The sequence below is a fragment of the Armigeres subalbatus genome, chromosome 2 (genome assembly GCF_024139115.2).
Source record: "Armigeres subalbatus isolate Guangzhou_Male chromosome 2, GZ_Asu_2, whole genome shotgun sequence".
NCBI classification, from domain to species: Eukaryota; Metazoa; Arthropoda; class Insecta; order Diptera; family Culicidae; genus Armigeres; species Armigeres subalbatus.
Window position 1 is genome coordinate 49,814,858 of NC_085140.1, and position 60,948 is coordinate 49,875,805.

General features: G+C 41.6%; 4 protein-coding genes across 5 annotated transcripts; 1 reads left to right on the forward strand and 3 right to left on the reverse strand.

Annotated features, from left to right (window-relative positions):
- Positions 1–934: 934 nt before the first annotated feature.
- On the reverse strand, positions 935–7,478 carry LOC134214372 (uncharacterized). Of its 2 annotated transcripts, XM_062693761.1 has the most exons (7): positions 7,345–7,478; positions 5,665–6,820; positions 5,534–5,602; positions 5,165–5,461; positions 4,914–5,096; positions 3,091–3,938; positions 935–2,522 (listed from the first exon to the last, which is right to left on the reverse strand). In XM_062693761.1, exons 2-7 carry the CDS (start codon positions 6,797–6,799, stop codon positions 984–986), a joined length of 4,071 nt encoding a protein of 1,356 aa, XP_062549745.1. In that variant the 5' UTR covers positions 6,800–6,820; positions 7,345–7,478; the 3' UTR covers positions 935–983. The 2 variants fall into 2 exon arrangements, with proteins under 2 accessions (XP_062549745.1, XP_062549744.1); XM_062693760.1 differs by having other exon boundaries at positions 5,165–5,602.
- Positions 7,479–10,895: 3,417 nt separating this feature from the next.
- LOC134208962 (uncharacterized) lies at positions 10,896–11,696 on the reverse strand. The gene has a single exon (XM_062684936.1). The coding sequence runs from the start codon at positions 11,694–11,696 to the stop codon at positions 10,896–10,898; it is 801 nt and encodes a 266-aa protein (XP_062540920.1).
- Positions 11,697–11,742: 46 nt separating this feature from the next.
- Positions 11,743–17,297, reverse strand: LOC134208963 (uncharacterized). The gene is made up of 2 exons (XM_062684937.1): positions 17,037–17,297; positions 11,743–16,413 (listed from the first exon to the last, which is right to left on the reverse strand). Exons 1-2 carry the CDS (start codon positions 17,295–17,297, stop codon positions 11,743–11,745), a joined length of 4,932 nt encoding a protein of 1,643 aa, XP_062540921.1.
- Positions 17,298–18,720: 1,423 nt separating this feature from the next.
- Positions 18,721–57,308, forward strand: LOC134218562 (tonsoku-like protein). The gene is made up of 5 exons (XM_062697708.1): positions 18,721–18,888; positions 20,304–21,698; positions 31,003–32,638; positions 32,704–32,885; positions 55,994–57,308. The coding sequence occupies exons 1-5, from the start codon at positions 18,858–18,860 to the stop codon at positions 57,055–57,057; spliced, it is 4,308 nt and encodes a 1,435-aa protein (XP_062553692.1). The 5' UTR covers positions 18,721–18,857; the 3' UTR covers positions 57,058–57,308.
- The last annotated feature ends 3,640 nt before the right edge of the window (positions 57,309–60,948 follow it).

Here is a 60,948-nt window from a genome sequence, read left to right on the forward strand (position 1 = left end):
TCCTATGCATTTGAACGCAAGGTTAACTGAAGGCCCGCGACCAGATCAAAAGTTGAATCACTTGATATATAGTAACTTATGCGTCGTTCAGACTACGACCTATTGTTCTTTTTCTTCATTGGCATAACATCCCCCACTGGGACATTGCCGCCTCGCAGCTTAGTGTTCATTAAGCACTTCCACAGTTATTAAATGCGAGGTTTCTAAAGCAAGTTACCATTTCTGCATTCGAATATCATGAGGCTCACACGATTATACTTTTTATGCTTAGGGAAGTCGAGGCAATTTCCAATTCTAAAATTGTGTAGACCAGCACCGGGAATCGAACCCAGCAACCCAGCATGGTCTTGCTTTGTAGCCGCACGTCTTACCTCACGGCTAAGGAGGGCCCCTACGACCTATCATATGATATGACGAATCTTGACATAAGGTGTCGTATGTATTTTTTCCAAAGAAAACTAAATGGGCAAATATTGAGCTCATGATACTCTATAATGTGCTCTCCAGACTACAAGCTTTATCACTACTTGATATAGAGTAGCTTGACATCAAAGTGAACATAATATATTGTCTTGTTTTCACTGCAAATAACTCATATGACATCTCATGTCAAGATTCTCTATATCAAGTAGCTATATCAACAGTCTAATGTGCCGTCCATAAAACGAACGATGTAGTAAACGAACATGTAGTATTCATGTTTAGTTTTCAACTTGGCAAAATTATTATCACAGACAAACAGACGTAGCTCTTCATATATATTGTTCGAAAAATTATCGTCATTCGTTTTACAGAAAACATTACCACAATCTATTATCAGAATTGCGAGAGACACAGTCGACCATTATTGATTCTCATTTGACGTTTGCTAAAACTATTTCTGAGTTCATAAAATAAAAAAAAACTTCAAAAAACATGTTTGATTAATCCATATTTATTTGAATACGACTGTATATTCATTTCCGGTTTTTTGTTTTCAATATTTAGTCATCATCGACATCAACATCCAAATCATCATCAAAGCCTTGATTGTCAACAATTTTCAATTTTCTTCCTCGTCCAGGAGGAGCCAGGGTTTTGAGGAACGCTTCATAATACCACTTTTGAGCCACGAATGGTAACAGCCGGCGCAGGTCTTCCAATTTGGCCGTCGGCAGTTGAATGGGACTTGTAAATATAGGATCGATTTGTAGCTTCAGCAACGGTGTGGACTTTGATGTCAAGAGATTGATTTGCTTGGGATTAGTATCATCTAAACCATTCTGGTAAGTTGCAATGCCTGGTGTTTCCGTAGAGCAAAGAAAGATTCTGGCTGATTTGAACTTGAAGGGTTCATTATCAGTCGAGAATTTTGGCAACGTGTACCTTTTATCTAAAACAATCCAATTCAGAATATCTGTTTGGTTCATGTCCTTTACGACAATCGGAGTGCTACGTTTAATTGAAGAAATAAACAAACTCCAGTCACGAGGCGTTTCAATGTTGACTTGCGTTCTTTTCTTTGCCCTCTCAATAGCAGAGTGAATTGTATCGCATTCCATATGGCTGTGGCCGCTGGTCATGAACTTGTGACAAAGAGAAAACTTTCTTCCTTCGAACGCCATCATTTCAATTACATAAGCCATGAGAAATAAGATTGTACGATTATTATTTTGGCCAGCACAGCGATCACTATACATAACAATCTCTTCTACATTTGCAGGTAAACTTTTGAAATAGGCCCATAGACATGATGCTACTTCTCTAGAACCCCGTTTAGCTCGTGTTTCGTCCCACATATAACAGATTGGTACATTAGTACCCACCTGCGTCTCAAAAATCGTCAGGTTATATGTGTAAAGTTGACGGCTGTAGAATGCACGACCACAGGTCAAGTGGGGAGTAGCCAGCTGCTTCTGCAAATCAAAAGATATTGTCCTCACAGAAGTATTAGTATTTGCTCTCAGCCTATCTTGTTTTTTCTCGTTGTACATTCCTTCTGCTTCCGCAAGATGCGCTTGTTTTCGTGCTAATATCTCCTCTCGTTTATTTGTTTCTTTCTCCACCTGCAACTCCACTTTCAACATATCACACGTGTTGCAGGTGTCAATCTTCGGCTTGCGGAACTTGATATTCAACGATTTAAATGCAAGACGATACGTATTATAGTGAACAGGAATAATGTTATCTGCACCACATTGATTCTGGTAGAGCTCATACATACGACTGATTGTTAGATCTGCAGATAAGAATAGGCAGGTTGATTTTTCTCGGCCATAATGGCTTTCCTCTGCCGGGAACGACTTGATATGCTTGATAATGTAATCCACATGGGCAGGATCAATTTGCTTTCTAGAAATGTTATCTTTTCGCTTGTCATCTCCAGCAATACCGACACCAAGAACCAGCTTATCGGCAAGAACACGAACTTTCCTGTCCTTAAGGTCAAACGTGGACATAAACATTAGTTTGCATACCTTTACCGCTCCACCAACACCTGGTAGTCTGTAGATTCGAGATCTGGTGCGTCGCGAAATGAGTACCTATGCAAATATAAATAATAAAACCAGATTAATCAGCATAATGATTATAGTGCGTACAGACAAACAGGCATAATTCTCGTGAAATTTCGATCGTTTATTAATTTATTGGTTAATTTAAATAATCATTAGTTGGTCAGTTTGACGTTTGCTCACTACGGCCATCTGGTTCGTGATTTGCCCAACTTAGAGAAAACAACGGATGTCATTAGTGTTTAATAATTAACGAATAATTTGATAAGAGAATGTTCAATGTTATCTCTGTTTGTCTGTAATGCGTTGTTGTATGGAATATTTTCAAATGCGCGCAACTGATCGCATTTTTTCTCTAAAGTAAAGTGTAAGGCAGGGGGAATGACGGCTTTGGCAGGTTTTGTTCTATTATTGGCAGGGGGGTTTTTTATGACTGATTTTGCTCAAATTTGGCCTAAACATTCTTTGCATATCAAAGAATATTGTGGCCAAATTTCATAAAATTCGGTCGACAAAAACCCCCCTGCCAATAATAGAACAAAACCTGCCAAAGCCGTCTGTTCCCCTAGTTGAATGAAAAAAAAAATGGATCTCTTACCTTGGGACGAATCGTGTTGATGATTGAAATATGACTTGATAAAAATTGATTCTGTCCAGATTGGGTTAAAGCAAGGAGTCCATGTAGTAATTTATTTCGGATCGGTTCTGAAAATTTTTCGAAACACCGCATCCTGCAACAACACGGTGGTTTAACAAATCTTGCCGGAATGGTAGTTCCATCATTTCTTTTGTATGGCAACCCCTTTTCTTTGAGTTTTTTATTTTTTTTCTGCAAATGAAGTTTACTGCGTTTTGGCTGAGGTTCTGCAATATCAGCTGCATCGTTTTCTGCCTCAGATGAAGAATACGCGTCGTGATCAGAAAGGTCATGGTTCTTGAATTTTTCAAAATATTCGTAGATGGAAAGGTCGTTAAGAAGTGTGGCATCACCATCAGGTAGCCAATCTGGATCTGCGTCATCTGTGAAATCGTTGTCATATTCATCATCGTTCAAATAGGAAGCTTGGATTGAAGATCTGACTAAGGGAGCTATTTCAACTTGTGCTTCGATATGCGACATTCCAATTAAATTATCCTTATAGATTTCATTTGGTGATACTTTCTTGGGTTCATCGTAAAATTCTTTTACTGCCTGCTGATGTGTAATCTTTACTGGATCAAATAATATTACATCACTTTTCCGTCTCAAGTCAAGCGCCCCTGACGCTGGTTCCCGATGAACTGAATCGTTTTCTTGTGACTTGGACATCGCCAGATTCAATGGAACTTCATCATTTGAAATGTCGTTGATAGATAGATTCATAGCAGCAGGAATATGAGTTTTAGGAGTGGATGCTTCAATATGCTGAAAGGATGGATACTCATTCCACGTATTATTGGTAGAATCTGCAGAAATAAAAATACAAAAAATAAATACTTCAATTTATTTTTTTTTATTCCAAGTCCAAAGAAAAAAAAAAGACTGAGAAGAGCATAGACACTTCCTAGAAACTACGTACGAAGGAGGAAAAGCGGAAGTGAGTACAGTCAGAGTGTATGTAATGAAGAGTGGCGACATGTGCCGCATTTGACAGGTCTCCTGCTCGTCTGGAACACGATTTTGTGTGGGAACGACAGATGAAGTTACAATTCTGACAGTGTCACCACTCTGAATTACATACACTCTGAATACAGACTTGACAATGCTAGGTTTTCTCGTAATTGGGCAACAGATACCAATCTACTTGGCCTCGATAAGCCTTTCTAGATTTTAAACTCGATTGCAATGCCGATCGTAATCAAATTAAAGCGTGACCAAGCAAAACTTCAGAGGCGGTTAGTACTGTTCTATTTAAATTCCTTTACAGTAGACGTCTGATAGCTGCAAGTTATTTAACTACAAATCAAGCCCAACTTTTCTTTCCCACGTGTTTAACAAAAGTGAACAAAACGAGGTTTTGAATACAATTGATTTTACCGACTTTAGATCTTAAATTTCTTTATTTTTTTTTACAAATCGACCTATCTAGAAATTTTATTTTCTGATGTCTCACTGTTACATACGTCGCTTTAAAATATAAGAACTCAGAGCAACCTATGGACCAAAAAAGCAAATCAAGACAAAACTACAGTTTCGTCAAACATGCACTGTGAAAAATCGAACAATGGAATAAAAAGGAACACATGCCTTAAATATTTACACAAACGAATAAGCGCCCGCTTGCTCAATTTGTAGAGCGGGCTACCTTTCATAAAACAAAATAATAGCTCCGTTGTATGAGAAAGACGAAGAAGAACACACAAACGGGTTGAGGGATAAGAATCTAACAAAAAAGAAACAAATGGTTTCAAAATGATTGCTTATTATTTTTAAATTCTTACCGTAACTAGCTCTGACTGAGCTCATTCGTCTTCGTTCATTAAAATTTGAGATAGTTGAAACGTCCTTCAGTACGCCACGTTTATTTCCAGGTTGAGCCAAATTTGCCCAAGGTCCTCGGGATTGGTTGATCATGTTATGTAGTTTGCTTGGCTGCCATCTATTGACATTTCCCTCCTGATCAGCTATAAATATATAAAAATGTATTATTATTATTATTATTAACTCTATCATTATTTTTCATTCAACATACCACCAAGCATGTCAATAGGGTTGTTATTGTTAACACCGTGGACTGACATATCATCATTCAACCGATCTACAACACCACTAACATCTGGCTCTACTACAAAGAGACTACGTGCAAATGGAACAGCGGCGCGCTTGTACTGCGGCATTTTCGTCACTCCATTTGGGATACTCGTATGGCTTTCTCGGGATGGTTTGATATCCACTATGTTGACACAACCAACATCTGGTGTCACTAACAAGCGGCTCTGAGAAAATGGAAGGACGGTGTGCTTGTACTGCGACGTTCTTTTTGTTCTATCTGCGATTATTGAAAGACTTTCTTGATACGCTTCTAGATTCTCATTCAAAACTATCGACGTTTTCTCCTTACTTGTCTGAATTCTTGAATGACATGGATTCGACAAACGCAAATTGATGTTTGAAACCTCTGCATCCATTACTAGAACAGTATAAAAATATATTATTTCATTCTTAAATCTGTAAATATTTCATTTAACTCACCACCCAGCATATCAAACGGGTTGCTATCGTTAGCACCAGGGATAGAGTGATCATTATTCAACCAAGCTACGCCACTAACATCCGGCTCCACCAAAGGACTATGAGGAAATGGAACAACGACGCGCTTGTACTGATACGTTTTCGTTGTTTCACCTGGGATTTCCGAATGACTTTCTCGTGGTGCCTTGATATTCACTTTATCAACACAACCAACATCTGGTTCCACTGCAAAGAGGCTGCGAGGGAATGAAACAGCGGCGCGTTTGTACTGTGATTTTTTCTTCGATCCACCGGCGATTCTCGAATGATTTTCTCTAGATGCTTCTATATCCAGATTCGAAACTACCGACGCCTTCTTCTCTCCGCTCTGAATTTTAGAACGACTTAAGTCCGATACTCGAAAATTAAACTTTGCACTCGCATTCGTTTCTACAATACGTGTTTCAGTGCCGAGTGGGTCAAAAACTTTTGAGATACAGGAATTCTCATCCACGACACCACTAACGATTGGCTCCACCACGAAGCAACTACGAGGAAATGGAACAGTGGCTCGTTCGTACCGCAGCGTATTCTTCACTCTTCCGGATATACTCGATTGGTTTTCTAGAGAATCCTCCATATCGATGTTCGGAACTATCGAAATTTTCTTCTCTCTTTTTAGAATTTTTGGATGACTTGGTTCTGCTAGTCGAGCATCAAAGTTTGAAATCATAGACGATGTATATGCACTGGCATCCGTATCTTCAATACGTGCTTCAGTGTTGAGTGGATCTAACACTTCGGAGATCGAGGAAGTTGTATTCACCACACCACATACAACTGTTTCCACTGGGAAACAACTACGAGGGACTGGAACAGTGCCGCGCTTGTGCTGCGTCGTTTTTCTCGCTTCGACAGCGTTTTTCGGTATTGATATAATATCAATATTTGAGGCTATTGACGTTTCTTCCTCTCCATTCCGAATTTTTGAATAAACTGGTACTTGAACATCAAAATTCAAAATTGTTGATGGTGCATTTGCACTCTCATTCGCATCTTCAATTCGTTCTTCACTATCGAGTGGATCCAGCACTTCGTAGATCCAGGAATCTTCATCCAAACTTTCCACATATACTTGCTCAAATATGTCTGACATGTTGCGTGTTCATAGTAGGTACTGTAAAAGAGAAATAATGATACTAATAATTAAGCGTGTCTAAAAATAATATATTTTCTAATGCATACATGTTACGTGGTTTAACACTGCATACAGTATGGCTTGATATCAAAGTTCACACATCCAGTTTTAGATAGAGGAATATTGCACACGGCGAGGTAAACTGCCCACAAATTCAAAACAGTCCCATGTAGATAGGAAATCAAGCAAATATGGGACTGTTATGAATTTATGAGCAGTAAAGAAGGCTCTAAACGAGCTGAAAAATAAAAAAGCTGCTGGGAAAAACGATATCCCGGTTGAGCTTCTCAAGCTTCTCAAGTGAGCAGTATAATATAATTATAAACAAAGTAGTATTTTATCACCATTATGACTAGTATCCATTTTAGGAAGTAACAATACTATGCTATACTCTTGCTAACAAGTACTGCACAATTTTTTTTAGACCAGACTTATATGAGTACTGGAAATGTGAACTACTATTGTCAGAGCATGTTTTACACAAAAATACAAGTTCTAATTACCTTAAGTATACCGGAACTTTAAACTACTTAATCGAAGGCCGCAAACCATCCGAATTGGATGATCGTCCTGTATCGTCTAACCGGTGTGATTGAGATCATGCACCGATACACCCTACGCTTTCTAGCTGGCCCTGTAATATTTTGAAAATTCGTTTTGTTTCGAGCGAATCAAATTTTATTTTATACTTGCCTGAACGCTGAGGATTATAGTTGATTTCAGGAACGAAGGCAATCACATTTTTTTTGTATTTTATTGATCGAATACTCAAATTAATATAAAATACTGAATCGTAAAGCCCGGAATTAATGAAAAAACAAAGTACAAATGCACATGTTTATGGAATGCTCTGACACATCAGACGTTTCATACTTTGGACACATGCAAACGTCTGAAGTAACAGTCGGACAATCCAAAAGTGAAAATGTACTTTGGTCATTTTGTATTTGAGAATTTATTACGAAATTAAACTGTAAAATAAAAACAAAATATTTGAAAACTTCATAAACAATTAAAAACAGAGACTAATCTCCCTATCAGTGATGGTGCGCTTTTCCTGAAAAAGGGAATTATCAATAGCAAGACATGGAACCGGATCGTTGTAAGAAATTAATTGGGAACAAAGTTTCATGAATGTGTAGATCACACGGCAACTGTTGAAAACTGAACAAAAGTTTATTAATAATTAATTGCATAACCGCAGTAACAACTGGTGTAAAGTACGGTGTAAAGTTTACACACATTACTAGCAGTTCATTAAATAGACCGTTTATACTTTAGTCATCGCAAAAAGGCATATGTACGATCTTGAAGAATACCGATGGCTCTGTTACATATGACATTTTGCATGCTCGAGAACCAAAAGTCCTATGTAACAGGCAAACTAGAGTACATCGAAATTACACATTGGTCATTTTGAAAAACATAATTTATTTTGCTTATTTCAACAGTATTCGCGTGAGTGTTCATGTGACATGTAGATTAATAAAAGAGCAATCATCTACAATGGTTAGCACGATTTTTCCAAAATTGTTACTTAGGACCTTTTGAAAAGTTAAGCGAGATTTTCTGGAAATATTCTTGAATGAATTCCTGTATGGAACTTCTCCCAAAATAATTCCTTAAGGAACTCTCAAAACAATCAATGGAAGAATTTTCGAACGAATTCCAGAAGAACTTTGAAACCATTCCAGAAAGAATTCCTTTTGAAATTTCTGAAATTTGCCAAACAAATTTCTTAAGTATTTTGTAGGGTAAAGTGACCAATAGTGGACCCCCAACTAATAGTGGACCCTCCAGCCATTTTTGCATTATTACTGCACAATGTCAACATTTCGCTATGAAATTCTATCGGGAGAACCTACCTTACAGTCCTATGATTTGATTACATGCGCTGGAAATGCTATGGAAAGTCAAATTAGATGATTTTTTACAATTCTATAAAAAATAAACACGAAAGTGGCCTTTATAGGAAAATTTTGGGGGGTCCATAATAGGGAAGAAGAACGTCCCGAAACTGGACATGTAAATCAAATGAAGTATCGACTATAGGGAAGCAATTTCCTATTATGGACCCCCAGGGGGTCTACTGTAGGGCAAATTCAGTTAGACTTTAAAATTGTAATTTCAACGAATAACGTCGTGTATTTGGGTGCTTTATGTATGTATCGTGAAGAGGGAATGCAGAGCTTGTTGTTAGACATCAAGCAGAGTTAATATTTTGAAAATTTCTAAGCCGTTTGACAGGAAGAGCAAAATTCCGCTACTAGGGGGTCCACTATTGGGCATTTTACTATATATTTGATTTTTTCAGAAAACCATTATTTGGTCACATCCGCCGGAATTGATTGGTTTTCAAATTGCAGCTGCAAATTCATTGTTTGTTCTTCCCGAGAATGCAGTGAGTAAAACAGTATTAATAATTTGTTCGCCACATTTTTTACCGTTTTATAGCTCAAACTCTTTTTTTCAGAAAAATAAAATTATTCCGGAGAATTAATCCGCATATTCTGGAATTGCTTATTGTCTTTCGACACTGCACTCAGCTCTTTTGTGCCGGAAATCAAATATGCGAGAGCATTGTGAAAATGAAAGTAAAGTTTACATCATTAATTGAAAACCATCTATCAAGATTTTGTTTACGTGTTCTTGATTACTTATGAAAATACCTAAAGCTAAATTACATTTTATTCAGTATTTTTTACTACAGGGGTCCGTATTATTTTACAGATTAAACAGTATTTTTTTTACCGATTGCTCAGTAGGTGTTACCGATCACCTCGGCACAGAGAAACAGACGTCTCACTTAGAACAAAATGCAATCAAAATCATCGTCACGGAAGCATTATCGCCCAGTGCTAAATGCAGTGTGTGTGGTCAAACGGCAACCAGATGGCGGTAGTGTGCAAACGTCAAACACAAGCAAATCCGATGGAAGCGCCATCGGTGGCCGATTGACCACCTACAAAAATTTGAATCCACCGTTAAAAAGGTGAACGATGGAACATGTGTTGAGTGAGACGTCTGTTTCTCTGTGACCTCGGTATTTTTTGACATTTCGTCATCGCTAATGTAGAGCCGAGTAATCTGTAAATCAATACTAAATTTTCAAAACGACTTATCTGCTTTTGTAAACAAAGATTCAAACGTCGATGTTGGCGAGCGATAGACGAATCCTTGATTCAGTAAATTTTATTCCGGGGGAATGGACGTAAAATTACAAAATTCCTATGAATATGTGAAATCGAATTAGGCACATATATATATAGTCAACTTAATACCGCGACCTACTTTTGGTGATTCGTTATCGCCTCAAAGCGTTGAGCTTCGGCTCTGATTAACCCCTTCTTGGTGGAGTTTTGTACCTGAATTTAATTAGGCAATACACTAATGAAGGCTCTAGTTTTAAGATAGATTTCTTTGCATGATCTCACCTTAGGTATTAAATTAGTAATAATAATATTTTTATGCGATACCCAAGTAACCATGAAGCTATATATGCTTGTAAGAAACACAGCCCTAAAAGTTGACTTAAAGTGGAAAAGGGCAATTATAAGATCGAATTAATGGCTCATTACTTTGACATGTTGAAATAAAGCATCAGTAATGCATCACTGCATTTGTAATGCTAATTTAGAGTATCGTTGTCTGACAGTTGATGATTAAATGCAACTTCGCATCGTTAAAACTGATCTAATGCAATTAGCATTTAGCATGCCGATTTGTGATTGATATATGTGCAATATTGTAATGCTTGGTGTTACTTGGGTAGTTCACAAATTCTAGGATAATAAACTTTAGCTGTAAGCAATAAAAAATTGAGCACAATGTAGGGCAAAAAAATCATGTTAAACTACGTTAGATGTTTGAGTTTCTCAATAATACCTATTTGCCTTATTCACACAGTATTTTACGGATTAGATTATACGGATTCTACGCACAATTGTGTATAACTTATAGGATTTAGAAATACGTTTTAGATATGCCACTTGTTGTGTTCAGCTCAAGCATCTACTCTTTTGTCTGTTCTCAACATCTATTTGGTGATTGACATTCACTCAATCGAAGATCCTTCTGTAGGTGCAAGGGTGCGGTCGCACTCATTTATCAGCGTTGGCAGTAACGCAGAAGTTGGAGCTAAGTGGACATCTTGACGTGGCGGGATTAACACTCCCCTCCGAATACACCAATGGTCCTCCTGAGGCGTATCCGTTTTAACGCCGACGTCAAGCACTGCAATTTTAACAGCTGGGCGTTCATAGATTCCATTGATAGTCTGCACTGTGGCCCACCTCACTTGGCCGTCTGCTCCTTGTTTCGTAGCTATTATACGTCCCTTCGGCCAACAGCTGCTTGGGAAGTTCGGGTCTACGATGATTACGATGTCTCCAACTTGGATAGGTTTTGCTGGGCTGAACCATTTTGTTCGGCGAGTAATCGACGGCAGGTAATCACGAGCCCATTGGATCCAGAATTGATTGGCCAAACTCTGGGAAAGCTTCCAGCAATTTCTCAGAGCTGCCGGACTATCGTCGAGGGATACCCATGACTTTAAACCGTTGGACGACCCGAGTAAAAAGTGATTTGGGGTGAGCACCGGGGATTCGTCGTCTTCTATGGGGATACTAGTTAGTGGTCTGGAGTTGACCACGTTCTCCACCTCAATCAGCAAATTTTCCAGGACTTCGTATGATAGCGTACGGTTCGGCAACAGCTTGTTTAGATTCTGCTTGACTGTGCGGATGAGGCGCTCCCACGCTCCGCCCATGTGCGGGGATGCTGGTGGGTTAAAACTCCATGTGGTATGCGATGTAGTGAACTCGATCATCATCCGATCCTTATCAATATTTCGCATGGCGGCTTTCAGTTCCTTGCTAGCACCCCGGAAGTTGGTACCTTGGTCACTGTAGATAACCGCCGGTGTGCCTCTTCTTGCAATGACGTTTCGAAGGGCCATGATGCAGGAATCGGTACTGAGTGTGTGCAATTTGCAAGTGGATGGCGCGGATGGTCAGACAGGTTGCTATTAGGACCCAGCGTTTCTCGGTTTTTCGATTAGCAGTTACCAAAATCGGACCGAAGTAATCCACCCCCATATGCGTGAACGGGCGAGAATAGGCAGCAAGCCGAGATGGCGGCAGATCGCTCATAGCTGGTGGTTGTGGAGCTGCCCTCGCGTTCATACATTTTTGACACTGCCTGCGGACTGTATTGTATACTGATTTGAGACGTGGAATCCTGTAACGTTGGCGAATTTCGTTGAGAACGGTGTTGTGGTTTTGGTGATGATATTTATCATGGTAGTGCAGCACTATTAGTCGTGTGACATGATGGTTACGAGGAAGAATTACTGGATTTACTGCGTCGTAATTAATCAACCAGCATTCACCGGTTCGGCCACGGACTCTCAGCACGTCAGATTCACCAAGAAATGGACAGTAATAGGCAATAGAGCTGTTTTTGGGAATAGGCTTCTTATCTTCTCTACACAGACGATTACCGAAAAGGATAGCTATCTCCTCGGCGTATTCGTTACTTTGAGCGTGTCGATACAGGAAATTTTCAGCCCTTGTCAATTCCAGCTGCGTCAGCGATCCACCGGTTCGTTGCTTCGTTGTTATCATTTGCTTTGAATTACAGATAAACCGGAATATGTACGCCGTTGAACGCAGTATCGTAATCCACCTCGAGAAGTTCTGTGGATTAATGATGGATTCATTTGCGGGGGCATGAACTAACAGATGCGCTCTTAACTCGGTGTCTGTCGCTCCGTACCGGTGGATAACAGGCCACTCTGCTTTAGATTTGCGAAGGAATTCTGGCCCTTGAAACCAGCGGCTGGAGGCACTGAGATCAGGTTGACGCGTCCATTTGGTTCCTTCGTCGGCCACGTTCAGTTTTGTTGGAACCCATCGCCACTCCTTTATATCGGTGGTCTCCAAAATCTCGCTTACCCGGAATGCCACAAATTGACTGTACCGTCGATGGTCAGAGTTCAACCAGCAGAGGACGTCTCTTGAGTCAGTCCAGAAGTAGCGCTCCCGAACTCTATTAGATAGTGATTGAGCGACGCTGTTTGCTAGTCTAACACCCAGAACGCTCGCTTGGAGTTCTGAGCGAGGGATGGAAAGGAATTTTAGCGGAGCGACTCTGGTTTTTGCAGTAATAAATGCAATCTCTATAAGGTCTCCCTCCTCGAAGCGAAGATACACAACGGCTGCGAATCCGTTTTCACTCGCGTCTACGAATGTGTGCATGTTGCAACTACTTTGCAATGTGGCGAATACTCTATAGCACCGTGGAATCTGCACGTCGGTAACCTTCGGTAGAACCTTTAACCAAACTAGCCACTTTTGGAACTGTGGTTCCTCGATGGGAGTATCCCAGTCAATTGATGACCTCCAGATCTCCTGCATTAATACTTTCAGGTACATCAGAAAGTGCGAGATAAAGCCTAGCGGATCGAACATCATCATAAGCGTACGCAGTACCTCGCGTTTGGTAGGTTTACAACGACCAGATAGCAGGTTCTGATCATACCGTGGAGACACTTTGAACGTGAAGCAGTCGGTAGTCGTGTTCCACCAAAGCCCTAACACCTTTTCGGTAGTATTCTCTTCTCCAGCTCCTAGGCATTTCTCTGTAGCCGCTTCTTCCTGCAGGGATTTCAAGACTATTGGCGAATTGGACAGCCAGTTGCGCATTTCAAATCCCCCTGCAGCGTGGATGCGTTTAACATCTTGTGCAAGCTTAAGGGCTTCTTCGTCTGTTTCGACGCTAGCAAGCATGTCGTCTACGTAATGCTTTTTCACAATGGCATCAAAGGCTTGTGGGCACTCGTTTTCAAATCGTTTTGCGTTTATGTTCTTCACATATTGGGCTGTTGTAGGTGAACAACAGGCTCCGAATGCCATCACTACCATAACATACACGCTCGGAGAGCTATCCTGAGCATCTGCCTTCCAATAGAATCGCAGGGAATGTTGATCCTCCGCTCTCATCAGCACTTGGTGAAACATGTCCCGAATGTCTCCGCATACCGCAACTCTAAACTCCCGAAATTGAATCAAGACAGTCAACAGGGACGTGAGCTGGTCGGGTCCTTTCAATAAGACCGAGTTCAAAGAGATTCCTTGTGTTGTAGCTGCTGCGTCCCAAACCAGCCGTAGTTTTCCTGGCTTATTGGGATTATATCCTGGAACCACCGGTAAATTCCAAACACGTGGTTGCTGGATCTTCAGCTCCTCGTTGGTCAATTTACGGTCGTATCCTTTCTGAATATAGTCGTCCATCTGTGTTTGTAGTGCTTTTGCCAGTACTTCGTCTTTCTTCATCCGGCGCTCCAGACATTCCCATCTCCTGAGCGCCATCGCCTTACTGTCGGGAAGACGTACAGCATCATACTTCCAGAGAAGGCCAGATTCATAGCGACCATTCGTACGTTTCGTTACTGCTTCTAGGATATTAACTGCACGCTGGTCATCCGCGGAGAGTAGTACCTTTTCAGGCTTGGTGATACCCATGCTGTCAAGATTGAAATAGTTTTTCATCGCCACATGAAGGCTTTCATTGGAAATATTGCAATCACACACTTGCACAGCATGGTAGTTAACGTGGGTCGCTACGTGGTGAATGGATGAGCAGCTCCCATATACAATCCACCCTAGTCGTGTTTTAACGGCGATCGGTTGGAATGGCTTGCCTTCCCGACTCTTAAATGGGTGTCCAAGCTGTGCGTTGTCTAGACCGATGAAGATACGTGGATTTGCATCAACGTAAGTATCGAAGGGTATTCCAGAGAGATGACTATAGCGCTTCTGCATTTCGGCAGCTACCAAAGTTTGTGGTCTGAGTTTGAGTTGCTGTATGGTTCGAACATCCGCTAGCTTATATTTTTGGGACGATTTCCGCGCTGATGAAATGTCCACCTCAACTTTTTGAGAATTGTTCTCTATCCTTTTGGCGTCACCTGTCCATCTCAAACAGAGAGCGGCTTGAGATCCTTGCAATCCAAGCTCCTGCGCTAGAGAATGTTCCATAAGCGTGAGCTCCGAACCATCATCTATGAAAGCGTAAGTCTGAACCATCTTCGCTGGGCCATAAAGCACGACAGGAACAATGCGGAAAAGGACATCGTTTGTCTGGGTTTGATGAACGTAGCAATTGGAATCCCTAGCTGCCTCTGCTCCTGAACCAAGTTTAGAACCTTCATTATTCTCGTTATGCAGCAAGGAATGATGGAGGTAGGTACATCCGTTGATTCCGCATTTGTTTTGTTGTCTACATGTGCCGTTGTGTTTACGAAGGCACTTGCGACACACCTTAGCTTCGCGTATTACTGACCACTTAGACTCGTAACTCAGTTCGCCAAATAGTTTACACTTTGCAATCGACGAACAAGAACCTTTGCACACAAAACACGCTCTTGACGGTTCTAGTGCCTGGGCTAGCGTTTCTTTCTCTGGGACCATAGATGTTTTGCATCTAATAGTACTTGAATCCGAGTGGACGTTGACGAATGCGTCTTTCTTAGAATTACGGTTTCGATGAGCAACTGAGGACGTCTGCATGACCGCACTAGCGTCCTCCGCCATAGCGTACAGCCATGTACTCAGATCTAGAAGATTAGGAGCTGGGTTTCCTCGGATGTACCTTGCCCAGTCCAGCCTCAACGTTGGTGGTAATCTTTCCACGAGTTCTAACTTCAGCGAAGCATTATACACGAAGTCTCTCACTCCGCACACTTCTATTGTAGCCACTATATTTTCGACAGTAAGCGCAAAGTTTACCAGACTCTCTAGTCGATCCACTTCTGGTGATGGGAGTGAACGTATTTTTCTTATAGCCGCTTGGACGATTGCTTCTGGTCTGCCGTAGAGCATCTTCAGTGTTGAAAGAACCCCAAAGACATTGGAGGGATGGAGCAAACGGCACTTCACAGCTTCAAGTGCCTTTCCCTTCAGACATTTACGTAGGCGCAGCATATTTTCCTCATTGGAGAAGCCACACATCTGTGTTGACGAAGAGTACATGGAGAAGAACAGAGGCCAATCCTCAGGATTTCCGGAGAACTCCGGTAGCTCCTTAGAAACCGCTTGCCTAGCGGCCAGTTGACTCCTGTTGAGGACACAAATAGTCTCTTCTGCTGGAATTGGTACATGTTCCGTTGCTGAACCATTCAACGCTTGCCGCATTCCAGAATATGGCCTAGATCCTAGATTCATCGGAGGCATCATGGGCCGCATTTGCGGTGTAGAGCGTTGTTCGGGAGCGAAATTTGGAAATGTGTTTCGTCGTCCACCTAACGAATGATGTTGCTGGCTTGCATGTCGTATTGGCTGTTCTATAGGTCTAGATAAAGCTCTATATTCGGCTGGTTGCTCTTCCTCTACCACGCCGGAATCTTGGACAACCTCTTCACGCCCCGTATCTCTCATCCAGCGCGAAACTATGGACATCTTCTCAAGATCCTCATCATCCAATCCCGTCTCGCTGTCATCTTCTTGCTCCTCTAAGATTCGGTATTTCTCCTCCAAAAACCTTTGCTCTAACTTCTTCTGCTCCTCCAGTTTCTGCAACCGTAACTCTGTTTTACGTTGTTCGCTTTTTCTACTGCTCTTCTTCCCGTTTGATCTTGTATCGCCACAGTTCCTTGGGGGTGGATTTTTTGCTGGTATCGCTGCTCCTGCATCTTTAAGGCCACCTTACACCTCGGGAATTTGGTCCACGGATTTTTTCCCCATGCATTTTTGCATATGCGATGTTTTCGGGATTTGGGCACGGAAAATCAAAATCTCGGCCCCATTTAAAATGCACGGGGATCAAAATCCGGCGGAAAATTTTCCCGAGGTGTAAGGCAGCCTTTAGGAGGGATTTTCTGTTGGACCTTGCTTGGTACGGATGTACACACCGGGCAGACCCAACTGATTTCAGCTACTCCCTCGGTAACTTCCACGCAGGAAAAGTGGAACCATCTGTCGCAACCATCACACTGCACCATTCTACTATTGTCACTATCTACACACAACTCACAACTGTACCGATATGCACGCGCGCGACGATCCGGATTACGTCTGACAACGAGTTTTCCGTGTAAATTTGACAGGGATGATCTATGTTTCAGCTCTACAGTTGAAGCTACTTGCTTCGGCACTGCTCCATTGGCATTTAATTTATTGGCTACGTCAGCATTTACCTGATTGGTACGAAGAGGGTTTGCTGGTTTTACCGGATCCGTTGGATTATTGATGACCGATGCAGTGCGCCATGCGCCGACTCCCGGGTCCATCATGCCCACCGTTTCGCTCGTCGCGACCGCTGCTGTGCTTGCAGCTACAGTGGGGATGTTGGCAGAAGATCCCGTTGCTGCGCATGTTGCGCCGGGTCCACCTTCATTGGTGAACATATCATCGGAGTCGTTCCTGCCAGATCCAGTATTCGATCCCTTGCCAGACATCGCACTTTTCGCCTCAAAAGAATTTTGTAAAATGTTGGCGAGCGATAGACGAATCCTTGATTCAGTAAATTTTATTCCGGGGGAATGGACGTAAAATTACAAAATTCCTATGAATATGTGAAATCGAATTAGGCACATATATATATAGTCAACTTAATATCGCGACCTACTTTTGGTGATTCGTTATCGCCTCAAAGCGTTGAGCTTCGGCTCTGATTAACCCCTTCTTGGTGGAGTTTTGTACCTGAATTTAATTAGGCAATACACTAATGAAGGCTCTAGTTTTAAGATAGATTTCTTTGCATGATCTCACCTTAGGTATTAAATTAGTAATAATAATATTTTTATGCGATAGTTCACAAATTCTAGGATAATAAACTTTAGCTGTAAGCAATAAAAAATTGAGCACAATGTAGGGCAAAAAATTCATGTTAAACTACGTTAGATGTTTGAGTTTCTCAATAATACCTATTTGCCTTATTCGCACAGTATTTTACGGATTAGATTATACGGATTCTACGCACAATTGTGTATAACTTATAGGATTTAGAAATACGTTTTAGATATGCCACTTGTTGTGTTCAGCTCAAGCATCTACTCTTTTGTCTGTTCTCAACATCTATTTGGTGATTGACATTCAGTCAATCGACGATCCTTCTGTAGGTGCAAGGGTGCGGTCGCACTCATTTATCAGCGTTGGCAGTAACGCAGAAGTTGGAGCTAAGTGGACATCTTGACGTGGCGGGATTAACAGTCGATTTGTCGAATCTGAGAGCATTCCCACGCAAACTAACACCACAGACAAACAGACGTAACAGCTTGAACATTTTTCTAAAAAATCCATCGCTCAACTCATCTACCACCATCTTGCGAGCACGTTACACGAAACGATGTTTCGTATGACATCGTCACCAGAAGGCGCTGGAGTGAAATGTCAAACTCGAAGGATTACGACACTAGCGCCTCTAGTTGTGAATTGCGTAATCAATCAAATTCAAATTGATCGTTGAAGTCATGGTCGATGGTATTTTCTCTAGTGTTACGTCTGTTTGTCTGTGCTAACACCGTTAAACGGTAGCCGAAGTCTTCATCTATGTGTTGATGGTGTTGGTTTGCGTGGGAGTGTTCTCAGATTCGACAAATCGACGTTTGAATCTTTGTTTACAAAATCAGATAAGTCGTTTTGAAAATTTTGTATTGAAATAGTCAAACTTTTTACTGAGCTGACTACCGAGAGCTCAGCTGTTGAGAATTCGGTAATTCGATTACCGAGCCCGTCAAATAAAATTAAGTGTGTATGAATTTCAATAGTTCAGTTCGCTGAGTGTGTGTCACAAGTATTAGCGTGCACTTGCAGATGTTTGGCCGATCAGGCAAATGTTATTCGACTTTTCGATTAATCGTAGACATCCCTAAAAAGCACGCAAAAGGCGGCATTTTTGTTGTTGTCAGATTCATCGCGCGAAACATGTTGATTTTATTGAACTTGGTGTAGCTTTGCGAAATTTTTAAATTCGTGGATAAATAGTTGGCTCGCAATGGTTTAACTTCTTGAAAACCATGAGTGACAACCTCGATCTAGAGGAGCAGAGTAAGTAATTTATACTATCGAAATTTCTTGCTTTGGAAAAGCGTTATTCAACCTACGAGTTCCGGATCAAATTATGGTTGTTCAACCGGCACTCAGCGACACAACTAGGTCTAGCCTCATTGATGCATTAACGGTATCATTCGTAATTATTTTATCAATAGAGTAATTTCCATGACGATTATGTATTATTTGACCGTAGAAATTAGATTCGTGATCGTGAGCTTAAATGTCAGGCTACTTCTATTTCCTTGATCTAAAATAAGGTGTAACCGACAGGGTATCGTATGATTAATAAATTACTATTACTTCATAACAAGCTCGAAGTCTGAATACCCTGTTACAATCCTTGTATTTAATACTAGCAGACCCGACGAACTTCGTTTCGCCTAAAATTAATTTGTTCTCTGATTAGATCTCGAGTTATGCAAAAAATTCTGTTTCATTTGTATGGGAGCCCCCCTTTCCAAAACGGGGAGGGTTCTCGAACCATCTTAAGGACCTTCCCCGGCCCCAAAAACCTCTGCAAACAAATTTTTACGCCGATAGGTTCAGTAGTTTTTGAGTCTATAAGGTTCAGACAGATAGAAATTCATTTTTTATGTATATAGGGGGAATGATGGCTTTGGCAGGTTTTGTTCTATTATTGGCAGGGGGGTTTTTTATGACTGATTTTGCTCAAATTTGGCCTAAACATTCTTTGCATATCAAGGAATATTGAGGCCAAATTTCATAAAATTCGGTCGACAAAAACCCCCCTGCCAATAATAGAACAAAATCTGCCAAAGCCGTCTGTTCCCCTAGATCTGTAAAAGATCTGTCAAATGTTAAAAACCGCCCTTACCGTATTTGCGCTGATGTGTTACAAATAAACATCTACCTACCTGAATGCAATAGAAACTAATCTACATTCCTAGTAATAAGTAAACCATGCAGCCCTGTTTTCCATACAAGATGGTCATGTTTGAGCATCAATATCTCGATTTCTTTCGATTAGATGGAGAGATGGAGATGAAGCTCCATATAAATGTGGTGTAGGTTATAATTATTTTGCGCTAAAAAGGTCATAAGCAACAAAACTGCATACAGATAACACTCATTGGGTAAAAAATCAAGTCATTTTCGGCTGGACGACAAAAAATGAAACCAATCTAATCGCTAGGAGATATTGATCCTCAAACATGACCATTTTGTATGAAAAACAGTTAAAATGTTATACTTATTTCCTCCACTATAGTATCGTACATACTAAATTGTAATTTTATTGAGTACGATAACCTGTTGATTTTTTACCTTATAGCATAAATATAATAGAAATCACGATTTTGTGAATGCATCATCATTTTTGTTCAAATACTTGGATTTCAAGTTGAAAACCAAAATCGACATTAAATAAATTGACCTATACTTATTCTCAGGGCTCCTCCGACGCAAGAAAAAATCCTCGGAAGCTGGCAATTTACAACAGCTGGCAGAAACATGTCGCAAACTGGGAGACCTGTACTGCGACCGTGGCGAACATCTGAAAGCCCTGAACGAGTACAAATTGGTGGCGAAAGCCTTCCATAACCTGAAGATGCCGATGGATGTGGGTCGGGCAAATCGTTTAGTTGGAGAGATGTTCATGTTGCTGGATGAGTTCGAGAAGGCTCTTCAGTACGAGAAGGTCTACCTCGACATTGCACGGAATGAAAACGACAAGGTTGAACTGCAGAGAGCTTATGTTACGATCGGGAGGACTTATCTACTGAAAGGCCAGGGTAGCGATGATCCGGTTGTGTCAAAAGAATCGCTGTCTGAAGCTGAAAGGTCCTTCGTGAAAGGCTTGAAGCTGTGCCGTGAACTGAAGGAGGTCGGTAAACTGGAGCAATCCGATATGGAGGCAAGAGCTATCCTGAATCTCGGTGTGACAAAAGAACACCAGGGAGAGTTAAACGAAGCAGTCGAGTACATGGAAAAGGCTACAAAAATTGCACAAAGCAATGATATTCTGGATTTGGTGCATTTGTGTTTGATGGCCACTGCACAGCTGTTCAGTGGAAAATTGAACAATTCGGCCAAAGCACTGAAGCTGCTCAACGAAGCTTTAGAAGTAGCATCTAGGCTTAGCAATAAAACAGCAAAAATGTGCGAGACGCTATCGGCAAAGGCGGATGCAATCATCAAATTAGGGGATTTTCAGAGTGCTAAAAAAGCTCTTAAAACGGCCTACAATATGAGATCGCCTGTTGCGGCAGATGCTGAAAACATTGAACGCAATTTGAAGATCCTGGTGGCAATAAAGCGAGTTGAGGACGAACTGATTATAGTCGACAGCATGGATTTTGCAAAGAAAAAGCTTCTGAACGAAACGTTGGGCGATGCTTCATGCAAACTGTACAATTATGGCAAAGCGATCGACTACTACTTGAAAATGTTGGACTGCGCTGAACGAAACGGGGAAAGCGGGCGGCAATTGGTGCCGATCTATGTGAGCCTCTACCAGACCTACAAAGACAACAAACAGTACAAGGAAGCACTCCAATTTTTGTGGAAGGAATACGATCTAATACAGGATGAGCCAAAGGAGGCTTATAACACACTTCTGAGTATTAGTGAGATTTATGAAATGCAGAAACGATCCTGCTTTGAAATTGAAGACATGTACCGTCGAGTGCGGTTGGAAGCGCAAAAACTGCAATCACTGTCTTTGCAACGTGCTCCTTTGAAGCGATGCGTTGCTATGCTGAAGAAAAATGACATGGACCTCATGGCGGAGAACCTGGAAAAGGAAGCAGCTGATCTGGGTATTGATCTTACACTAGCAGACGATGGTAAGTGGACTTTTACTTTACTAATAATCTTGGCAATTTTTATCGTGCTGTCTGACAATAAGAGTGCATTGAGAATCGGTCGTATGTGCAAAAGAGTGTCTCTCTTTGCTTTCATTCTCTTTCGATTATTACAGATCTATACCTCAAAGCAATCTAGAATATTTGTCGAAGCCGAGTGGGCTTCAATTGACTAAAATCTAATACATTTAGCAATTTACACAATTCTTCCATTTACATCCACTGATTTAAACTTGTTTATATCTACAGATACGTATTTTGTTTTCTGTTTAAAAACTTCTTCAGTGTTTCGTTAGTCGATAACAAAACACTGAAAAAGTTTCCAGAAAACGAAAAACGTAACTGACACATTCCAGCGTAACGCGACACCATGAGGAGCCGATTTTCAGTGAGAAATTAGGTCTGCATTCGAAAATTAGCTTCAAGGACATATGATTAAACAGGTTTAACCCTCACTAAATTTCCTTTCTGACAGAATATCCATTTTAAGATTTCTTGCTTTAAATATAGTAAATAAAACGCGCTGCATTTCGTAACGCGACACCATCGCTGAAATGCACTTTTTCGTCACTTGCTAAGCAAGTGCGTTTTTTAGCTCTGGTATAGGGCACTGCACGAAAACATCTCTTTCTCTTTTGTTCCTCATAAATTTTGACGTTTACTGGCCTTGTTGTTTTCTAATTTCTTTGCAGCGAGAAAGAGACAAAGCAGTCCGTGCAGTGCCCTATAATATGGTTTGGAATCTCTTCTACGCATAATTGTCCCATGTACATAGGAAATCCCAGCAAACATGGGACAATTATGCGTATGACGGCAGTATACTACGCCGCAAATCGCAAGTCAGTAAAAACGTGAAAACGAGAAAATCGCTTGCAAAAGTTTAGCATGTTTTCTCTACTATTTATGTGTTTAGACTGATTTGATATAAAAAAGTCATGCTATTATACAGAATCAATGGTTTTGCAGTAGAAACATTGTTAAAACTATTGATAACAATCATTTTTTCAATAGTAATTCGAGTGTGACTGACATGCGATTACATTCTTCATCCACGCGAAAAGTAACCGCAAGTCAGTCACATTGTGAAGACGATTCTTTCGTTGCATCGTTCGTTCGTAGCAACGTTAGTCTTGGTATCGTGTTCTCGCAGCGTTTACTGACTTCGGGAAGATCCACAGAGGCATCATCCAGAAATTTTGTAACGCTTAGAAGGGGGAGGGGGTTGTCCAAAGTGTGACAATCCATATAAAAATTTCAGATGCTTCATACAAAAAGTGTGACAGGGGGAGGGGGTTGAAAATTGCCAATTTTTGCGTTACGTAATTAATGGATCTTCCCAAAGTACGTCACGCAAAAATCGGCGATTTTCAACTCCCCCTCCCCCCTTCGTCACACTTTTTGTATTAAGCCTCTATAATTTTTGTATGAATCGTCACGCTGCTCGGAGCCCCCCCTCCCCCTATAAGCATGACGTACTTTGTGGATGGCCCCTTATAACGAAACCTTTGCTCCTGAGGGCAGGTATTATCAATTCAGTGCAAAACCTAATTATACCCGCTGACGACGTTGGATTTTTCTCACAATTCATGCGTTGAACCTAACTTCGGAAAGTGGTGCGCTGTTTGCATTTGGTGATGTGCTATACAGCACAACACTTCCGAAATTAGGTTTAGCGTATGGATTGTGAGAAGAATCCAATTTCGATAGCGGCTCTAATTAGGCTCAATTTCTTCTGAAGGACACGCTAAAACTAGCAACCCTATAACGAGAGACCAGCGGAGTGAACAACTGTCGAAATGGCAACGTATGAAAAGGTGTGGTATCGTGGAAATAATACTGGCATCACTTGAACTTTTTGCTTGACTCTTATGGGTGAAAAAAGTAAACAAGTCGATTTGGAACCGCTTTTGACGGTTCTATTGGAAACAAGATGGCGTCTTTGCCGATCTCTTTATTCTAGTATTTCTAGCTAAAACAAGGCTGTCCTTAAAGGGAGAGGAAAGCTTCTTTGCTGAAAGTTATTTTGCCACTCGTCAATAACGAAGTAAATCATACTGGACGAATTTGCCCGAACAGTAAACCTACAGAAAAGCTTCAAAAAAGCTATCAAAAATCATTTTTTAACCTTTATATTATTAACCATTGACGTTTCTGAAGAAATATAACTAAGCAAACAAGTTATAATTCTCAGGTTATAATGGCTTATTGGAATTTATTTTATGCTATTTTCAATGTTTTTATTAATGGGACTGACTTGCGGTTACTTTTTGTTATGGGACAATTCGACTTGGAATGGATTTTTAACTTCATATTTTTCGTGTCTGGAAACACTTTTCCAAAAAAAAACACAGATTCACAAAAATATTAAAGCATAACTTAGTCATTACAATGTATCACGCATTTAATTATTTTGATAATAAAACCGGATTTTTAGGGTCTGTCTCATTTGGGTGGTGGCTGGCCCAATTATTACTTCCGGTCTTTTACTATACTTAGTATAGTAATAGTCAAGCATTCGTTCTACATATTACTAATATGGGGGTAAGCGTGGTGAATTGTTATAGAATTTAAAAAGAAAACGAATGCTAAGACCAAGTGCCACTGGATGACTCCAAACGGGCCAGTATAATGTGGGGTAGTCAGGGTTTAACTAAATTAGCTAATAGTATAACTTATTTTGCCACGCACCAATTTCAGTATAATTTGTTTCTACGAATCAAATTCCTAGAAGTTAGGTTTTCAGCATTACTTAGCGCAAGAGAGGGTTAAAACTCTGCGTTAAACTGAATTTTATTCGCCGATTCGGGGCGTTATCATGAGTGATCAGCACTCATGGAACACATTGTTTAACGCGAATGTCAGCCGGGTTCGATCAAAAGTGTAAGATTTAGTGTAATTAGTTTAATTATTTTTATTTTTAGGCATCAAACGTTAGGAGCATGTTTTCAGCGTCGCACAGCCCAGGAGAGGGTGTAAGCTCACAACGGTATAGTGTAGGCCGTCCTCGATTGGGGTCCTGTGGGTCGCATGTAGTGGCTGTGCTCGGGGCAGTTATGTGTTGAAAGCGGTAACGGGGCAGTTAGGATTGAGTTTTAATATAAACAGATGTAGGATTGAACAAAGTTATAACCTTTAAGGTTCATATTGTGGAGACTATTGACAGCCAAAGCGTTGAGGATAAGCTTTTAGTTAGCAACTGAATTAATTTATCCGATTTGGAATCCTAGATTGAATAGTAGGTATATATGGACAATAATAGAAACTATATACAGTTATCAATTTATTAAGTATTGAGGATATGTTTATGGTTAAGTTGAGTATCAGATGGGCATGTGTGATATCCATTAATAAGACAGAATTATTAGAACTGTATTTTTGTCTTTGTAGTATAATTAATTACTTACTAATGTTTTGCGGGCCGGCGAGTGAAAGCGGCCCAATTATTTTATCTACCTCTTTCCAGACGACCAGTGATGAAGAAAATCTTATTGTTCCGGTATCAGCAGTGGTATTCATATTCATAACAACCACCGTCAATACAGGAAGTCTGTGTTCACAACGTGATTACTTCAAGGACAATCCCAACATCTTCTGTGAATTGCAGATAAGTATTGCGTTTATATTTTAATTGCACTGAGCTCGTTCTAATCTGATCGATGAATGAATTTACTTGTCACTAATCAATATCATTAGTAAATTTAAATATTCCTGTAGATTAGAAAAGCAAGTGCATATATTTCTATTTTATGGCAACATATCACAGCGAAACGGACCCTTGGGAGCCTTAAGTAAGATCTCGGTCCGGTTGCATCTAAGGAGATCTTAGTGCAGTGCACACCGGACGTGTTGCCCAGTAGACGTATCGCTCAGCGGTATTTAAATACAACGCAGATAGGCTATGGTCAGAGGGTGCGTTGATATTACAAGATTACAAGATTACAAGATTACAAGATCTGGTATATGGTTTGGAATCTCGATTTATTCCAAGCACTTCTCGTATACATCAACAAAAATGAGACTGTGAACTCAAATTGTGGGTAAAAACGGAAATTACAATAATATTCGATGGATTGATTTCAACACCACCGCGTTACGCTGATCGACAAAAAGTGTTCTGCAAATGGTGTCGCGTTACGCGAACAATAATTTCAGTAGATTTCGATGCAGCATGTTGCATTCGACAGGGGATATTGTTACATTATCTATCTTTGAATGTTGCACGAGTTGGTGGCCACGATCTGGTGTTTCGACTATTAAGATTTAAGGACTAACCGGCCATCCAAACAAAACAACAAAACCATTCATGTCACATATCCACTTTTCAAAACGAAATGAAAAAAAAACTGTGATATTAGGATAACAAATTATACCTTTCCTCTTGCTGTCCCCCATACTATCTTGTAATTCTCGAAGGTTTTTTTTATGTATTTTTCTCCAAATACTTATCTAATTATGTAGACCCTACCAGTCAACTGACTCAACTGAAAAACAAAATTGTTGAAAGGTATCCCATAACTCAATTAGCGAACACTATTACCCTGGAATTGTTAAATTATGGAAAATAAACTGAAATTGAAAAAACACCCAGGTACGATCCGGATCTGTTTTAAATACGTAGTCAGATGATCGATCTCCCCAGAAGTGATTTGTTTTTTAGGATGAAAACTTCTGTGTTGTCTTTTTCTATGTTATGTCGCCATGTCGGGGCCGAGCGAATATCCTTAGGACATCCGTCGAATATCTGAATTATCATGGGCTGTGTACTCACAAGTATGTTCTGACAGAACGAGTAGCTCTAGTGATACATAGGCGATGTACCTATTTCGTTCTGTCAATCGTGCCCATATTCGTGTGCTAATGGGCGCCTACTATTCGAACGCCGATTGCTTCGATTTAGCAATTCAAATCTCATTCAAATAATTCATGCTTCTATTTCGTATCTTCGATTATTATTTTAACACAATCCGGTACTACCACAATCCCGCTCACCTCTACTCTTTTCTGTGAATCTATTTGGTTAAAAACAATTTCAATTCTATGTCAGGAACATCGATCAAACAACAAAATCATAAAATCCTCAACCACCGTTCTTTCTCATTGCTTTTCATATTATTTTTGTGGCACTACGTCTATCTCAGCCAAAGGCCAACTGTTTCCTTTCTTCCTTTTTTTTGTTCTTGTACTCTGTCCATCACTACCGAAGTTCAAAACTGTGTTTTCTTTTTTCATTTTTTTTTTCAGATCATCTTGTACTCTTGCTTCTCCGTCTATTTCCACCGGAGAGCATTTTCCAATTACTTTCATCGCATTTTTCTGTTTTTTTTTCTTCCTTTTCATATCATTTTGTATCTTTGCTGCTTCGTCTATTTCCACCGGAGAGCATTTCTCATTCCTTTTTTTCTCCTCCTGCTTTCTCTCGTTTACACAAAAAATACCCCGAATCACGGCCAGCTACCAACCGCGCCATGTCGGGGCCGAGCGAATATCCTTAGTACATTTGTCGAATATCTGAATTATCATGGGCTGTGTACTCACAAGTATGTTCTGACAGAACGAGTAGCTCTAGTGATACATAGGCGATGTACCTATTTCGTTCTGTCAATCGTGCCCATATTCGTGTGCTAATGGGCGCCTACTATTCGAACGCCGATTGCTTCGATTTAGACGATCCCCACCAGTGCGTAAATAAAGCCAAAATAGCAACCTCTATCATGACGCGAACTCGCACCGGTTGTTGTTAAACGGGTTTGGGAAATGTAAACGCAACCTTCGGTGAATAGCGAGTTGGCAAATTTAACGACCCGCTCCAACCGTTGCCAAACCATCACACGGAAATATAGAGTAACGCATAAATAAAAAATGTGCCGTCTTCTGAAAAATTGTTCGGTTATTCATCATCAAAACCATTGTGATGGAGGTCAGTTTAGTTTAGATTTCAACTGATTGGCGGCGCTAGTGCATTTGAAATAACCTGATAGGTTTGATATCTCGAAATCTGGAACTTTTAGAATATTGGCGTCTTCTACAAAGTTGTTCGGGTGGTCAAAACCATTATGACCAACGCAGGTTTAGATTAAGATATAACCGCTTGGTGGCGCTAGTGTATAAGAAATAACCTACTAGGTTAGATATTTCGAAAACTGAAATTTTTAGAATATTGCCGTATTCCACAAAGTTGTTCGGGTGGTGAAAATCGTCATGATGCGAGCAAGTTTAGTTTTAAACACAATCGCTTAGCGACGCTAGTGTATAAGAAATAAACTGATAGGTTAAATATCTCAAAATCTGGCATTTTCAGAATATTGCCGTATTCAACAAAGCTACTTGCCATAAGACGAGTTCGTACAATTCCATTTAATTCCACCACTTGGTTGTAATTTTAACAGATACTTATTTCGATTTACAGTAAGGCCATCTTCAGTGTCTCGTACTTGACTCGATTCGACTCAACTCGAGCGCCAGCGAGTATTGCGGTTTCAAACTAAACTTTTGGTTTGGACTACCCTTTTAAATCTTACATAATAACCAACCTAACAGATAATTCGGATAACTTTGTGGAAGATGGTCACTTTCTAACTCTAACGGATTTAGAAATATTTAACCTCACAGGTTATTTCTCATACACTAGCGCCGCTATGCGTATGAATTCCAAACTAAACTAGTATCCATCATAAATGTTATGGTTACCCGAACAACTTTGTAGAAGACAAAATCTTTCTAATCTTATAGATCTCGAGATATCCACCTCACTAAATTATTGCATATAAGCTAGTGCCACCTATCAGATGTGTGTCTAGCTAATCTAATAATCACAAAATGCATTACGCACATATTTATATTACAAAAGCTGGAGCGCGTTCTGAAAGATTTGAAAATAAATAAAACTTTTTCCTGATTTTATTTATTTCCGTGTTTGCCTCAATAGCAACCGGATATTCACCACCGGTGCGAAGCATGATTGCACTTCAACAACCTTGATATAAACAACCGGTGCGAGAACGTGTGTGAATAAAATATGAACGCATTTCGTTCCTATAATAGGCACTCATGTGTATCCAACATCGGTGGGGATCGTCTTAGCAATTCAAATTTCATTCAAATAATTCATGCTTCTATTTCGTATCTTCGATTATTATTTTAACACAATCCGGTACTAGCACAGTGATGATGGCCTAAGAAGCTCAGAAATTTTGAAGATGTATTTTTCTGTTGTTTTTAGTCTTCTTTGCTACTGGAACGTGGTATCTTTTTAACTTTTTGTTCATACATGTCTGAAAACATTGGTGTATGTCTCATGTCGCAAGCAATACTTACCACATGATCAGACGCGTCGTGCACTGAGTTGCTTACGTGCATTTAAAACCCTTACGCCCTTAGGCTCCTGAGTTAAAATTTCAAGAATAGTGTTGTTGTCCCGTTGTGAAATAGAAACACAAAAACCGAATATAATATGTCCTTAATAACGAGATTTTAGCCCCAAATAGGTTCATCTCGATTGACATAACTGAAAAATCAACAAATTTCCAATGTTTAACACAGAAGCCCTCTGTTAGCCTTTTTCAATAGACCCTTATTCTTGCAGCGGTTGCGGAAGTTTGTTTTCCTGATACTGTCCATTATATTTTCAACTGCCCATGACCAACACTCTAGGCTGTGTAAATCTCGGTGAAATTCCATAAGCTGAAATATCGGTTGTACTGACGCATGGTTACGGCTTTAAGTGTTGCAATTAACTAACATTTGTTTTCAACTGGGATATTAGTAGAAATTCATGAAGCAAGAAATGGGCCGTCAGATCTCGGTTGAAAAAATAAAAAAATCTTGTAGATCTACTGATCGTAAGGAAAATAAATTAAAATACTAAAAATCATCAAATCAAAAGAAAAAGCACGAGTCTTTCTGCTCTCCAAAAATATGTATAAGAATCAAGATCAAACTAGTATCGAAAAGCATTTTTGCGGCTCCGTAATGCTTCACGACAAATGAGCTTTTCAAAGGTCCGTGAAAGGGTAGAAGGAAGCCGTGTTCGGGAGCAAACTGTTCGCTACGTTTACTCATGTGAGTATGATATCGAGCGCGAAGAGAGAGGATTAAAAAAGCCTCACAATCTATTCTAACAAAAAAAGAGCTCAAATTTCTCGTGAGTTATTTATGGATGACCCCTAAGAGTTCTATGAAACACCAGTTTTCCACCACTTCGTAACATTTTTTGCATGGGAACTCATTTTTTAGTATGGACAGTTATTAAATGATACACCCCAATTTTGTTTCACGTATTCACGTACAAACCCTAATATATTAAAAAGATTTTTTTTCTCTATTCTGGCCATTGTCATACTGCATACATACACCGAAAGCCGTCATTTCAGTAAAACACTGAATTCGCGTAACGCGACACCAAATTTTTGTACCTAGTGTAATTTCATGAAAAATGCTTCGATTTTGGATATTAAAACATAAAAAGAAAGCTCTTGACGAGTACTAAGAGAGCCCGAAGTCTTATTTTTTCGATATCTGTACTTTTCGTGCAGTATCAATTATGTGACTATTTTCGTAACGCGACACCATTTCAATGTCACTTTTTTCAAAGTACAAACATTTCAAGAAAACAATAATTTTCGAAGCAATACAATTGGTTCACAAAAAGGCCATCATAAACTCTACTTTATCATGTAATAACCAATATATTTGAACCCAAATAGGTGCGATGGAGCACATTTGTAAAAATTAGATTAGGAGGTCTTTTTCTCATACTAAAAGTCTACTATTTTGATTGGCTATTAAAATATGTTCCCAAACCAATTTTCAGTGAAACAAATGTTTTTCTTATAATTCACTAGCAGACCCGACGAACTTCGTTTCGCCTAAAATTGATTAATTCTCTGATTAGATCTCGAGTTATGAAGAAATTGGTGTTTCATTCGTATGGGAGCCTCCCTTTTCAAGGCGGGAGGATCTCGAATCATCTTAAGAACCTTCCCCGGCCCCGAAAACCTCTGCATACAAATTTTCACGCCGATCGGTTCAGTAGTTTCCGACTCTATAAGGTTCAGACAGACAGAAATTCATTTTTATGTATATAGATTAAGATTATATACATTTTCGTGTCCTAAAGATATTGGACCCTCATTTTCAGTTTAAAATTTTGGTCCCTTGGCGTAGAAGTGCGTGGAATGTGTCAACTGTTGATACAAACAAGTTTGAAACAGTGGAAGTAAATGGAATTGTGAAAACTTATAATATTATGGAAATAACCTAATCTAATATCCTATTTTTGACTCGACAGCCAACTTAACTGACGACTCTGATGATGAACACGATGAAAGCACTATCGACACTCCCGACATTGGAAACGATGTGAATTTGGATGAGCTCAGCGATTCGGATGAAGATCAACCAAGGTCAAACAATCAAGCAGAAAAACAGACAGATTCGAGATCAACTCGAAGGCGCGGTTTGTCTTTTCAAATAAAACGCAACAATAAGGGAGAAACGCAACTGCATCAGGCTTGTATCAACGGGAATAAGTTGTTGGTTCAAAAACTTCTAGAGCAAGGTCACCCGGTGAACCTCCGAGATCACGCAGGATGGCTTCCATTGCACGAAGCGTGCAATAAAGGTGAAAAGGATATTGTCGAAATGCTTTTGGATAAAGGTGCTCATATCAACGATAAAGGTGGTACTAGTTGTGATGGGATTACTCCGCTGTATGATGCTTGCTCAAACGGAAACTTGGAAGTAATCGAACTTTTATTGGATCGAGGGGCAAATTGTTTACTCCGCACCGACTCCGGTGACACAACCCTGAATGTTTTGGAAATATGGTTTGAATCGGTCCGGAAAAAACTTCCGAGCGAAAGCATAGTGTTTTACAACGCCATTCGTGATCGCATCGTTAGCTGTTTCGATAAGGTTGGCATCAAACCAACATCAGGTAGAACTATTCCTGACTCCATAGAAATGAATATAGAAACAACTCGCTCAACACGGCGACAACCAAATCGGGTGATTCGTCCGGATTCCGATTCCGAAATACTTTCTGTTCCCTCGCAAAGCACTTCAAAGACGCCAATTCGCAAGCGACCACCCAAAAATCGATTGGATTCATCCGACGAGGAGCAAGAAAATGGTCAAGGTCGCTCCTTCCGGGAAAGAGCCACACGTCGACAAAACGACGTCGTCGACGACTACCGTAGTACCATTCAAGTATTGCGGAAGGGAAACACGGTGCGGGCTCAGATCGTATCCCCTCTCAAAGATCCCAATCCAGGACCAAGTAAACGTGGCGCCTTTCTGCGCAACGATGAAATCGGTGACGATTGGCTGATCGATGATCTGGGCCCGAGTAAAAAACGGCAAAAATTTCATTCGGAAAAAGACTACGTCGAAACTTCGAAGCGAACTCCCAAACGAAACAACAATCGTGAAAGCAGCCCACCGGCGCAAACTCCTCCCGTGTCTGCTCGGGCAGCAGTGTCAGCTGTTTTAGATTTCGATTCTGAAGAACCTGAACTCGTGAGCATGCCGCCAGTCGCGCGAAACGGTCGTTCGTCTTCGGAGGAAAAAGAACCGGATGCTTATCAGATTTTGATGAATGCTTCCGGTCGAAGCTTCAGCCGAAAACGATCCTCGCAGTCTAAACTTTCCCGTCGGTCATCAACCGGAAGCAATAGTAATCAGATATCACTGCTGGAAGCGGGTTTCGAGAAATCCAATCGTTCGGTCACTCCGCCTTTGGAGATGGTAGTCTCAAGGGGCAGCATCGAGCAAGCAGCACCAGAAACTCCGAGCAAATGCACTCCGACGAATATCATTCGAGTGCTCGTCGAGAGTGAGCCCATTGATGTGAGTTATGATCCAGAGCAGCTTTCAAAATTGAGTGTGGATTGGTTGGTCCAGCAAGTGACTAAGCGCTTCGTAATGTATGTGGTTAGAATAAGTCTTGGTGGTACGTCGTAATAAATATGGATTTATATTTCGTTTTCAGCAAAAATGGAAAGAAACCAATATTGAAGTTGCTTCGGTCGAATGAGGATCTGTGCCAGGATACTGACCCTCTTACGAGTCTGCTGAGTGCCTTTGATTCAACCGTAAACGCGTACCTGATTGGGTTTGAATCGTTGAAGGCAGATGAGTTCTATGCGGATTGCTGCGAGGAAGCCAATTTAGGTTAGTATTATTGACGTAGGACTATGTTTTTTTTCGTTTTTAATTTTTGGAAAGCAATTTAATCGAATATTGGAAAACATTATTTTTTAACGAAAACGACGAATTAATTTTCTAGTGGATTTTTAAAACGTACGCGAGTTATTACAAAAAATGAATTACTGTGTAATATTTTGTAATGTTTTTCTTTCCAATAAATTACAGAAACATAAAATTGAAATCAATACTGTCTTATTCAAAGCACAACAGTTTAGTTTACTAAACGGTGGTTGATCATGTTCAGGATATGGCATTGACTATTTTGTTTTGTAATTTATGTTGAAATTGAGTACAGCTAAGATTTTGTGCATTCCGTTTAAAAGTACAGTTGAAAATCGAAAAAAGCAAGGCATTTATTTAGGCTCAAGTGGGAGAATGGCATAACGGAGCCGCTATTGATTTAAAATTTTCATTCGCATTTCTTGATGTCTACAATTACTATTATCAGCCTTCCCGGAAAGAGAAATAAGAAATGGCGTTACAACGTGTGAAGTAAAATGTATTCCCACTGAAACATTGAAACCTCTCATTATCCGTGTGTTATCGCCAAAAGAACCGCAAATCAAACAAGCTGGTATAAGCGCGAGAATGCGCATTTACTGTCGTTCGAAAGAGCATTCGAACGTGAATGATAACTTAAAAGGCATGAAATTAGCAGCTTTTCATGTTACTATTGTAGATTCAATACGACGTTTAATAAACGACATCACGTAAAGAACGACACGAAAACAAAGCAAAGCAGAGAAGAAATCTCGCTTAACTTTTCAAAAGGACCTAAGTAACATTTTTTTCATGAATTAATTTGAGCACTGCAATCGAAAGCTTTCATGTTTTTCTGTTGATTGCGCTATTCAAATTAATTCATGAAAAAATGTTACTTAGGTCCTTTTGAAAAGTTATGCGAGAAATGTCCAAACAGTTTGCACCTTCTGACTACGACAATAGCTAAGCGACCGCAGCTGAGCCGACAAACCGATGATAGTAGAAGCACAGACAAACAGACGTAACAGTTATAACAATTTGCTTTGAAATCTATTGTTCGATAACTTTACTGCCGTTCTACGCATAATTGTCCCATGTACATAGGAAATCCCAGCAAACATGGGACAAATATGCGTATGACGGCAGTTTACACCACGTAACGTGCCTGTTGCACAAAACAAATTTTAGTATTTTTTTTGTGGTTAAAATTCAGTTCAATTCACCTCGACTCGAAACGAGCAAACCACACAAGCGCAATGAGGCCTCAGATCTCGTGAGGTTCTCGAACGACAGTCACCTCCAACCATTTGTGTAGCCGGTTAGCCTTTGCTGTAGGACCGTCCAGGCCGGGACGACACGAGTGCAGCTACAGAACTTGCGCTGTAGCGTTTCAGGTGCCTGTATGTCACAGTGTTGACAGTTCTCGTCCGCAACCCGTTGCATCACGTGCAGAAGCTTCCGATGCTCGATTTTCCCATTCACCAGCAGGTAAAGTTGGGATCGCTGCGATGAGGAAAGCTCTTGCATTCTAATATTTCGCCACGCGCGTGGCCAGTCTAGCGCTGGACTGTCCGTGCCACCTTTGGCATTTCAGTTTGCTGAACGAAGTGCTGGTTGATCAGATCGGCGGAGGGGTTTTGTTGGATTAGGTGAGGAACTTGGGATAAATTTGATAGGATTGATTTTAGGTCTGGATTGTCTATTGAAATAGCGGGGCGAGGAATTGCGTGGAAAAGAAGAGATTTGTAGATTGGATTTGATCTCTTGCAGATGTCGATTGGTAGCCAGGCTGCGTGGGCAACGAGCAGATAATCCCCACATACTTGCTCGAGCCTACACACCAGTGGATGAAAATAGAGCACGAACAGATGCATGGAAAACAGGTCGCTTTGCCGCACCGACCGAGCGATCTCGAACGATCGTTAGAGGTACCCATTGATAAGCAGCCGGGATGTGGACTGACTGACTATATTCGAGAGAAGAGAGATGAGTTCCTCGTTGAATCTGAGCGACCGCATGGTTTTGAAAAGGAACGAGTGCCGTACCCGATCGAAGGCGTTCTCCAGATCGAAGCTGATGAGCTTACCGGCGCGACGGTGGTCACGTAGATTGGCGATACGATCTTTCAGAGCGAGAGTGGCCTGGAAGATGTTTCGCTCTGCGTTCGAACATTTCTGTCTGTTGGTGCTTAGCATGCGGTGGGCCTCTATAATGCATTCCATCTTGTTTTTCAGGATGCGGGAGAGAAATTTATAATCGCTGTTAAGCAGCGATATGGGCCGCTACGCTCGGGCTGTGTTGTCACTCCTCTTCTTCTTCACTAATACAATGACGTCCGCCACGAAGGAATGGGAGAGATTGCCGATGAGTGCTTCATTCATAAGCATGTTCAACTCACGGTGGATGACATCGAGCATTCGGATATAAAATTCTCGTGGGATCTCGTCGGCACCGGGGGATCGTTTAGGTGCCCTCTCCCTGCTGAAGAATTTCTGCTGTTTGTATCTCCTCCATGCACGCTTCGTTCAGTGGGTCGTTCGGTGGGATAACACGCTCATGAGCAAAATCGTCCCCGTTGTTGGCATTGCCGTCGTTTTCTGCTGTTTCTTCTGAGTAGAGACTCAAGAAAAATCAAACAGATTTGCCTCGATTGCTTGAGGCTCAACGGTAATTTCGCCTTCTTCCGTCTGTAGCTGGGTTATCGTTGGTTTCTTCCGTCGTATTTCCCCCAGTTGGAAGATCGACATTGGCTCACCGGCCACGTGCGTTTCCTTGATGCGCATAAACATGTGGGAGAAATTACGCTGCAGTGCCAACATTTCCCCTTTCAGTCGGTTGATGGTGGTTATTATTTGTGGCTGCTGATAGTAGCCGTCGTACGCTAGCCGTAGTTGCGCATAGAGGTGCTGATGCGTATCGCGTATGGCTCACGTAGATCCGATCGATCCAGATCCAGCAACGATGACGTTCTCGGTGTGGTGGCGGAGATAATAGGCAAGCGTGCCATTGAAGAACTCTTCTCTAGCAGCGCGCTGTGCAGTGCCGGAGGGAGCGTATATAGACGTTGCAGATCGTTGTGTTGTGCACTCGCAGCGCGATTAGTCGGCTGTCCAGACTCTTCTCCACGTGAGTGACATGGATGTGCTCCTTCACCGCTACAGCTGTGCCTCTCCTTGTGTGGTCCATATTCGCGAAAACGACAAAGCCAGGCATGGATAACTGTTCGTTCTCGACTTCCTGCAGACACACGAAATCGAGGTTTTGGCTGCTTATGAGAGTTCGTAGTGCGTTCAGTTTTGTGGGGTTCGTGATCGTTCCAATGTTGATTGATGCGAGGTTCTACAACGTGAGAGCCATTTACGGAAGAAAGTCCACATCCTGCTCTTCGTCACCGTCGTGGCATCGCTGTTTCTTGCCGGGCGGGCGTCCTCGGCTTCGGCTACTTCTCGTCGATGTGGACGAATCGTCCGTGTCGTTGCCGGTGGCTCGGTCTTTCGATCGCAACGCGTTTGCTGGCTTTTTGAATATGTCAACCAAGACCACTTCAGCGGTCTGTGGTTGTGTGCGCAACGACGACGATCTGTTTGCAACGGGTTGTGTTTGCACCGTTCGCGCAATGGACGCAGTCGGCTGGCTTGCAATTGGGTTTATTGAGCCAGACGGTTCGGTCTGACTCGACGGCCGGGGCAGCTCGGGGAAAGCCTCCAGCGATGCTGGTGGTAGAACGACAGAACGCTGATAAACCGTTTAGGCGCTCGGGGATTTTGCACCGTTCGCCTCCTCGGTGGTTGTCGTTCGCCACGTTCGCATAGCTCTTCTGAACTAGCAGCTTTTTGTTCTGGACTTGCTCTTGCTCTTTGCAATATTTACAAGAGACGATCTGTCTCTTGTAAACAATGTAGGCCTGCTGTCTATCGATCGATCGTGTTTCGATGGACTAGCATTTAGAGATGTCGCAAATTAATCGATTACTTCGATTAATCGATTCATCGTTGTGATAATCGATTAATTTTGTATCGATTACTATACAATGATTAATCGATTCAATAATCGACAAGAATCAAGAGTAATCGATTAGTAACTAATCGATAAATCGGGATTTTACGACATCTCTACTAGCATTCGGGCCGACCAAATGCCGAGCGGTGTTCCACCGAACTCGAACCCATCTCCCCATGTTAGCTCTCGTAGCGAAAACACTTCACCAAACGCACTCAAAAATTGAACGATCTTTTCTTCCGGGACGTTTCATCCATCTTCCATGGTGATGCGAAGCTTGTATTTCATCCCCCGTGCTCCACTTCATGCTTCTCATCATGTTCTAGCTCTATTCGTTGTGCGAGCGCCAGGTTATCAACCTTGACGAACACACACTGTTCACTGTTCACCTGTGGCACTGTAGTCTCAATACTTCTGCTTTCTTCAGGCCGAGAATCTTGCGGCAAAAGCCGTGTACCTTTTCGAATGATGGTTTCACCGGGAAACTCGAATAGTCAATACGAAAAGTATTTTTATCGCCTCATTGACGCGACGTGGCGCGACGCGGCACGCACGGAATCGAACTTTAACCACTGAAATCGATCTTTTAACTTTCCAAGAGCGCAGTCGGAAATACGTCTGCACGTCTCGTTCAGCTATTGTCGCGCTTATCTTTTTTTAGGTCTTATGCAAGAAATCGCTTCGGTTGCTGCTTTGTTTGAACGTGTGTGAAGTTGTTCGAACAACCATTTGACAGTTGGCGGCTCGGTTGGAAAAAATTAAAACGGTTTGATTTTGGTTTGAGTTGTCGGGGGTAAAGTCAAGGTTCGCCGAACATGTTTGAACATTTGTAGTGAAGTTGCGCAAACCCCCATATATTTTTTTTGTGGTTGGTGCTCGAGTTGGTGCATCGGTCGTTCGTGTGTGATATTGTTGGTCGAATAAATTGATTGTTCGTGCCGCTGTTGGTAAAACTTGATGGATGTTTGAATAAACGAGAGGTGGAGTCAATTGTCGCGACCCGCCATATTTTCTACAGTCCAATCTAGACCGTCCATTCTTGACGATGCTGCAGGTGAATGCATAGAGAGAGCGAGACCACTGCGGGCCTGAAGAGCCGTTTCTTGCGGGTGCTGCTGATAAACCAGAGAGAGCGAGACCACTGCGGGCCTGGAGTGCCGTCTCTTTTACCAGTTGGTCCCTTGACCAATAATCTGCTGGGCTGCTTCCGTCTATCTACGCTGATGATGAACCAGAGAGAGCGAGGCCACTGGGGGCCTGGAGTGCCGTCTCTTTTACCAGTTGGTCCCTTGACTGGTAATCTGCTGGGCTGCTTCCGTCTGTTTACGCTGATGTTGATCCAGAGAGAGCAAGGCCACTGGGGGCCTGGAGTGCCGTCTCTTTTTTTTACCAGTTGGTCCCTTGACCAGTAATCTGCTGGGCTGCTTCCGTCTATCTACGCTGATGATGAACCAGAGAGAGCGAGGCCACTGCGGGCCTGGAGTGCCGTCTCTTTTACCAGTTGGTCCTTTGACCAGTAATCTGCTGGGCTGCTTCCGTCTGTTTACGCTGATGATGAACAAGAGAGAGCGAGGCCACTGCGGGCCTGGAGTGCCGTCTCTTTTTTACCAGTTGGTCCCTTGACCAATAATCTGCTGGGCTGCTTCCGTCTATCTACGCTGATGATGAACCAGAGAGAGCGAGACCACTGCGGGCCTGGAGTGCCGTCTCTTTTACCAGTTGGTCCCTTGACCAGTAATCTGTTGGGTTGCTTCCGTCTGTTTACGCTGATGATGAACTAGAGAGAGCGAGGCCACTGGGGGCCTGGAGTGCCGTCTCTTTTACCAGTTGGTCCCTTGACCAATAATCTGCTGGGCTGCTTCCGTCTATCTACGCTGATGATGAACCAGAGAGAGCGAGACCACTGCGGGCCTGGAGTGCCGTCTCTTTTACCAGTTGGTCCCTTGACCAGTAATCTGTTGGGTTGCTTCCGTCTGTTTACGCTGATGATGAACTAGAGAGAGCGAGGCCACTGCGGGCCTGGAGTGCCGTCTCTTTTACCAGTTGGTCCCTTGACCAGTAATCTGTTGGGTTGCTTCCGTCTGTTTACGCTGATGATGAACTAGAGAGAGCGAGGCCACTGCGGGCCTGGAGTGCCGTCTCTTTTACCAGTTGGTCCCTTGACCAGTAATCTGTTGGGTTGCTTCCGTCTGTTTACGCTGATGATGAACTAGAGAGAGCGAGGCCACTGGGGGCCTGGAGTGCCGTCTCTTTTACCAGTTGGTCCCTTGACCAGTAATCTGCTGGGCTGCTTCCGCCTGTTTACGCTGATGATGAACTAGAGAGAGCGAGGCCACTGGGGGCCTGGAGTGCCGTCTCTTTTACCAGTTGGTCCCTTGACCAGTAATCTGCTGGGCTGCTTCCGCCTGTTTACGCTGATGATGAACCAGAGAGAGCGAGGCCACTGCGGGCCTGGAGTGCCGTCTCTTTTACCAATTTATCTTCTGGGCTGCTGGCTGTTGGCTGCTTCCGTCTGCTTACGCGTCCGTCGAAAAAGTGAGCGAAGTATGGCATGCGCACTTGTATTTATACCCCCTGTCTGCAAAATTTGTAGCGTCGCACATGCATGCAACAATGTATTTGTTGTTCGGTTTTCCCTCTTTTTTTGTTGTTGTTTTGACATTTACACAAAATAGAATTGGGCGATTCCAATTTCTGATAGCTTACGATATATCGAAATAAGAACACGGATTGAATATTCTTTTGAAAATTCGACTTTACAGAATTTATTATTCAGTTATTATTATTTTTATTATTATTTTTATTATTATTTTATAATTCGATGCTTATCCTACATCTCATCTCACCTCTACTCTTAAGTAGTATATGCTTATCAAAATGGATAGAAAGGAGAGAAGAAAAAAAAATATGTTGTCCAACTGCTGCATTTCAAATTGTGCCTCATTGGTTTATACGTGTCTTCAATCGATGTATGTCCATTTGTTTTATCTGTACAAAGAAAGCAAAATTAGTTTATTATGAAATTGTTTCTGCTTGTTTTAATATGTGATATCCTACCCAGGATTATGCCAGTCACTGTCTTATTGATATACGTTAAACAAAAACATATCTTTCAGCTTGTCGGGCACTCTTCTGGTTCGAGTTGGTCGTGAGTATACTGGATGTTCAGGGTCTTGCTGATAGTTCAATCCATGCCCATAAGAAGTTCCGTCTGTTCAGAAGATAAGATACCGTATTAACAATAAGTTGTGTATGATAACTATACATGTACCTGTTTCGGAGCAATTTTTATCTGATCTTGTTGAATTGTGATTATGAGCAGCAAGTTGTTTATCAGAACCTTGCAACGTCCCATCTGTCGAAGAGGTTTGTGCATCAGCTTTTGTCTGACTATGGTTTTGCCGCGTAAAATTGAATCCTTCGTTATCGACAGATCGTTTGGCGTCTGCCACGTTTCTAGTATATACTACACCACGATCGCTTTTCACAATTAACTTAGCCCCATCTCTGGCAATTACAGTGAACTTTTCCGCCCCGAATGTGGGATCTGATTTTGTTCGCTTTGATTGTACTAAGACAACTTTGTCTCCAACAACCAGATCTGATTGTTTGGCTCCTCTACGAAGATCTGCATATTTCTTACTCTCAAGCTTAGCATGCGCATCATTTTCTCTGATTTCTTCACGATCCAATTCTAGTTGGCTGTCGGCTTTCCACAGGCTCGGAAAGAATCCCCTATGCTTCCAGCCAACTAGTAACTCGAATGGAGTTACTCCGAGTCTAGTTAATGGCCGTACTTTGTTATGCATGTGAATGTAATTATTCAGGGCAGTTTTCCAGTTCATGTTATCTATTCTGCAGGCTGCTAATGCTTTCTTTATCCCTTTATTTTGGCGCTCAACAGCCCCATTGGATTGAGGGCTCAATGGTATTGACTTCCGCACCTTTATTCCTCTATTCTCCCAGGACTTAACGAATGTATCGCTTTGAAACGGGGGACCGTTGTCACTTTGTAGGACTAGTGGATAGCCCCAAATAGCGAAAATTTTGTTCAATGCCGCGATGGTCGATTCGGCGTCAATGTGTCGCATTTCCAGAACATGAAGATACCTTGAGTAAATATCCACAACCACGAGGAACTCTCCAAATCCAAACGCTTTATCCGTAAAAAAATCTATTTGGAGTATTTCCCATGGGCCGTTGGGAAGTTCTCTACTGCTGAGTGGAATGGGAGGATTTTTCTTTGACAGCAATAAACATGTCTCACATTTCTTAATGAATTCCTCAACTGATTTGCTTATTCCTGGCCACCAGAAATGTTGTCTCAATATCCTCTTAGTCGATCCAACCCCCATGTGTCCTTTGTGCGCAGATTTTATTGCTTTGAGTCTCAACGTCTCAGGGAGAACGATTTTATCTCCTTTAAATACCATACTACCCATGGTTGTCAGTTCCTTTGCTTCTGATTCGTACTTTTTCAAACCAATTTCCCAGTAATCTGTTTCGATCGCTGTTTTTACTTTTGCCAATTCGTCGTCGTCTTCTGAGTGTAGTTCAATTTCGTCCCAACTGATTTCTATGGCACCAGCATCTATGAAATTTAACAAATGTTTCTCCTCCGTTATGTCATCAAATGATTTAGTTGCTTGTGACTGATTAACCAATCTTGAGAGCGCATCTGCAACATTCATTTCTCCTGGCACACCGCACACTTGGAAATTATACGGTTGTAGTCGTAGCGCCCACGATTCGGCTCGGGTTACCGCTCGTTTTCCAATCCTATGCAGTCCTCCGAAAATAAACTCATTTGATTGGGCATCAGTTCTGACCGTGAAGTATATGCTCATGAGGTACATGGAAAATCTCTCGATTCCCCACACCATCGCTAGTGCCTCTTTTTGAGTTTGTGGATACTTCCGCTCCGTATCCGTCAAGGATTTTGAAGCACAAGCAATCACTCTTGGGTTAGATTGCTCATCAAGCTGTAGTAGAACTGCGCCTAGACCATGAGGAGAGGCGTCAACGTAAAGCTCCGTTTGGTCTTGTCTATTGAAATATCCTAATGTTTTAATAGTTTTCCAAGCTTTTGTTCTAAAGTATTCGAACTCATCTTCCAGTGCCTGATTCCAGTAAAATTTGTCTGCTTTGGCCAACATACGAAGTCTCCAAGTTTTGTCTGCACGATGTGGAATAAACTTTTCAATAAAATTTATCAACCCGAGGAAACTTTTCACTTCTGCCAATGTTTCCGGGGTTCTGAAATTCTTTATAGCAATGATTTTCTCATCTTCTATTTTCCAACCTTCATTAGAAACGACAAATCCAAGAAAGTCAACCGATCGTTTGCCAAATGCACACTTTGCTTCGTTGATCCTAACGTTGTGGTTTTTAAAACACTCCAATACTCTTGCTAAATTTGCATCGTGCTCGGCTTTTGTATTTCCGAAAATCATGACATCGTCCAAATAATTGACTACACCTTCGCACCCTGCCAGTACGATGGTTTGGAGTGCTTCTTGGAAAATGTCCGGAGCATTTGTAAGCCCGAAAGGTAGTCTCCGGTATCTGTATAGGCCATCTCCAGCGAAAAAATTGGTAAGATGACGCGAATCCTCATTAAGCTCAATGTGATGAAATGCACTCGTGAGATCTATTGTGGAAAACCACTGAGCTCCGTGTAACTCCATTATTATCGACTCAAAAGTAGGCATTCTAAAAGGAGTACGATAAATACACCGATTCGGTCCTCGAAGATCTATGACAAGCCGTATATCATTCCTGCCTTTCGGTACCACTAATAGCGACGAACAAAATGAACGGTCCATATCCTGTGTAACTTCCTCAATTATGCCACTTGCCAGAAGATCTTGGAGCTTCTGCTTTGTAGCCTCCTTGAATGCTGCTGGAATATGGGTGTAAACATTTCGAGCAGGAGGCATCTCTTTGTCGTACTTTAGGGAAACGGCTGGTATATTGAATTTCGGAAATTCGGCAGTTACTGATACTTCTTGTGTACAATAAACTGAACTCAGGCCACATTGTTTTGAAACCATACGATCAGAGCGAATTGGAACGTCTAACCCAACATCAAGGACACAATACCTAATGGCTGTGTTGAACCCTAGAAGTGCTCTTATCTCATCCACGACGTAAAACTTCTCTACAAACATTGGTCTGTCCTTCGATACGGAGAGCTCAGCGAAAAAATGGGCAATTACATGTATCTGACCAGTTGTTGCGTATGCTTTCAAACGTTTATCGGTTGAATAGCATAACGTAAGTAATTTGGATGCGGCTGTCTCGTTTGACAACATTCTATCAAACGTCTTTTTAGTTATAGTATTGACATGGGATCCGGAATCTATCAAAAACTCAACCTTAATACCTGCCACTTCCGCTTCAAGTGTTGCACTGTTTTGATTGACTACTTCATTTCCAGATGACTTGGGAGAAGCTTGGACATGAGATGTAGAATATAATTCAGCTTGAGAGGACTGCAGTTTTCCAAAAGTCGACATCTGTAATATGTATTCCTTTATTAATATTAATATGAATGATTCATTTATTAACAAAACATTAGTTCAAATTCAATACAACTTAAAAAATATGAGTATTAGAATTTACTCCAAATCTTCATCCTCGCGTACCTTAGTTTCGAACGACTCTGTTGTGGCATCTTCAATCGCCGCAACTTTCTTCTCAGTGCCTGATTCCTCTTGGTCCGCATACCGCTTTTGTCCTCTAGTTTGATTTCCCGACTGATTCAAATAGCCTCGCGAATCACATGCTCGAGCAATATGTCCCAATCGACCACAAATACGGCATTCCTTTTCTATTGCGAAACACGCCGTGGCCCGGTGAAAAGCGCTTCCACAACGCCAACAACTCGTAGACGCTTGTGAGCGGAAACTACCTCGCATAATAGCACGTTCACTTCTTCCATTACCTCGTCCATTACGCCGAAATCCACGTTGGCGTCCTCTTGGGAACCAATTCTGGCTGTAAACTTCACGACGTTCCGATCGGTCTTGATGAGAAACTGCTGATACTTTCAATGTTTCTCTTTTGCTGCGAGTTTTATGGAATTCCTCTTCATTGCTTCTTTCCATTTCCCGATCGCGTACAAGGTCAATAAGGTCCTTCATTGACCCTTGTCTCACCCAGTTACGATGCGCAAGTACTCTTACTCTTGCATCAATAGCGTTTTTGGTGATAACTCTCACTACGGCTTCCATTTCTTCATCCGGGCCATAGTTACACAATTTCGCTGCTGCTCCAACACGACGAACGAAGTTAATGCTGCTTTCCGTTTCCGATTGGGTCATCATCATGAGTTTCCCCCTTTGGGAAAGGGTGTACGTTCTTGACCCATAATATCCATCCAGGCGAGCCATAGCATTAGAAAAAGGTTGGGTCTTCTCGTCAGGCATTCCCGCGACAGTAGCTGTAGCTTGAAACATTTCTCGTAACTTTGGGCCCGATTTTATTTTGAACACGCCGAATTTCGTGTGTTCATCCACAGCATTAACTAGCTGGAGAGAGGAGACAAGTATTTCTTTCCAATATTCAAATGCTTGCTTGTCTATCTCAGTCTCGCCTGTTGACGGAACGCACTCCGGTATGTTAAGAGTACCCAACGTCCAGTTGTTAATTGTCGAAAGTAATAGGGAATCTTCACGAACTGTACTGGAGCATGCTTCTTGTAACCCATTACCGAAACTCTGCTCAGTACCAGGCGTGAGTCGCACAACTTGTTCACGCAAGGTATTATTCTTCTCGATGGCTTCCTTCAATTCGCGCATAATCTGTTTCTTCGAGGTCTTCCTGCAACACAACAGGAAAACAAAACATTATTAGCCTCTTTTATGTGATTATATGGTAGCTCCGTATGTATTCAACGGATCTTTTAGTTATGCAATACTCTGCCTTTCTCCATCAGAGCATGCTGCACTCCGTATACTGGATGCAAACTTATTGGGCGTTCCGTCTATCTCCACCGAAACCCCTTATTTAGCAATACTCTGCCTATTTCCATCAGAGCATGCTGCACTCCGTATTAACAACCGGATGCAAAACTAACGGGTGCTTTCCCACAGGAGCCCCTTTCAATTAAAGCTAAACTCTACCTTCCTCCATCAGAGCCCGCTTTTTTTTTTATTTTATTTTTTTTTAACTCTTTTTTTTAATACTTACTTTGTGGGAGCAGATGGGTCGATAGCTGCGCCATTGTCGCGACCCGCCATATTTTCTACAGTCCAATCTAGACCGTCCATTCTTGACGATGCTGCAGGTGAATGCATAGAGAGAGCGAGACCACTGCGGGCCTGAAGAGCCGTTTCTTGCGGGTGCTGCTGATAAACCAGAGAGAGCGAGACCACTGCGGGCCTGGAGTGCCGTCTCTTTTACCAGTTGGTCCCTTGACCAATAATCTGCTGGGCTGCTTCCGTCTATCTACGCTGATGATGAACCAGAGAGAGCGAGGCCACTGGGGGCCTGGAGTGCCGTCTCTTTTACCAGTTGGTCCCTTGACTGGTAATCTGCTGGGCTGCTTCCGTCTGTTTACGCTGATGTTGATCCAGAGAGAGCAAGGCCACTGGGGGCCTGGAGTGCCGTCTCTTTTTTTACCAGTTGGTCCCTTGACCAGTAATCTGCTGGGCTGCTTCCGTCTATCTACGCTGATGATGAACCAGAGAGAGCGAGGCCACTGCGGGCCTGGAGTGCCGTCTCTTTTACCAGTTGGTCCTTTGACCAGTAATCTGCTGGGCTGCTTCCGTCTGTTTACGCTGATGATGAACCAGAGAGAGCGAGGCCACTGCGGGCCTGGAGTGCCGTCTCTTTTACCAGTTGGTCCCTTGATCAGTAATCTGCTGGGCTGCTTCCGTCTGTTTACGCTGATGATGAACCAGAGAGAGCGAGGCCACTGCGGGCCTGGAGTGCCGTCTCTTTTACCAGTTGGTCCCTTGACCAGTAATCTGTTGGGTTGCTTCCGTCTGTTTACGCTGATGATGAACTAGAGAGAGCGAGACCACTGCGGGCCTGGAGTGCCGTCTCTTTTACCAGTTGGTCCCTTGACCAATAATCTGCTGGGCTGCTTCCGTCTATCTACGCTGATGATGAACCAGAGAGAGCGAGGCCACTGGGGGCCTGGAGTGCCGTCTCTTTTTTTACCAGTTGGTCCCTTGACCAGTAATCTGCTGGGCTGCTTCCGTCTATCTACGCTGATGATGAACCAGAGAGAGCGAGGCCACTGCGGGCCTGGAGTGCCGTCTCTTTTACCAGTTGGTCCTTTGACCAGTAATCTGCTGGGCTGCTTCCGTCTGTTTACGCTGATGATGAACAAGAGAGAGCGAGGCCACTGCGGGCCTGGAGTGCCGTCTCTTTTTTACCAGTTGGTCCCTTGACCAATAATCTGCTGGGCTGCTTCCGTCTATCTACGCTGATGATGAACCAGAGAGAGCGAGACCATTGCGGGCCTGGAGTGCCGTCTCTTTTACCAGTTGGTCCCTTGACCAGTAATCTGTTGGGTTGCTTCCGTCTGTTTACGCTGATGATGAACTAGAGAGAGCGAGACCACTGCGGGCCTGGAGTGCCGTCTCTTTTACCAGTTGGTCCCTTGACCAGTAATCTGTTGGGTTGCTTCCGTCTGTTTACGCTGATGATGAACTAGAGAGAGCGAGGCCACTGCGGGCCTGGAGTGCCGTCTCTTTTACCAGTTGGTCCCTTGACCAGTAATCTGTTGGGTTGCTTCCGTCTGTTTACGCTGATGATGAACTAGAGAGAGCGAGGCCACTGGGGGCCTGGAGTGCCGTCTCTTTTACCAGTTGGTCCCTTGACCAGTAATCTGCTGGGCTGCTTCCGCCTGTTTACGCTGATGATGAACCAGAGAGAGCGAGGCCACTGCGGGCCTGGAGTGCCGTCTCTTTTACCAGTTGGTCCCTTGACCAGTAATCTGCTGGGCTGCTTCCGCCTGTTTACGCTGATGATGAACCAGAGAGAGCGAGGCCACTGCGGGCCTGGAGTGCCGTCTCTTTTACCAATTTATCTTCTGGGCTGCTGGCTGTTGGCTGCTTCCGTCTGCTTACGCGTCCGTCGAAAAAGTGAGCGAAGTATGGCATGCGCACTTGTATTTATACCCCCTGTCTGCAAAATTTGTAGCGTCGCACATGCATGCAACAATGTATTTGTTGTTCGGTTTTCCCTCTTTTTTTGTTGTTGTTTTGACATTTACACAAAATAGAATTGGGCGATTCCAATTTCTGATAGCTTACGATATATCGAAATAAGAACACGGATTGAATATTCTTTTGAAAATTCGACTTTACAGAATTTATTATTCAGTTATTATTATTTTTATTATTATTTTTATTATTATTTTATAATTCGATGCTTATCCTACAAACTGCTTGACCGTGTGTACGTTCCATTACGGCGGCGGTCTTACGGTCGCAGGCTCGACTGCCAAGGTAAACGTCAAGATAGCCGCCGTGTTAAAAGATAGCCAGAATTTTCCCGCTCAAAACAAAACCACGTGCTTTTCGCCAAATGACAGCAGTGTTCTATTGTATTAGTGAGATCAAGATTTTTTTAAGTACAGGTTACATGACTTCGTCAGTAGAAGTGAATAACCAGCGCGGGGGAGAAACATACATTTTCAGTGCAAAACGTAAATAAACGAGCATAAATTCTATACAAAAATCCAAGATGGCTGAGTTGGGGATATTGACAAGTCAGAACACCCCCCAATAAATGCATCTTGAGTGAGATGTAACCGAAGTCACAGAGTACATGGAGAGTGTTTATCATGGCAAGTGCATACGGCGGGTAAGATTTTCATTAACTCTGTCGTGTTTAGTGACCGCTGCGATTACATGAGAAGCAACCCGCAGGAAGCCGCAGTATTCTATTTTATCTCGAGATGCATAATATTGTCCATCCGGAACAAAGTTAGTAACGCTGTTTATACCAAAGTTGGATTTTTCTCCAGATACAGGCAACTTACCCAACTTCGGAAATAGTGTGCTGGATTCGCCTGAAGATGCGCTAAACAACGCATCAATTAGTTTGACAGACAAAAGTCCCGACTTCCGAGTTTTAATTTGGTGCTGCGCCGACAATATACTAACATCCTCTGATATTATAGTCCATCACTTTTAAATTTCGCTACGGAAATTTGGTCCTGCGGAACCGACCGAAGTAAAATATGTAAGACACAACCGGACAGCCGCTGAAATTGAATCATTCATCATTAATTACGATCAAGCCGAGCCACCGCAAATCAAAAATGAAACGAGACGCTTTATTACGCATCGTAGCATGCGCTCGTTTCACGGGGTGGAATTTATAAATAATCTAATGTAATTTTACTTGCACTTTGGTAGTAGCGCCGTGCAATATGCAGCGTACTTCGTTGGCGATTTAGCATACGCTGGTGCCATCCCTCAGGTGTCTGCAGCAAGCAGGACCGACAAGAAAGAAGAAGAAGAAGAATATGCAGCGTACCCAAGGGCCCCATACGCCTGTCACTGGCGAACAAAGCTCGTGTACCATGGGCGTAGCCAGGATTTCGAGAAGGGGGGCGCCAACTTTTTTCTAAACCGTAGTATTATAGTAGTTTTATAAAAATACATGAATAATAACACATGAATATTAACACATAAAACCAAATCCAAACCAAATCGAAACAATAATGATTAAAACAATAATGGATTTAAAAATGCGTGATTTATTGCTCATCAGATATTTTTAAATAAAGTGAGAAAAATATTAACGAACTTAGTATTCAGAAAGAATATAAAATCGGCTATAACAATTATTATAAAAATCCTGCATTCTTCCATAAGTCTTGTCTTATGCATTCTTCCATAAGTTTAAGAAAACTAGAACCATACATCTGAATTTCTAAACAAATCCTCTCTGAAATAGTATTTATTATAAAATAGGCAGAAAAATCAATATGCAAGCTTTCTCCAGGAATTCCTTCGACAATTGCTCCTGGCATTCTATCCGAAACTCTATCAGGGATTCTTTAGGAATGCCTACAGCAACTTATTCGGCAGTGTCTTCGGGAATTCCACCATAAATTTTTGCCGGGAATTGATCCGAAAATTCCACCATTATTTCTAGACCAACATTTGAAAAGGGCGTAACAGCCAAAATTTATTCCTTCTGATTTTTCGTCTACATATAAAGCTATATATGTAGATAAAGAATCAGAAGAAATATTTTTTGGCTGTTACGCCCTTTTCAAATGTTGGTCTAGATTTACTCCAAGAAAATCTTCACGAACTTCTTTATAAGTTCTGCAGGATTCTCTGCAATAATTCGAATAAATTTTAAGAATAAGAATATTCCGTGGAAATTCCGCAGAATTGTCAGTAAACATTCCTGAGAATTTCATTTTCTTGTGTAAATTCCATAAAATTTTCAGTGAATTGTTTCGAATAATTTCTTGTGAAAATTTCAAAGAATTTCTCCAGGAATTCCACCGGAAATTTATATAGAAATTATACCGAAAATGAAACCAACAATGGAATTTTCGGAGGAATTCCTAGATTAATTCGCAATGAAATCCTAAAAGAATTCCGGTGGAAACTTCAAGATTTCCACTGGGAGATCCTCCAGGAGTTCCACCGGCATTTCCAATTTCTCTAGGATTTCCTCCGAGAAATAATTCCGGTAGTTCTATCGGCAGTTCCTCTGAAAATTCTTCCGGGGATTTCGGCAGAATTGGAATTTATTTAGGCTTCTTCAGGAATTTATATAGATTTTCCACCAGAAGCTCCTCTGAGAATTTCTCTGCGAGCTCCTCAGGGAATTCTCCGGGAGGTCCTCTGATGATGATGATGGTCCAGCTACAAACCCCAACAAAGGTTTCAGCTAGACGAGATTTGTCTATAAGATGAATTCTCTTGTTTCCGAGAATGCTTCTGTTAGTTTCCCCGGGGTTCCTTTGAAAATTCTCCCGGGAGTTTCCCAGGAAATTCTTCCTTCTCCGAAATTCCTCCGGAAGTTCCTCCGGAAGTTCCACCAGAAGCTATTCCAGGAAATTAATCAGGCTTTTTTCAGGAAATCATTTAGGCTTTTTTCAGAAATTAAGCTGGAAATTCCTCCAGAAGTTCTTCCGATAGTTTCTCTGGGAGCTCATCCGGGAGGTCCTCTAGGAATTCTTCTAGGAGTTCCTCCTGAAATTCCTCCACCTCCGGTAGTTCCTTCGGGAATTCCTCCGGGAGATCCACCAGCAGTTTCTAAGAGAATCCCTCCGGGAGTTTCACCGGCAGGAACTCCCAGAGTAATTTCCGGAGGAACTCCCGGGGGATTTTCTATAGGAATTTCCGGCGAAATTATTAGAGGAATTCTCGGAGGAACTGCCGGTGGAACTTCTGGAGGAATTTATTGAAGAACTACAGGAAGGATTTCCGCAGGAAATCCTGGAGGAACTCTCGTAAGAATTCTAGGATGAACTCCCAAAGGAACTTCCGTAAGAATTCCAGGAGGAACTCCTGGAAGAATTCTTAAAATAACCTCCCGGAGGAATTCCCGTAAGAACTCCCAGAGAAATTCTCCGAGGAACTTCTGGAGGAATTTGTAGATAAATGCCTAAAGAAATGCTAAATGAATTCCTGGAAGAAAGCCTGATTGAATTCCCGAAGGAACTACTGGTGGAACTTCAGAGAAATATCCGGTGGAATACCTTAGAGGAAGAGAAAAAATATTTCTGAAGGAACTTCCGAAATCCCATTTCCCGTGAAATTCCTGCCAAATATCGTCCAGGAATTCCCTGTAAAGTTCCTGGAGGTATTACCGGAGAATTTCTTGGAAAACTCCTGGAAGAACTCCCGGAGGAACTCCCACAAGCACTTCCGGAGGAATTCCCACATGGAAGTCCTGAAATAATTCTTAGAGAAGTTCCTAAAGGAATTTCCGAAAAAATATCTGAAGGAATTCCCAGAAAAATACCAGGAGGAATTAATGCAGAAATTCCCAGATGAATTGCTGAAGAAAATCCCTGCGGATTGTTCCGAAGAAATTTCTGGAAGAACTCTTGGCAGATATCCGAGTAAATTCCGAGTGAAGTCCGGAAGGAATTCTAGTACACTTCCGCGGAAAATCTCCCGGGAAAATTCCTGAAGGAATTCCTGGAGAAGTACCTGAAGAAACTCCCGAAAAAATACCTGTAAGAATTTCTGGGGAAATACTTGGACGAATTCCAGGAGAAATTCATGAAGATATTTCTAGAAGATTTCTTGAAGGATATTCTGAAGTAATTGCTAAAAGAATTCCAGATTGGAATGCTAGATGATTTCGTTATTGAATGTTTGGAGGTATTCCCGGAAAATTTCCTGGAAGTAATCCCGGAGGAATTAAGGGAAGAGTTCCGAGAGGAATGCCCGGAGAAGTTCCTAGAAGAATTTCCGAAGGAATTTCTTATAGATTTACAAGTGAAATATCGGAGGATTTCCGTCATGAATTTTTGAAGAAACTTCTGGTAGAATTTTGGGAAGAAATTCCGTATGTATTCTTGACGGAACTCTGGAATGCATGCCTGAAGGAAATGCCGGATTTTTCCTGAAGAGAGAATAACCGAAGAAATATCTAGAAGTAAATCTTGGAGAGAAGAAAAGAAATCTTCAAGGAATTTCCTCGTGAATTTCCTAACAAAAATTAGTGGGGGTTTCTTACATTGTCGTAACTAAGAAAAATTCTAGGGGGGGCTAATTTTTGACGTTGGAGTACGTCCTTTGCGAAGATAGTGAGGTAATTCTGCATATTCAAATTTGAGACCTTCCCGAAAAGTACCGATTTTCGAGATTATGGTATCAATCGATCGTCGAACTCTTTAAGATTTTCCCCAACAATTAAAAACAATGGATTAGAATATGCGCTGGCCGTTGCCGAAAGTAGCAGTACTCAAGAGAAATATATCTACGTTGATGTCAGAGTAGACAAAAGAAATTTTCTTTCACAATTATGATTTTGCCTGTGATTGAAAAAGCGCATTGTCGGTTCGTCTCAGAACCATCATTTCATAGGAGGTTGAATGTGAGTGATAAATTTTCTGTCGTCAGATTCCAGAAAAACTTAATGCGATTACAAAGACATATGAGCTTACCCAACAAGCATTGGAGGCTGATAAATTGCTTTTTTCGCCGGCTTGTTCGGCTAAAAAACTAGCTTATTCAACTTAAATTGTTTGTTGGGTAGTAAAACGCCTGTGGAGTTTTATCCATCCGAAAGGACTCAAAATTTCTTTCTCATTTAAATGCTTGTTACCTCTTCTTGAAAACTCAAGATTTTGCCTTTCTGGAATCTTTTAATTGATTTTCTGGAAATAGCAGAAAAATCCCCCAAATTACCATTCAAAGTTACAGAAAGAAATGCTTTCAAAATATCTCGATCGATATAGACATATGATACGTAGTATTAGGCTCTCACTTTTCTGGAAGGATTCTTTTGATAATTCTTTCAGAAAGGCACACGCTAGATTTAATTTAATATACTCGCAAAACTCTGTAAAAACTTTAAAATGTTTAAATAATAAATACTTGCTGAGAAAACTAATTTTAAACCAGGATTTTTTAGAAATATGCCGATAAGCTAAGCATCCTGTGTTCCTTAGACAATTTTCCAACATTTTATGCTATGTCGATATAAAGACCTACAGACAGTTCAGTATGCCTCTAGAACTTTCTTTATCCAATCAAAATTTCAGAAATTGTATTTGTTTTCTTAGTCTGTTGCTTCTATTATTCATTCAATCAGCATTACTTCGCTGGAGAATCAAGAGAGCGTACTATTTTTCGTGTTTAACATTCCTGTCTTAAGATATAACAATATTGTTCGAAGTTCGAAAGTTTGTTAAAATAGATTCAATGTTTCGTATAAAGGGAGATGTGAATGAAGAAAACTCATACCTGGCAGATACGCCAAATGATCAGAGAGCTAGATAAGTACAATATTCATGCATGGTGGCAAAAATTCTAGGGGGGGCTAATTTAGTTCTAGGTGGGGCTATAGCCCCCCCTAGCCCCGCTGTAGTTACGCCAATGGGTTTCTAGATAAGGAGGAATTGCAATTACATGAGAAGGATTTTCGAACGATTTTCAGAGGAATTTGTGGATTACTTTCCGGAGGAATTCAGAAGTTCCCAGGGGAGCTTCTAGAAGGATTTCAAGGAGAATTTTTGAGTCCGGAATGTTTCGAGTTGTTTTGAACTTTCATATATTATGGCTCCTGGATGCCCTAATAAGTTTTGGGAATCTTTTGAATTTCAACCACCAATTTCTGTATATGATTGGATCGTAAAGTGCACATGTTTAAGGGAATCCATTTCAGTACCCGTGCAATCTTTCCACAAGTTAGAAGCGACGCGCCCCCTGCCCACCCTTGGCTACGCCCATGTCGTGTACTCTGCATCGAAGCTTAGAACCAGTGTTAGGGCGCAATCGTTAATGCGAACATTTTTATATTCGGTTAGTTACTGCAAATAAATTCTTTTTCGAGTCCCTTTAATCAAGCAGGTATCTTAAGCATACCACATCGTTATATTGCTGCATGATTGAGTGTTTAATTTTGATAAAATATCGAAAACAAAAGTGTGCCTAAAAATTGCCTCGCCATAACAAAAAGGTGGTAAAGAATATTAACACTGTTGTTTACATTTTAGAACCAGCACATGTCGGGGTAGGGATTCAGTGCTCCGCCTTCTCCCCCAGAGCGTACCTAACTCTCCCGAAAACCTTTCCTCGGATTGGAAACAAAGGTGTATTTGAGTGAGAAAAAAAAATGTTGGCATAAAAAACTAAAAATACTAGCTGATGGGAACAACGTTCCAGCAAAACTTCTATCCATACTGTGATGTAAAGCTATACTTCAACTACCTTCGACCCATTTTATTGCCACCGATATTAACCACCGTCGGTGCATTACATGCAACATGCTGTCATGCAGGGCCGGATTTATCCGGAAGGGGGCCCCGGGGCCGACAGTATGTGGGGTCCCCAAAATGTACAAAAAAGATTGGTTTTGGTTAGGATATGATGTAACAATCTAATTGCGACTGCCTTGTTGTTTCCTCAGTCGATTGCTTCGACGAGGTGGTGTCCAGTGCTTCCGAATATTTTTTATGCAAAATCCGCCGAATAATATATATTAAAAAATCATGTTTTCTCGTTCATTTCTTCCATTTTTCGTAATAAAAGATGCTACGTACTATCAGCAAAAAGTTTTTACATGGAATTAGATGAGTTTTACAGCGAAATGGGTAAAAAGTTGGTTAATAATGCTTCAAATCGAGTGTTTTAAATTAGCATAACCCTTGAGAATCATGCATACATAATATGCAGTCTAGCACAAATTCATTTAACCAATAAATTCAAAAAACAAACTTTTGAATTTGTCATAAATTTCTATTTAATAAACCAGCAACACGTCCAAGGTAACAACAATAAGCTGTCCTTTTGAAAATATGATGCCGTCGATCTAAGTAGTCGATTGTCATTTTCACCCAATCAGCAACCGGTACGATTTTGACAGAAAATCGGTACGATTTTTAATGACTAATTGGCACATCCTATCCTAGGGTTTTGGTACATAAGATTTGTGGGGGCCCGGGGCCACCCCCCCCCCTAAATCCGGCCCTGCTGTCACAAATAGGTTATTGAGTATGACTGAATCTGCCTCAGATCTGATCCAATCTCGCAAAGGTTTTCTCCATGCTGAACCTATCCTGTTTGTCTGTGATATTACTGTCGCCTCTCCACATATCGACATTAAAGGGACCATCGAGATAAGGAGAGATCGAGGAATGGAAGCAATTTCTTTTTTTCACCTCTATTCCCGTAATTTTTTATTTGGTGAGTATAAGTTCATCAGGTGGAATAGAAGGAAAATTGAAATGGGTACTAGAATAAAAATCTTCCTTAGCCGTGCGGTAAGATGCGCGATACTGAAGGTGGCGTTCGATTCCCGGCGCCGGTGTAGGCAATTTTCGACTTGAAAATTGTCTCGACTTGGCTGGGCATACATGTATCATCGTGTTAGCCTCAAGATATACGAATGCAAACATGGTTACTTGGCTTAGAAACCTCGCAGTTAACAACTGTGGAAGTGCTTAATAAAGCTGCGAGGCGGCAATGTCCCAGTGGGGATGTAATACTAAACGAGATATCGAGATAGGCAGGTTATTGAGATGTAGAAAGCCAATATGTATATAGATTGAAAGGACCACCGAGAAAACCTTCGACATAGGGAGAGATATCGAGATGTAGAAAGTTGACTGTATCTTTGTGTGAGAGAAACATTCTTTGAAAGTTTTAGCTCAATCGATTGTTGCATAAGATAGCGCATTATATATGAAATTTAATTGGGGGTTTCAACAAAAATATATGAAAAAATACACTATCGTCACTCTATCGATCAGGAAATTGGTTATAAAGTTCAATTAAATGCAACAAAGGCAATTGATATGGCAGAGAATAATTTCACATAATATTGTGCGATAAAAAAAGTAACCTATAATTAGATTTCGGCTTAAAGTAAATAACGATACAATAAGACGTTCCTAGTTTCCTCTTCATAGTCCTACGTCAACAAGTCGGTCCAAGCTACACTGCCGCGATTCGCATAAGAGTCCCATGTCGATTTTTGACGATTTTGATTTTCTTTCAGAAATAAGCTTAAAATGAACTTATCTTTAAGAAAAACTGATAAAATAATAGGCTTTGTTCTAGAAATTTGAAAATTAAAACCCACTTGTGTTGTCTCATCTTGCTATTTATTCGCATAACAGTCACATTCCAGATTTTGATACACTCTCGCACAAAACATCAATGTAATTATGGTCCATTTAATAGTTCCATAGCAATGTATACAGATAAAGGATATTATGCCAAATTGTCAGAATGATTACAGGTTTAATCGATTTATTAGATTTTTTGTATTTCTCCATGTAAAACAAGTTTGAAAATTTCAACGGCATACATATTTCTCAAATTGAAGAAAACTGACATGAGCCGCTTATTCGAATAGGGGCAGTACAGTACATAGAACATATTGTATATTCGATTTAGTAAATTGATCTTAATCCATTCTAGATCCCATATTCGACCTTTTGGAAACTCTCAAATATATGAATATAAACGGCCGATTCGCAGTCAGAGGGGACATATTTGAAGGCCAAACCCCACAATGGGATATCCTCTTCCGAGCGCTTTCCACTGATGATCGTCTTCAGGATCTTAATCTCTCACATAACAAAATCACCGATACCATGCTTGTTGATCTCGGCAGGAGGCTGCCCAACATTAATCACTTAATGACACTAAACTTATCGTTGAACGCAATCACTTACAACGGATTGTACTTCTTGCAAGCGCTGAACGACCAATCGCGGTTAACTGAGCTGGACCTCAGTAGAAATCCGCTTCAGGACTCATGCTTATCTGTGCTGAGCCCACTGACACGGCAGCTTAAGCAGTTGAAAATTCTTCGGCTAGTATCCACAGCCATCAGGAACCTCACTTTCTCGACTCCACCTGTCGACATCGCTAACCTCCATGTGTTCGACGTATCGGAAAACAAACTCAACAAGTCGTCCATCGAGTTTCTTTTGACCAAGCTGAACACAAGGATCACCACCGAGCTAAACCTCAGGGCATTGGGCTTGCTGCCGGATTTCACACCTGCCCTTATCGTAGTATTTAAAACCAACAACTTCGACATGCTGCAATCGCTGGACCTGCAATGCTGTGACTTGACCGACTCGGATCTAAGCGCAATCATGTGTTCGTTGCAAAGTACAGCTGATAAATTAAGAAGCCTGAACGCATCATTCAACCATAGGCTCACGAAGGAGGGTTTGATTGCAATTTTTAAGAATTTCACGCGTCGATCGCTAGTGGTTAAACTAAGGCAAAATCCTTCGATACTAAAAGACTTCGATGCGGAGCAAATGTTAAGTGCTATTGAGCACAATCCGGACAATTTCTACCCCACGCAGCTGGAACTGATGCTGCCTTTGCGAATCACGGAAGAAAAATTAGAGGTCCTCCGGCAGCAGCTAAGGGTGTTCTGGGAGAAATTATGGCACGATAGGTCCATCATAATTGTAGGAAAAAACACGATCGAATTGTCTACAAGAAGTGATAGTCTACTGTAGTTTTTTTAGTATATTTGTTTTAGTAATTATTGTTGTTCGGTGTGTAGACGCATTGATTTCAATTTTGGATGTATGGGATGGAATGCATAGGTTGTAATTCTCATAATATTCATTTGAATGAACAATATTAATTCTTTTAATAGTCGCACAAAACAATAGAAAACATTTTTGTAATACAATTGTGAAACCCGATAGAGAAAATGTATTATTGTATATATTGTAATATTAGTAAATCATTCAACATAAGTAAATTCTTACCTGTCTTTTCTCTTAAATTTCAAAAGCAAACTTTGTTTGTCGTGCTGTATTTGCGTAATAGGGTAAGGGAGGTATTTTGGGCCACCAGTTTGATGGCTCATATTTTGGACCACTGAGGGTCTGTCTCAATTGGATAATTAAACTGAAATTAAACTTAAAAGTGACTTTTCAATAATTATCGAATAACCCTGCTCGCAGAGCAAGATTACTTTTGACAGATATCGAATAATTTTCCATCGATGTTCTATTGGAATTGCTGGGTAGCACCAGCCATTCTTATAACGGGGTGATTTTTTAATTTTCGAACTGTCACTTTTAAGTTTGATTCTCCAAATGAGACAGACCCTGAGTGCAAATTCCTCTTGGTGGTCCAAAATACATCTTTTACCCTACCTGTGGGATTGGCTAGCCAGACTTTGGAGACAGCAGACTACTCGTGGTGCGCGCATCGAAACGATGATAATTTTATGACCAAGGACGTCAAAACAATTTCTAATCCGAAAATGTCCTAGACCGAATCATGAATCGAATCCACCTCAGCTTTCATACCCCACCGTCGACTACAAGATTTTCCCATAAGAGCGTCCACCGGAGAAGCTCTTGCGTACGCTCATCGCAAAATTGCGCTAATCGTCGTTAATTAGGGTGCAACTCTTTATGAATCCACGGACGAGATATCCGTCATTTCCTCCAAGCGTACTTACGTTGGCAAACCGGAAATTCGTGTGCTTATACTTTTTTTATGGCAAAAAGGGTTTAACTTATCCTACGAATAGAGTTACATTAGGTGAGTTGACTCAACCTGCTTAACCCTTTCTTTCCTATTTCAAATTTTGCACCTTCCAACAGCTCGATGAGAATAGTTTCAACAGTAAAAAAGGAATATTTAGCACAACTTCATTGTCTCGTGAAACAAAATCAATGTTGTGTTAAAATTGCGAAACACTTGAAAGTTATCAAGTAACTATTGATTTACAATGAAAATTTGAAAATGTTTCTTATCAGCACGCTGGTATTTCGCTAAAACCATTTGGTTTAGTTATGCTTTGCGCAGCCAAAATATAAATTAATTATTGCACGTTTTAAAGCAAAAAAGTAATTTGGCTCAGAAACCTTGCAGTTAATAAATGCGGAAATGCCTCATAAACACTAAGCTGCGAGGCGGCAATGTGGGATGTACATAAGGCCAGAGAAGGAGGAGACGTTTGATTTTGCTTCTGGTCTGCTTCACCTTAAATTAATTACAGATTTCGGTGAAATGAACTAAGAAACGGGCTTAGTGGACGACTTATACAACTTCCGCCTCATACATAGGAGGTCGTGGATTTCAATCCCAGTCCCGTTCCATTCTTCCTACTTTATATTTTTCCATATATTTCTCGTGGGCTACGATACGGTGAGTTGACACCCAGGAAGGAGCGCCTAACATAGCCCTGGTCCTCACAAGTTCCAAACGTCACGTTTTCACGGGTCTACTGATGACAATTAACCATCAGCTAAGGGTTGTCTTACGCAACTTGCGTATACTTAGCTGGTAGTGTAGCCTGGGCACTGTTGTCCTTCTGACATAAGCTAGAGTGAGAGGGCGTGTCCTGTGGCGTCTGCCTAAGATGTGGTGGGGTTTGACAATGGACTCTGTTGAACATCTACAAAAAGCTGCATATATTCGCAGACAGGCCCTCAAAGTGACCGCTCAAAGCGCTTTAAAGCGGCTTTAAACAAATTTGACCCGACTGATCGAGCGTCTGTTCACCATCCCGGTGGATAGGGAACCTTGGGCCAACAACCTACTGTTCCAGAAACATCAATTTGTTCAAGAATCCGATAATGAAAGAATACGAACTGATTTTACGGCGACGACTCTTAGCGCGAAACAACGGACACGAATAGGAACATTGAGCGTTTTAACCCTAGCCCAGCAGGGTAAATTGCCACAACTTGCCAATGAGGCACGCCGCATGAAGCTTGATACCCTGGGACTGAGTGAAGTCCGTTGGCCAAACTTTGGAGAACACACAACGCCGTCGGGACAAGTTCTGCTATACTCTGGTTTACGAGGTGAACACGCTCCCCGGCATCGCGGAGTTGGCTTCCTACTAAGCGCTCAGGTACACTCTGCGCTTATGAATTGGAAACCTATAAGTGAATGGACAATCGTCGCCAGATTTAGAACACGGGCCTGAAACCTTACTATAATACAATTGTAACACAAGTAAGGGTCCACTATAGACCCTTTACCTTATTACATAAACGGCATCGGGCGTGGGCGACCAAAGACATCGAAGTCGTATCATCACTGCCCTGCAGTAACCCCGAAGACGGCCCATTAACTTCCCCCGTCTCACTGGTGGAAACAAGCCGCGCATCCTCCACCACCTCGCCGGTGTCAAAGCCCGTGGAAATTTCCGGACTGTCTACCGGAATCGAACGTGGTACCACGAATTGAGACCTGCATGCCTTGCATGAACCCGTCATCGATCCTCAACGGCGCCCAACGTTACCGCAAGTATTTAATTAAGCATAAAAAGGTTATTTTGAGCTCAAAATTAGATTTAAGTGTATAAGTTACCTAGCACATCCCTTGAGATGGATAAATTGTATCATTTGAAAACTAGCCATGTAATAAATTATGATTCTAAGTAACAACTGCCCTTCAACTAGTTGTAGCTAATAACGTCAGTCCTGTGAAACATTTAGCAGTTCGTTTTGGACCTTTAATTATTTTTCTCTTTTCGCATCGAGTTCGCTTCCCTGTTGTTCCACGTTTGGAGGAAGTCGGTGTGTTCGAGTGATAGAGCCACTTTCAAACCTGCGCTAGTGAGGAGTCTTTAGCCGGACTTTATCAGCGTCAGCAACCTTTCAATCTCAGAGAGTGGCACTTAAGTTGCTGTACGCCGTGTGCACTAAACAATCGTTACACAATTTTATGCGCCAACCGATGCTGCTGATCTGCAAGGAAAAGATAACTTCTACAGTCAACTCAATGCCGTCGTAGATAGTATTCCGAAGGGGGATATCAAGATCTGTTTGGGCGACTTCAATGCAAAGATCGGATCCGACAAATCAAACCATGACCGCATTATGGGACGCAATATGGTCTCGGAGAAATGAGCGAAAACGGAGAGCTGTTCGCAGAATTTTGTGGTGATAACAATACGGTGATCGGGGGATCGCTCTTCCCTCATCGACCGGTTCACAAGGTCACGTGGGTCTCCCGTGACGGCTTCACAGAAAATCGAATCGATCACATCTACATCAGCCGAAAATGGAAACGGAGCCTTCTTGATGTACGGAATAAACGGAGTGCCGATATCGCGTCTGATCATCACCTCCTTATCGGCGAAATACGCCTGGGCATTGCGCGGATTTGTCGACAGGAAGAGAGAGTTGGACGACGATTCAACACGCCGACTGGAAGATGCAACGGTGAAACGGTCCTTCGTTGAAGAACTACCCAACTAACAATTTTGGTGCTAAAAGCTTCAACTTCTAGCCTTTGGCTGTATAATATTTGAATAAAAGCAGCCAATGCTGAATAAAAGAAAAGCCTCCGCAAATAATCCCTTAAACTTCAACTCGACTATTATCCAAATATCTATCAGCTAGTCAGTGTGCTGAATATATTTAATCTTT

Coding starts and splice junctions, on each gene's coding strand:
- LOC134214372 (XM_062693760.1), bottom strand. CDS start 6,799: ATGTCAGACATATTTGAGCAAGTATATGTGGAAAGTTTGGATGAAGAT. Junction 5,603..5,664: donor CCCGTTTGATATGCTGGGTG/GTGAGTTAAATG, acceptor ATACTGTTCTAG/TAATGGATGCAGAGGTTTCA. Junction 3,939..4,913: donor CTCAGTCAGAGCTAGTTACG/GTAAGAATTTAA, acceptor TTATTTCTGCAG/ATTCTACCAATAATACGTGG.
- LOC134208962 (XM_062684936.1), bottom strand. CDS start 11,696: ATGCGAAATATTGATAAGGATCGGATGATGATCGAGTTCACTACATCG.
- LOC134208963 (XM_062684937.1), bottom strand. CDS start 17,297: ATGTCTGGCAAGGGATCGAATACTGGATCTGGCAGGAACGACTCCGAT. Junction 16,414..17,036: donor ACCCTCTTCGTACCAATCAG/GTAAATGCTGAC, acceptor TTACGGTTGCAG/AAACTGGAGGAGCAGAAGAA.
- LOC134218562 (XM_062697708.1), top strand. CDS start 18,858: ATGAGTGACAACCTCGATCTAGAGGAGCAGA. Junction 21,699..31,002: donor TCTTACACTAGCAGACGATG/GTAAGTGGACTT, acceptor TTGACTCGACAG/CCAACTTAACTGACGACTCT. Junction 32,639..32,703: donor GTGACTAAGCGCTTCGTAAT/GTATGTGGTTAG, acceptor TTTCGTTTTCAG/CAAAAATGGAAAGAAACCAA.